Source organism: Eucalyptus grandis, chromosome 10 (genome assembly GCF_016545825.1).
Source record: "Eucalyptus grandis isolate ANBG69807.140 chromosome 10, ASM1654582v1, whole genome shotgun sequence".
In the NCBI taxonomy this organism is placed as follows: Eukaryota; Viridiplantae; Streptophyta; class Magnoliopsida; order Myrtales; family Myrtaceae; genus Eucalyptus; species Eucalyptus grandis.
Window position 1 is genome coordinate 13,670,576 of NC_052621.1, and position 69,924 is coordinate 13,740,499.

The following is a 69,924-nucleotide window of genomic DNA, read 5'->3' on the forward strand; positions in this document are numbered from 1 at the left end:
ATGGGGATTATCAATTTCGTTGCTCCCATTAATAAGATCTGTACAAGCCTCGTTGATTGTTTCGCAGCCAAGTGATTGGAGTTTGATAAGAATTTCCAAATTCGGCTATTTCAAAGGACATGCAACTCCAAAAGAGTTACAACTAGAGGTCATCACTCTCGAATTTTCAGTTGCCCTTCCCACAGTCAATCATTCATTTTGACTTGGCAAAAATACAATTCAAAGTGCCAAAACTTGGCATAATAGGACTCTTAAATGCCAAAAGTTAGAATAGTGACATTTAAATGCCATTTTTTTTTTGAAAAATAAGACACTTAAGTGCCATACCCGATAAATCTTGCTGGAAATCTTACGTGGTAATTTTTTTATATTAATTTTACTCGCCTACATGGCTTGTCGAAGAGTTGACTCAAAGAAATGCAAAAACAACGTCGTTTTGGCGCATATTTGAATTTTAATATAAAAATTAATTAAATTAAATTATAAAAAAATTAAAAAAAATGAAATTAAAAAAAAAACAGGGAGATTGCAAGTGGCGAGGGCCCTCACCAGCAAACTTCTTCTTTTTTTTTTAATTTTTTTCTTAAAAATTTTAAATAAATTTAATTTAAAATTTAATTTAATTAATTTTTATATTGATTATTTATCCACGTCAGCAGCAAAACGACGTCGTTTTTGCTCTTGTCAAGTAACGTTAGCGTACAAAATGACATAGTTTTGCACTTGCCTCATGGGAAAATCGCCACGTTAGTATTTAGCCAGATTTTCTCGCTATTAACACTTAAATAATCAATTTTGCTTGAACTTTGGCGTTTAAGTGTCTCTCCATGCCAAATTTTAACATTCCAGGTGTTTGGCACTCGTTTTGGCTTTATGTCTGCTTACTGGATTTACATATGACTCCATTTATTCAGAAATTGTTCTAGTCTCTTTTGATGCTTTGAAATAAGAAACTATGTAGATTTTCTAATGTCCTGCGTTGCAAGTAGAGTTTGATACACATGAACAGGTTACTCATTCAAGTTCCTTCTTCTCCTTTTGTTTTCTTTTGGGTTGCAGCGTCTTGTATTGTCCACTGAATAAGGCCACGTATGTACAAATTGGTGATCTCAGTGATCTTCCTCTTCTATGCCATTATCCTGTCAAGGTAATTTTCTCTATCATTGAATTGTGCCTTGTATTGTGCCTTATTGACGACTTATCTACCTTCTTCTTGATTAGTCATAGAAATGTAAAATTGGGAGGGGCTCTGGAGAAAATAGTAGAATCAACGAGGGCTGAATAGATAAGCAATTGAAAAAGAAATCACATGGCACATTGTCTAACTCCTTTTGCCAAGAGTTGGTTTAGTCCTCATGATCGACCCACAAAATTCATGGTATAGAGCCCCCAGCGTTCACGCAACAATGTCAAATTTTATTTAGTTAGAGATGATTATGTTGTTGTGATAGAAGAATCAAGAAAACTTCAAAAAATATGTAAAATTCTTTTTACTTTTTGAAATATTTTATAGATGTTACGTTTTATTTAAGTGCGAGTGACTTAATTTAATAAAATCAATCTAGCTATATATATAAACAGCTACAGTCATATGCCCAACGCAACCTCAAGCATTAATGACTGTAGTTGCTTTTAAGGTTTGAAATATTCCTTGTCGAGTCTTCGACTGCATTTGGTTCAGCTTTGGAAATGAGCCCGAGGGAAATGCAAATATCTTTGGCCTAAAGGGCTTTGAGGAAATGCAAACTGCATTTGGTAAAAAAATTCCTTACAAAGCTATTTTGAAGTAAGAGTGTTTGACAAATCTTTTTTTATAAAGGGCTTTTGGATTTCATTTTTCTTTTTTATTAAAAATATTAAACTCTTTGCCGACTCTAGTAAGGTAAGGGTAGATTTGAAATAATGAAAGGTAAAATTGAAAAACTAAAAAAATTATGATAGTAGTTTTGAAAAAAAAAATAGTTTGGAGCCAAATTCTTTTCTTCGGTGAACGTGGATGTATCATCAAGAAGAACCGATCCATTGTAGCCTTGTGGTTATAACTAAAAGACAAGAAATGAATTTCCAGAGTACGTGTGAAGATAATGGAAAGAAAGATTAGTCAATTTAAGGTAACTTGTTTGGTTACATTCATGAAGCCATCGTAGAAACATAGACAGAGGAGGGAGGCACCTATTCGGGGTTCCATGTTGACAGTGGATTCCACCTAGGATTTGATCGTGGTGAAAAGGTTGGAATACGTTTTTGAATAGAAATTAGGGAAAAGTTGGGTAATATAAGTGTTTTATACATGCCATATACATGCAAAATACGTGCAATATACATGTGCGTACATGAACCTTCTTAGTTCTCTCAATGGTCTTAAAACCAAAAATATTTGTTGCTAGAGGAGGTTATTGTAGCAACTGTTGTCAAATGCAATGGGAGACTACATTTGGAGAGGGCCAGATTGTCCTCATTTGGGCTAGTTGAGCTCGAGCAGTTATTCCATATTATCTAGCTCAAAGAATGGTCCAAGTCAATTTCATTGTAGATGCAAGCTCTGCAGTTTGCACATTTTGCTTGTCCTATTGAATGTGAACTTATTTTGACAGATTTGATGAGATAGTATCTTTCTTTCTTTTCTTTTCTTTTTTCCCTCTAAATACAATCAAAATAAAGGAAAATTATTTTTTCATGATTACTCTGGCAATGATTTGGGATTGTGTTTGAGTGTACGTAACAAGTAAAGCCACCATGTTTGTAGTGAAGAGGCCAGCATTCTCGAAGCTAGAGATGAGGTCGGTGAGGTTTGAGGCTGGAAAGAGAAGGCTATCGCTAGAAGTTGCTTGGTTCGCGGTTCTTGCACCTCCTCCTGAGTTTCACGTTCCAGCTTGGCCTTACAAGTTACAAATTTCGACACAATCTTAGATTCTAGAATATATATTAGCTATGACAAATTCGTGAGTAGTACTATGGGTATTGATTTTCTAGAGGGATCTAGAGAGCTTACCATGAGGACAAAATCGCAAGCGATGATGGCCAACAAGTGGGCACAGGAAACAACGCCGAGACACACTTTCCCCATAGCGGCCTTGATGTCATCTATGATCTGGAATCTTGGGCGGAGTTTTAGTTTGGAGCCGCATTCTTCTCTCCGGTGAACGTTAATGTATCATCTCAAAGAACCGATCCATCGCAGCCTTGTGGTTATAGCCAAAATACAAGAAATGAATTTCCAAGATACGTGTGAAGACAATGGAAAGAAAGATTAGTCAATCTAAGGTAACTTGTTTGGTTACATTTACGAAACAATCGATGAAACACAGGTAGAGGAGGGAGGCACCTATTCGGGGTTCCATGTTGACGGCGAATTTCACCTGGGATTTAACTGTGGTGAAGAGGTCGGGACACGTTTTTGTGTAGAAATTATGGAAAAGCTGTGTAATATAAATGTTTTATACGTGCCATATATGTGCCATATACGTGCAAATACGTGCGATATACGTGCGATATACGTGCAATATACGTGTGTGTATATGAATCTTAGTTCTCTCAAGGATTCTAAAACCAAAAAATATTTGTTGCTGGAGGAGGTTATTGTAGTAACTGTTGTTGAACGCAATGGGAGACTACAAGTCGAGAGGGGCTAGATTGTCCTCTTCCAGACCAACTGAGTTCGAGCAATTATTCTACCTTATCCAACTAAAGGAATGGTCCAGGTGAGTCTCATTGTAGATGTGAGCTCTGCAGTTTGCACATTTTGCTTGTCCTATTGAGTGTCGATTTGTTTTGACATATTTGATGAGACAATATTTTTCTTTATTTTCTTTTTTGCCCCCTCAAAGTATAATCAAAATAAAGGAATTTTTTTTTTCATGATTACAATGGCGGTGATCTGGGGTTCTATTTGAGCGTACGTAATAGGTAAAGCTACCATGTCTGTAGTGGAGAGGCTAGCATTTTCGAAGCTAGAGATGAGGTCAGTGAGGTTTGAGGTTGGAGAGGGAAGGTTACCGTTGGAAGCTGCTTGGCTCGTGGTTCTTGTATCTCTCCTCCCGAGTTTCACGTTCTAGCTTGGCCCTTGAAGGTGCAAATTTTGACACAATCTTAGTTAGATTCTAGAATATACATTAGCTATGGTAAATTCGTGAGTAGTACCATGGGTATTGATTTTCTAAAGGAATTCGAAGGGCTTATCATGATGACAGAATCGCAAGCAGTGATGGCCAACAAGTGGGAACAATAAATAATGCAAAGGCACACTTTCCCCCACAATGGCCTTGATGTCGTCTATGACCTAGAATCTTGGGCGGAGTTTTAGTTTGGAGCCGCATTCTTTTCTCCGGTGAACATTGACGTATCATTGAGAAGAATCGATCCATTATAGCCTTGTGGTTATAGCCGAAAGACAAGAAATGAATTTCTAGGATACATGTCAAGATAATAGAAAGAAATATTAGTCAATCTAAGGTAGCTTGTTTGGTTACTTTCACGAAACAATCGTAGAAATACAGGCAGAGGAGGGAGGCACTTATTTGTCCAAGTTGACGACGGATTCCACCTAGGATTTGACCACGGTGAAAAGGTTGAGACACGTTTTTGAATAGAAATTAGGAAAAAAAACTAGGCAATATAAGTGTTTTATACGTGTCATATACATGCAAAATATGTGCGATATACGTGTGCGTACATGAACCTTCTTAATTCTCTCAATGGTTCTAAAACCAAAAAATATTTGTTACTAGAAGAGGTTATTGTACTAATTGTTGTCGAACACAATGGGAGACTGCAAGTATATAGGAGCCAAATTGTCCTCCTTCGGGCCAGCTGAGCTCGGGTAGTTATTCTACCTTATCCAGAGTATGTGTGAAGATAATGGAAAGAAAGATTAGTCAATTTAAGGTAGCTTATTTGGTTACATTCACAAAGCAATCGTAGAAACATAGGCAGAGGAGGGAGGCATGTATTCGGGGTTCCATGTTGACGATGGATTCCACCTATGATTTGACCGCGATGAAAAGGTCGAGACACGATTTTGAATAGATTGGAGAAAAGCTGGGTAATATAAGTGTTTTATACGTGCCACATACGTGCAAAATACGTGCCATATACGTGCAATATACGTGTGCATACATGAACCTTCTTAGTTCTCTCAATGGTCATAAAACCAAAAAATATTTGTTGCTAGAGGAGGTTATTGTAGTAACTGTTGTCGAACGCAATGGGAGACTACATCTGAAGAGGGGCCAGATTGTCCTCCTTTAGGCTAGCTGAGCTCGAATAGTTATTCCACCTTATCCAGCTCAAGGAATGGTCCAGGTCAATCTCATTGTAGATGCAAGCTCTGCAGTTTGCACATTTTGCTTGTCCTATTAAATGTGAACTTGTTTTGACAGATTTGATGAGATAATATCTTTCTTTTCTTTTCTTTTTCCCTCTAAATACAATCAAAATAAAGGAAAATTCTTTTTTCATGATTGTTTTGGCAATAATTTGGGATTGTGTGTGAGTATACATAATAGGTAAAGCCACCATGTTTGTAGTGAAGATGCCAACATTCTCGAAGCTAGGGATGAGGTCGGTGAGGTTTGAGGCTGGAGAGGGAAGGCTACCGCTAGAAGTTGCTTGGTTCACGGTTCTTGCACCTCTCCTCCTAAGTTTCACGTTCCAGCTTGGGCTTACAAGCTGCAAATTTCGACACAATTTTAGATTCTAGAATATACATAACTATGACAAATTCGTGAATAATACCATGGATATTGATTTTCTGGAGGGATCTAGAGAGCTTATCATGAGGACAGAATCGCAAGCGATGATGGCCAACAAGTGGGCACAGGAAACAACGCCGAGGCACACTTTCCCCATAGCGGCCTTGATGTCATCTATGATCTGAAATCTTGGGCGGAGTTTTAGTTTGGAGCTGCATTCTTTTCTCCGGTGAACGTCAACGTATCATCGAGAAGAATCGATCCATCCAGCCTTGTGGTTATAGCCGAAATACAATAAATTAATTTCCAAGATACGTGTGAAGACAATGGAAAGAAAGATTAGTCAATCTAAGGTAGCTTGTTTGGTTACATTTACGAAACAATCGCAGAAACACAGATAGAGGGGGAGGCACCTATTCGGGGTTCCATATTGACAGCGAATTCCACCTAGGATTTAATTGCGGTGAAGAGGTCGGGACACGTTTTTTAGTAGAAATTATGGAAAAGCCATGCAATATAAGTGTTTTATACGTGCCATATATGTGCCATTACGTGCAATATACGTGTGTGTATATGAATCTTCTTAGTTCTCTTAATGGTTCTAAAACCAAAAGATATTTGTTGCTAGATGAGGTTATTGTAGTAACTATTGTCGAACGCAATGGGAGACTACAAGTTGAGAGGGACCAGATTGTGCTCCTCCGGGCCAATTGAGTTCAGGCAATTATTCTACCTTATCCAGCTAAAGGAATGGTCCAAGTGAGTCTCATTATAGATGTGAGCTCTACAATTTGCACATTTTGCTTGTCCTATTGAGTGTGAATCTGTTTTGACATATTTGATGAGACAATATTTTTCTTTCTTTTCTTTTTTGCCCCCTCAAAGTATAATCAAAATAAAGAAAAATTATTTTTTCATGATTACAATGGCGGTGATCTAGGGTTGTGTTTGATTGTACGTAACATGTAAAGCCACCATGTCTATAGTAGAGATGCTAGCATTTTTGAAGTTAGAAATGAGGTCAGTGAGGTTTGAGGTTGGAGAGGGAAGGCTACCGCTGGAAGTTGCTTGGCCCGTGGTTCTTGCATCTCTCCTCTTGAGTTTCACGTTCCAGCTTGGCTCTCGAAGGTGCAAATTTTGACACAATCTTAATTAGATTCTAGAATATACATTAGTTATGGCAAATTCGCGAGTAGTACAATGGGTATTGATTTTCTAAAGGAATTTGGAGGGCTTACCATGATGACAGAGTCGCAAGCGGTGATGGCCAACAAGTGGGCACAGGAAATAACGCCAAGGCACACTTTTCCCATAGCGGCTTTGATGTCGTCTATGACCTAGAATCTTGGGCAGAGTTTTAGTTTGTTGCCGCATTCTTTTCTCCGGTGAATGTCAACGTATCATCGAGAAGAATCAATCCATTGTTGCCTTGTGATTATAGCCGAAAGACAAGAAATGAATTTCTAGGATACGTGTAAAGATAATGGAAAGAAAGATTAGTCAATCTAAGGTAGCTTGTTTGGTTACTTTCACGAAGCAATTGTAGAAACACAGGCAGATGAGGGAGGCACTTATTCGTCCATGTTGACGACGGATTCCACCTAGGATTTGACCGCGGTGAAAAGGTCGGAGCACATTTTTGAATAGAAATTAGGGAAAAACTGGACAATATAAGTGTTTTATTCGTGCCATATCCGTGTAAAATACGTGCCATATACGTGCAATATACGTGTGCGTACATGAACCTTCTTAGTTCTCTCAATGGTCCTAAAACCAAAAAATATTTGTTGCTAGAGGAGGTTATTGTACTAACTATTGTCGAACACAATAGAATGTTGCAAGTGGATAGGAGCCAGATTGTCTTCCTTTGGGCCAGCTGAGCTTGGGTAGTTATTCTACCTTATCCAGCTAAAGGAATGGTCCAAGTCAGTCTCATTGTAGATGCAAGCTCTGTAGTTTGCACATTTTGCTTGTCCTTTTGAATGTGAACTTGTTTTGATAGATTTGATGAGATAATATATTTCTTTTCTTTTCTTTTCTTTTTATTTTTCCCTTCAAGTACAATCAAATAAAGGAAAATTCATTTTTCATGATTACTCTGGCGATGATCTAGAATTGTGTTTGAGTGTATGTAATAGGTTAAACCACCATGTTTGTAGTGGAGAGCCAGCATTTTCAAAGCGAGAGATGAGGTTGATGAGGTTTGAGGTTGGAGAGGAAAGGCTACCGTTGGAAGCTGCTTGGCCGTGGTTCTTGCATCTCTCCTCCTGAGTTTCACATTCCAGCTTGGCTCTCGAATGTGCAAATTTTGTCACAATCTTAGTTAGATTCTATAATATACATTAGTTATGACAAATTCGCGAGTAGTATCATGGGTATTGATTTTCTAGAGGAATTCGGAGGACTTACCATGATGACAGAGTCGCAAGCAGTGATGGCCAACAAGTGAGCACAGGAAATAACGCCAAGGCACACGTCCCCATAATGGCCTTGACGTCGTCTATGACCTAGAATTTTGGGCGGAGTTTTAGTTTTGAGCTGCATTCTTTTCTCCGGTGAACGTTGACGTATCATCGAGAAGAACCGATCCATTGTAGTCTTGTGATTATAGCCGAAAGACAAGAAATGAATTTTTAGGATATGTGTGAAGATAATGAAAAGAAACATTAGTCAATCTAAGGTAGCATGATTGGTTACATTCATGGAGTAATTGCAGAAAAACAGGCGGAGGAGAGAGGCAACTATTCGCGGTTCCATGTTGATAGTGAATTTCATCTAGGATTTGACCGCAGTGAAGAGGTCGGGACACATTTTTTAGTAGAAATTAGGGAAAATCTGGGCAATATAAGTGTTTTACATGTGCCATATTATACGTGCAATATACATGCGCGTACACGAACTTCTTAGTTCTCTCAATGGTCCTAAAACCAAAAAATATTTGTCGTTTTCTTGATGTTTCCTCACATTTTTTTATGAAACATTCTCTTAAAAATATTCTAACAATGTTTTCCGTGATGTTAGTGGACGCTATTTGAATCGTCCATTTTCTATTCATGTCAGCATTTCGTATAAAAGTTATTATGTCAGCAATAGTGTCCCAACCCATGATAAACTAAAATTTTAGTTGCCTCCCATTTTTGATATAATCAACATTCTATTTTTTTATGTATATTTTTTTATTAAATAAAGGGATATGTGTATGATACAACCTAATCCACTAATTACTCTATTTCATCCAAATACTATGTATAATATACTTATATTACGTATGATCTCATCTTATAATATCTCAGGTTCTAATGAAACTATTTTGATGAAATTTAACTGTCTCAATTCTTGGGCAATCATACCAAAAACTCGAGTTTAATATCTTTTTTCGCATAGAAAAAGCCTTATTACAAGTAGGATAAATGTCATCACGTATAAAGCACTTCACTTAACCATACCCAGGCGATATTGGATTCGGTCCATTCTTGCCCCCATGATATCCTAGCCCAGCCGATCACTTCTGTTCTCATCGGACCGAGTCGTTATATTTTGTAAGAATTTAAACTTCTGATTATGGTCTCCTAAAATGTGACTGCATATGATTATATAGCCAGGATCAATCTTGGTGGTAAAGTCAGTGTTGGATGATACCGACTTTGGCAATGTGGACGTCATCTTTGATGTCAGAGACATAGCTATACCGTCGGCTTCTTAGTGGAGTGAGATTTCTTCTTCCAACCTCATCAGCCCTTTCGCTTCCTGAGTTTCCTACATGATCGCAATCGGGAACCATGAAAGGTAACTATCTTGGGTCGATATGCATCCCTTCTTGCCCATAATAGAAGGCTCGGTAAATAACTGAACCAACATGATTAGCAGCTTGTGATAACTCTATAAAAATAGAGTTATTTTATCTATTTTAGGCAACAATTAATGCATTATCTATGAGAAATATTTGAATTTCCTTCTGATTATTTAAATTTTCCTTGTTTATGCAGAATAATGAGATATGGAGAAGATAAGGAAAAGAAGGGCAATTATCAGGAATTCAAATAAAAGTAGCGATGGAAGATTGATATCAAATCAGGAAATTCTTGATTTTGTTCCTAATGTTATCTACAAGTAGATATTTTAGATTTCCTATAAATAGGAAGAGACAGCAGCTAGGGTTTAGGGGGTTAGATCGTTTTCCATTGTTCTGAGAGTTTTTCAAGTATTTTGAAGTGAAGACAAAAGTAGTGATAGAATTCTTGTCCTTTGATTCAAGATGCTGGGTTTGATCTATATTTCTATTTTTATTTATTATTCTACTATGTTCTAATTTTCTTTTGTTAGGGCTACGATGTAGCCTAACCATGATGATATGAATTTCATGATTTTTATGTTTTACAATTGATTTCATTCATGTGAGTTATATATTATTGTGTTTACTGCTTTTGAGTGACCGCCACCACTTGAATGATCGATGTGCATGTTTGAGACGAGAGGTGATAATATGCAATTGCTCATTATAATATATAACCATGAATTAAACGTGGATAGAAATATACCGCGTTATTTGTGTAGCTTTCGGTGATAAGGTGATCCAAAAGACTCATTGTAAACCGAGAATATTCATAGTTTTTAATGCACTCATGTTTATTTAATTCATATAGAGATATAGTGGATTAATAAGCTGAGTAGTTTTGCTATACCTAGAGATAGGATAGTAAATAGATTAAGAAATTCTGCTATCACATGTTTGATATCGTTCTTGTATTCACAACAATCTGAAATTCATATATAGTGGTTATGGTGAAATCGGATGCTCTAACATATTTATCTGATCGATTTACTGCATTTAGTCTACAAATTTCGTTTTTAATTCATTCTTAATTATATTTTGATTTGTTAGATAAATTTTAGAATTAGTCTATTTTAGTATTTAATTGGTTTATTAATCATCGATCTCCATGGGACGATACTTTATCTCATCATTATATTACTTGTTCGATACGTGCACTTGCGTTTAGAATTTCACGAACAAGTTTTTGGTGCCGTTGCCGGGGATCGAACCCGGGTCACCCGCGTGACAGGCGGGAATACTCACCACTATACCATTAATTTTTGCGATTCTTAGGAAAATTTAAATTTTATTTAAACTTGCAGTTGAGGTGTGAGTTAATCTTAATTCTGATTATGTTGATCCACTTACTGAGCACTAAAAGTCCTTACTTTTTGAATTATGTGTAAATCTAGAAAACATTCATGTGAAATATGTGATTTTCTTAGATTTCACCAAAATCTTAGAATTTGTTTGATTTTCTCTTGAGGCGAAATCCTAAGCTAAATCTAATTGAGAAAATGATATAGGCAGTTTTTGGATCGATTGAGCCTTTCAAGCCAACCCTATTTATTTATCCCTAGTTACCCGTTGAGCCTTAATTATTACCCAATTTTTCATTGGCACCCATATATGTTTAGCCTAGCCGTGATCAAATTATATCTTTATCCCATGCCCTATGAACACGTTGATTTTCTTTTGGGATAAAAAAAAAAATTATTTGAGCTTGATAGAAATTTGGGAGGAATGATGGAGTAAAAAGAAGAAAAAAAAAGTGATTGCAGTGGTAGTTTGGGGTGTATTGTCAAAAAAAAAATTGCTTTTATGGTTCCCTATCCAACTTTCAATTGAGTGAGCCATTTGGATACTCAATGGGTTGGAAATTTTTACGTCATATTTGGAGGGACTTTGGGAGAAACTCCACCATAAAGCAATTCAAAAAAAAAAAAAGAGAAAAGGAAAGAAAAAAAAAAAAAGAAAAAAAGAAGAAGAAAAAAAGAATGATGATATATGGCAGCAGAAAAATTATCTTGAAGGAGTGAAATTGGACAGTGACATTGGCTCTAATTAGATCCTCGAAATCAACGTGTTGATGGGTGATTTGAGCTTAAAATTCCCGTTATCTCACCTTTAGCCCAGCCTTACATTACAACCCGAGAAAAGTCCTATTGATTTTTTATTGGATAATTAGCTTACATTAGTGGAGAGAGGAATGAAAAGCAAACCTATGAGATTTGGTCATAATTATTGAGAATTTTTGAGAGGTTGCATGTTAATGTGAATTTATGTGGATTGCATATAATTCGAAAAAGATGAGGACTCTCACACACACACTTGGATCATATAGTTAGAATTGGTCTTAACTTATAAATCGATTTCAATGTTTGGATGAAATTTGTGTTTTTCTTTGAATTGTGAATTTGAGCAATTATGGAAAGATGTCATGGAGGAGGTTGTTAGCTTGAGTATGTGTTATGTCTTGATTTTGCTCGAGGACTAGCAAAATGTTAAGTTTGGGGGTTTGATAACTCTATAAAAATAGAGTTATTTTATCTATTTTAGGCAACAATTAATGCATTATCTATGAGAAAATATTTGAATTTCCTTCTGATTATTTAAATTTTCCTTGTTTATGCAGAATAATGAGATATGGAGAAGATAAGGAAAAGAAGGGCAATTATCAGGAATTCAAATAAAAGCAGCGATGGAAGATGGATATCAAATCAGGAAATTCTTGATTTTGTTCCCTAATGTTATCTACAAGTAGATATTTTAGATTTCCTATAAATAGGAAGAGACAGCAGCTAGGGTTTAGGGGGTTAGATCGTTTCCATTGTTCTAAGAGTTTTTCAAGTATTTTGAAGTGAAGACAAAAGTAGTGATAGAATTCTTGTCCTTTGATTCAAGATGCTGGGTTTGATCTATATTTCTATTTTTATTTATTATTCTACTATGTTCTAATTTTCTTTTGTTAGGCTACGATGTAGCCTAACCATGATGATATGAATTTCATGATTTTTATGTTTTACAATTGATTTCATTCATGTGAGTTATATATTATTGTGTTTACTTGCTTTTGAGTGACTGGCCACCACTTGAATGATCGATGTGCATGTTTGAGACTGAGAGGTGATAATATGCAATTGCTCATTATAATATATAACCATGAATTAAACGTGGATAGAAATATACCGCGTTATTTGTGTAGCTTTCGGTGATAAGGTGATCCAAAAGACTCATTGTAAACCGAGAATATTCATAATTTTTAATGCACTCATGTTTATTTAATTCACATAGAGATATAGTGAATTAATAAGCTGAGTAGTTTTGCTATACCTAGAGATAGGATAGTAAATAGATTAAGAAATTCTGCTATCACATGTTTGATATCGTTCTTGTATTCACAACAATCTGAAATTCATATATAGTGATTATGGTGAAATCGGATGCTCTAACATATTTATCTGATCGATTTACTGCATTTAGTCTACAAATTTTGTTTTTAATTCATTCTTAATTATATTTTGATTTGTTAGATAAATTTTAGAATTAGTCTATTTTAGTATTTAATTGGTTTATTAATCATCGATCTCCATGGGACGATACTTTATCTCATCATTATATTACTTGTTCGATACGTGCACTTGCGTTTAGAATTTCACGAACAGCTTGTGTCAAAGATGATTTCTAATTTTCATTTACATGAAGAGATTATGGGGGCTTGGGATCGGTGTACTTAACTCAATACTTTGAGGGGAATGTAGCATGGCTTATGAGACATACTTTCTAATGCCAACTGCAGTGAAGGACAACCTGTGGTATTCCATAGAACAAGATAATGTTCATTTCACTGTGATTTCAACCGAACACGACTGGTCCGAGAATCTAGAGCAGTTAAGGGCAATCGAGGTGAACCCTTTTGGTTTTATATTTTCATGTTGATGTAATATTTGAGATTTTTTTACTAGGTCAAAGAAGAGGTGGTGGGACCCAATTTAAATAAAGAAAGAAAAATAAAACAAAAAGGGGAAGAGATAAAAAGGAAAAGAAAGCCCACGTTCGGGCAGAAGATTAGGCAGAAGAAAAGAGGAGAAAAGAAGAAAGGAAAGGGGTTTTGGCATGTGCACGCCATGGATGCCTTGTCAAGCCGACTCGACTCCATAACGCAGCGCCCGGTAAGAGATTAGGCCCCTCGTTTGTCCAATTGAAGTCATTTTTGGGTTTAGGGCTCAAATTCAGAATTTTTGGAAAATTGAGCGGCGAAGTCTGATTTTGGAGTTGTTGAGCTGTGTATTTTTGTAAGAATGATAGTTTAGGGTGTTGTGGAGCCGTGGGATTTTACGGATCGTGATTTGAGATTATGGTTTGTCTGAAACAAAATTTCAAAGTTTCCCGTGCGCAATGAATTTCCAGCAAATTTGGGCCCATATTTTGTCATTTTTTGGCTTTATTTTAGGACGGTCAAGTTGGAATTCTTGTAATATGTTTGAAAGGCTTTCTATTGATTATAAGTTCATTCAGATCGGGGTTCAAAGGAAAAAGTTAAGGTGTGATCAAGTTTTGCGCTTAAACTCCATGTTGCAAACGGCTTGAACAATCGCTTTGATTATGCAATTTGTTAGCACATATGAGTCCTTTTGTTAGAGTTAAGGCACAGTTTAGTTGTTTCGTAGTTGAGATGGAGTTTATTTTGATTTTAACTTTATTCATCGGTTATTTGATAGAGTCGTGAGTTCGACAATGCGAGTATTATTTATTGTTTGGTCAGGGGCATATCTAGGTGAGTGGTGCTATATTTTCTATGAATTTATAAATTCATGTCTTGAAAGAGATAAAAAAAAAAAAAATTGAGTATCATATGAGCAATTGAAGCATGTTTGTTGCATAAAAGTCTGGATCAGGCAATTACTACCCATTAATATTTGAGAATGATTTGAGAATGGTTTTACGAAAGGTATCATGAAATGGTACATCACTTTATGAATTGGTTTATGGAATGAGTTATATGATGATTTGAGAAACGTTTTATGAAGGATGTTACAAAAGATTATATATAAATATATATATATATATATATATATATCTATATTGATTTGTGAATTTAATTTATGAAATGATATGAGAAATGCTTTACGAAAAAGTATTTCTATTAGATGAATTAAGTTATGAAAGGTTATATGGTTGGTTTATGGAATGCATTGTGGATTATGATATTAATTATGGATTGAATTTCTATATATTGGAGGATGTGGATTTGGTGCTCAATATCGCTGTGAGCTCGTGGTGGGGCTAGTGGCTATGCATACTGGGTTTATGATATCCTTCCGGGCGAGCCACTAGCTTTGTAGGTAGAGACATTGCCAAGGGGGGAATCTTGGTCACCTTGTCACAAGGCGTTGTGTCGTGACCATGGTTAGGTATTAAGCAAAAGATTAGTCAATGGATAAACCACCGACGTGTGTTTTGATATGAGATGGATCAATGGATAGACCATTGATTTTTGGTAGATATTAATTTATGGACTTGACCATTGATATTTGAATTATGATGGTGGATTTAAATGCTTTTGACTTGTATAAAGTTTTGTTGAAATAAATGATTCGTACTTGATTTAATATGTATATATAATTAGTTGGATTATGATTTTTCGATAGTGCTCTATACTTATATATATAAATAGTGGCTGTTCGATATGCTTAAAAGAGATATGTACTACTCATTGAATGTCCTCTATTTCCAAATTCAGGTCCCTCAATTAGGGACTAATAGAATGAGAACGATATCAATGGGGACTTTTGGGAGTTAAATTCGAATGGTTAGAGCCCACGTCCTTCGGGTGAAAGGATGGTCGTGTTACCCCCATCCCTGTAGGAGTTGGGGTGTGAGTTGATAAGCTGACATTTTTACGTCATGGGCATGTCATGTTGTCAGTCAATGGATGAAAGGGGACATGGCTTCGGTCGACTGATTTGAAACTCCTCGGTTAGTTTTCACGGGGAAATTACATTTGCTTCTCGGTGATCGTGAGTTTCACCACTTGATTTTGCATGCTCTCAAACTAAAACATTTCTCAAGACAACAGGGATCAAGTGTAAGGGTTGCTGCTTGCAGGCACAGGCCCATGAGCACTTCTGGGTCCGGAGGAGGTGCTGGCCATCGGTTTCTTGATGCTGCAGAGCCGTTGCTATCGGACAAAATGGCAACCTCCTATTTCTTAATTTGGTTCGGGTGTCGAATGATTTGCTGATCTGTGAAATTACTCTTCGCGCATTTGATATCACGGGTTGATCTAGTTCTCTTTGGCCACGTTCATAGCTATGAAAGAACATGCTTAGTTTACCAAAATTGGTGCCAAGCCATGCCAAAGAAAGATCAAAGCGGGTCGATACTTATGATCACAGCAATTATAGTGCACCCATGCAACTGGTTATTGGTCTGGCCAGGTTCAGTCTGGATTGGATCAGGTTAGATTGTGTCCTCCCTCAAACCCGATGTAGATAGTAAACCAATATAGCTTGTTGTCTAAATCTACACAATTTGGAAAATCTGTCCTTGTATTCGTCAGTGCTTCCTGCTAAATTGCGATTCCAATTCCTACATTTACATTGGTTGAATTGAATCCTATTAGCTAAACAGTGGCATTTTAATAACAGCTTTCTGATTTATGGGCTTAGAAATATCTAGACTGCGAAGATTCTTTAGCATACTGCATAACACTGTCAAATTCTCCGTTGCCCTTCCCATGATCATCATTCCTTTCAGCTTTCCGAATGCTGATTCCATCCCTTTACGATAAATGACTCCATTCATTGAGAAACTATTCTGATCTCTTGTGATATTGTGAAATCATAAACTATGTACCGTTTTTTGATATCTTGCACTGCAAGTGGAGTTTGGGACACAGAGCAGCTAGATGCTACTGCATTCATAACGATTATGTGTATGTGCTTGTTAATTATAGTATGTGAATGTCGATGCGAGGAAGGTGGAAGACATCTTTGGCATCTGCGATAACCCGACTTTTTTGAATTGAGCGGCAAGGTGCTACAGCCGGCAATAAGCTGCCATATTTTCACAATCATGCACTTCTACATTGTACTTTACAGAGTCAAACATTACAGATAATTCTTGGTTGCCTGTGTGGCTTGAAGCTTGATCAAATGCTTTCATCCGTCATGAAAGATTACAGCTTCTTGACTTTAGTAGTCATGTGAGCAACCTAACAAGATGTGTCCAAAGAAAAAGTGATTTCTCCTTCTGAGCAAGTTTAGAACCCTGAATTCATAAAGGCTAACGTAATATTTTTCAAAGGTCATTAAATATTCATGTATAATCAATGATTTCAACTAACGAATTTTTTTTAATAATTTGGTCATGAATGCAATGCAAAGCGATAATATTCAGGAAATCGCATAGCATTCTTAAAGGTTTTTTGAATTATTTAAAGTCCCTATCAATAATGAGTAATGTCACTCGACCGACCATGGTCATGAATATAGATGATCAGCAAAAGCATAATCTTTTAAATTAATGTCGTTGACCCGATTGACCGAAATATCTCCCTGCTTTCATCCGAAAAGCAGCCGTCCGATCCATACCCGCCACGGTCAACCGTCGATTCAAAAACCGTCAAGCCGCGACACATCACTCCATACCTCCGGTTCAGCAGCCCCGAACCAAGCAGGCTCGGATACCTTTGCTGCTCTCTCTCTGTCTCTCTCTCTCCTTATCCATTCTCTCTCTTCATCAGTCGTCACTACCTTTGCTGCTCATTCGAATAGCCTCGCATGGGTTGATCCTGATCAGCGTTCGAAGATCCAGTTCGATCGAGGTGAGCAAAAAGCACCGATCTTTTCTTCCTGGGTCGTCACCGATCTCCACGACTTCGCGAGATTTCGCAGCTTCTGACCGTTTCTTGCTTGGTTTGTTCGCTTGTTCGTTTGCTTCGTTCGATGGGGGCGTAGAGCGAGGAGATGGCGTTGGTGTCCGGGATGAGGTCGAGCTTGAACCCGAAGGCGCAGCCGTTCATCCCGATGTTTTACCGGCAGGTGGAGGATTTCTCGCCTGCGTGGTGGGAGCTCGTCAATGCATCGTCTTGGTATCGCGATTACTGGCTGAGCCAACGTGAGGACGACGATTTCGGAGATATTGATGATGATGACGACGACGACGACGACGACGATACGATGCCGGGGATGATCGATGATGGGTTCGCGTTCGTGTATGAGCTGGATGGTATTGATGAGAGGGCTGGTGGGGGATCGGATCCAGTGGGTGTTGGTGAAGGAGTGAGGAAACTGCTCAATGGTAACGATTCTCTGTGGTGCATCGATTAATTGGTGAAGCGAAATCGTCGAATCAAAGTTGTGATTTTTGCGTTGTTTTGCGTAAGATATGAAATTGAAGAGGAAATAGAGACGAAAACACATCTTGTAGTCTCAAATAAATGGAGGGTCTTGCTTGTCTGCTGCTCCTTGTATAAATCAGTAGCTGTATCTCTGTTGCTTTTCAATGTTTGATGAAAGAAGAGATTTTTCCTTGGTTGTATGTTTTAGTGAAGCCTTTAGACATGGTTCTGGAAACTGTTGTTGGAGTAAAGGGTTTCTGAGTTCTGAAGCTGGTTTCTTGATCTTTCTATTTATGGGTAACAGGTGCGCAAATCGATGCTAAAGCTCTGCTGAAGGACCTGAGCATACCAAAGCCACCCAAGGACAGAGGGCCCAAATCACCAGTAATGGGGTGTCCAAAGTTCAGCAAGAAATCAGTTCAGAATGTGAGAGTCAAGTGCGCTCCTCGACGCATTCATCAGCCTCGCTGAACGAGTGATGATCGAGTAAACTAGTGGAATCTGTTTGGTCTTTAGTCTTCAGTACATGACGAGGTTTCGAATGCTTGTAGCTTCTGGTTCCTGTAATGCTTTTGGCTTTTGTAGTTTTATCAAGGCTTTCTCAGGGTGTAAAAATTGAATAATTAATAAAACATTATCTTTGCAGTATTATGAAGCGTTTGTGAATTTATGGGGTATTACAGATCGCACATAAATTTTCAAAAGATTCCCCAACATTAAATAGGATATAGAGATGCCGAGTTTCATGTTAAAGGGCCTATGGTATCCTGTCAAACTAAATGTAGAATAGTTGAAACTTTTAAGTTAAAGAAATAAAGCGGCTGTTGGATTAGGTGAGGCAAAGAGTATGCCAAATACCTTCACCATATTGAAATGATACTCGGTCAAATAAAGGGGTGGTTAATGTAAACGAAAAGAGACTGACCAATTTTTTTTTTTTTTTTTTACTGACCAAAAAAAAATTAAACAAAAAGAGAAGAAACAGATTGATTATCACAATATGGAACTGAGGAAGCTGAAGGTGGCATACTAAGTTCATATAACAACATCCTCAACCAAAAGCAACTCACTAGTCACATGAGCCATGGCTTGATATTATGCTTCTGCACTTGATTGAGACACCACCTATTATTTCTTGCTTTTCCAACTCACAAGGTTGCCTCCCAAGAACAAATAGTAGCCAAAAGTTGATCTTCTATCAATAGGGCATCCAACCCAATCAGCATTAGGGTAGCCAGTGACGTAAAGATGTCCATGATTCTAAATAGAATTCCTTTTCGCGATGCTCCCTTCAAGTATTTAACAACACATAGCACTATCTCCCAATGTGTAGTGCGAGGAGCACTCATAAGTTGGCTAACCACCCTAATAGCAAAACAAATATCTAGTTGGGTGACAATTAAATAGTTGAGCTTATCCATTAACCTCCAATACTTGCTTAGATCATGTAGTAAGTCTCCATGTTCTGCATCAAGTTTCACATTAGGATCCATTGGAGTATCAACAAGCTTAGCTCCAAGAAAATCAACCTCACTAAGGATATCCAGAACATATTTCTATTGTGATAATGAGATACCATCACATATGCCACCTTAATGCCCAAGAAATACCGTAGACAACCCACATCTTTTGTACTGAATTCTATCTATAAAAACTATTTTAACTTTTGTATGCCCACAAAATCACTACCGGTGATAATAGTTATTGTCCACATACACAACTAGGAGAATACATCTCGCAGAAGAAGTGGAACTGAACATAGAATGATCCACGGTACGATGTTGTAAACCAAACCAAGTAACTACATCACTGAAACGACCAAACCAGACATGAGGGCACTATTTCAACCTATATTATGCCTCACGCAAGTGACAAACACTAGTAGACTCCCCTTGAGCAACAAACCCCGGGGGTTGCTCCATATATACCTCATCTGCCGAGTTGTCGTGAAGGAAGGTATTCTTGACATCAAGTTGATGGAGAGTCCAATCATATGGAACATCAAGAGAAATGAAAATACAAACAAAAGGTATCTTTGCGAAGAGAGAAAACTTATCATCATAATCAACTCCATAAATTTGAGTGTAACCTTGTGCAACTAGATGCGTCTTTAGACACTCAACAGAACCATTCGGTTGAAACTTCATTGTGAATACCCAACGACACCCCACAACCTATTTGCTAGCAAGTAATAGTGTAAGGTGCCATGTCCTATTATCCTATAGTGCTTGCATTTCATCCTCCATAGCCCGCCGTCAACCTGGATGAGCAAGGGCCATTGCAACAGTACTTGGCACAAACACAGCAAATAAAGACGCAATAGACGAGGAATTGTAGAGAGACAATCATAAAATAAAAACTGAGAAAGAGGGTGACGGGTATATGTATAAGAAGACAAAAGAGTATAGGGGTAAATCGGGAATTAGGTTGATCGATGCAAGAATGTGTACCTTTGCGTAATGCAATGGGAATATCAATCAGCGGGAATTGGTGGATTAGAGGTTGAGGCATTAATTGATGGAGAATCATGTACATCCAATGTGGGTGACAACTGTACTACCTCACGTTGAACCAAATGACACCGTTGATAAGTCTTGTCGGTGAACTAAAAATCGGGTGACCCTCCAAATATACTTGGCAAGGGGATAGGTGGTAGAGAGGCTATGGCTAAGGACAATGTAATTTCGAAAGGAGTCACCAATTGGGTAGCAGAGGAGTAATATGATTGATTCTCGAAAAAGGATACATCCGCCAAGACATACAATTGCCAACCAACCAAACTATGACACTTGTACCTTTTTTGAGTTTGATAATACCCAAGAAGCACACATTTGTCAGCCCATGGATCGAGCTTCATGACTAGGGGCAAGTCGATGCACACAACAAACACAGCCAAACACACTGAGTGGTAAAGAAAAAAGTGGACCTATAGGATGGAGAGTAGAGAAAGGTATGCCCCCATGAAGCATAGAGAATGGGACGCGATTTATGAGATAGTATGCTATAAGAATAGTATGCCCCCAGAATGGTTTAGGGAGGTTTATATGGAAAAGGAGACAATGAGCAACATCCAAGAGATGATGATTTTCTTGTTTTGCCACCCCATTCTGCTAGGGAGTGTAGGGACAAGAGGTTTGATGTAAAATCCCATGAGATATATGAAATGATTGAAAACCAAAGGATATAGCCATATATTCTTTGGCATTATCGGAGTGCAAACATTTAATAGAAACATGATACTGATTAAGAATCTCAAAGTAAAACATATGAAAGCCACGTCACGCGGCAATAATATCCACAAATGTAACAAAGTGCATATAACCAAACATATCATTGACATGACATGGTCCCCAAACATCAGAATGAACTATGGTCCCCAAACATCAGAATGAACTAACTTAGAAGGACTTGACACACAACTTTGGACACGGGAAGGAAAAGATACCCAATGATGTTTGCCAAACTGGTAAGCATCCTACTAGATACGTCTCATGAACAATGAAACAGGAGAAAAATGACAAAGTATGTCAGGTGGTAGATCATACAACAATGCATCCTAAAGAAGTCAGAAGTGGTGCTCTTTTGAACGGCAATATCAATAAGGTCTTTATTTGGATAGTACAGCCCATTGGAGTCATGCCCTCCACCAATCATCCATTCCGTCCTCAGATTCTGAAAGACACAATGAGTGGAGGTAAATGTCCTAGAACAATTCAAATCTCTGGTAATGGAACTAATAGAAAGCAAGTTATATGGGAAAACTAATAAATGGTAAATAGACGAAAGAGAAAGAGAGAGGGACCTAAGGTTACATCCCCTTAACCGGTGATATGGGACTGTAAACCATCGACAAGTATAACAAAATTAGGTGATATAGAGGTAATACCAGATAATAAATTAGAATTTCCGGTCCTATGATTGGTGGCACTCGAGTCTACGAACTAAGAAGTGGGCACAGAAGAGAGTAAACAAGATGAGTTACCTAAATAAGTATGTGCCAAATTAGCAGTGGAAGCTGAGGAATCCATCACTGGGTGGAGACGTACTAAGGACTCATACTCCGCACAAGACAACATAATGGTGCTAGGCAATTCTTGTGATTGATCAACAACCTTCTACATTGGGGGTTCACCCACATTGGCATAAGCAGCCTGTGGACAAAGCTCGGGGTGTAGAGCATAGTAATAGGCTTCAAAATGGCCACCTCGCTAACAGTGGTTGCAATAACATGAACTTTCAGCGCCCCCATTTCTATCATGGCCATAGCCCAAAGAGAAATTAGGTATGCTATGGCCACAAGAATTATGCCCTCAGCCTCCACGACCACCGAAAGACTGAGAAACCATAGCACTTGCTATAGATACAAAATAAAGTGCAGATGATGAAGCAGACATGTCTCCAAAGACTCGAGAGAAGACCTCATCAACCGATGGAAGAGTACTCTGAAAAGTAATTTGATGTTGAAGAGAAGAATGAGCATGACCAAGCCCCTAGAGATATAACATAACTCTCATATCTACTTGACACTTGGCCAACTCTTTAACGTCATCAGTGACAACCAAATAAGTGTACAGTCTTCGCAAAGAGTGGTAGATCTAGAATAGTAATCGATATAGACATGTATCCTACATGTAGATCAAATAACTCCTCCCAAACATCACAAACATGGGTCATATTATCTCTTCCTGAAAACATAAGAGTACACTTGTCCCAAATGACTTTGGCTAATGTACACCACATAAATTGAGGACTAATATTGGAATCCATGGTATTCCACAACAACATTTGAACGGCAGCATCACTAGAGTGCCGATCATCCACCTTTGTTTTATCTATTTTATCTAAAGGTGGAGGTGAAGTTAGATAACTCAATTGTTTGGTGGCCGACAGATATGTCTCAATCGCCATAGACCAAGAAGGGTAATTGGTCCCACCTAGCTTGACAAAACTCAACTTCAGATTAGTAAGATTGGTATTTATGCTCACACCAAGTTTAGAGTTTTTAGCCATACCTCAATAATAAACAGAGAACTTAAATGGTACCTAAATATAAAGTCATCCCTTAATGCATTAAACTGTTCAGATATCCAAGGCGACACTAAACCATCCAACACAAAATTCTAGGTCAACAACAAAACCTTTCAAAATTCTGTAATTGCAAACAAACCCATGTCACTTTTCATTGAAAACCAACCAATAAAACTCTCAAACAATTGCATTCGCTACACTTGCGGTTCTCGGCCACATCACCTAGAAAAGAATATTTTGATAGATGGGTAATTACGTGCATATCACCTAAAAGAACTTCATGTCCTATCACTTCAAAGTGCTCTAAAAGTCTAACACACTAGATGCTCCTTGAGCGAGGAAAGAGGAGTAGACCTCATCTGCAATGCCAGATCTAGTTGCGAGGATAGGTTGAACCACGGTGGTTTCTCGCCATCCGATGACGGTGGTTTCTCCAGTGATGTAATGATGATTGTTGGCGGCTAGGGTAAAAAGTATATTTTTGTGGCTCTGATACCATGTAAATGAAAGAGAAGAAAATTGTTATTCTCATAATTAGAGATTACATCAATATATAGTGAGTATTAGGGTTCACTAACAATGAAGAAGACTAAACTACCCTTCAATAGAAGAAGACTAAACTATCCTTCAATAGTTAAGATGCAAGTAACATTTCTATCAACATGAATTTTAAACACTTGACCATCTATTACAATTACATAATGACTGGTAAGCTTAAAGAGTAGAAATTTAAGGTCGACTCGCTCACTGCGTGTATTACATAGCTCTCTTTGTTCTAATATATGTCGACAAGACTCCTTTTCTATGTTATTTAATGCATTCCACTAGTCTAAGAACTAAAAGAGCCTGAAAATATAAAGGTTGTCCTGGATTTGGAGCCGCATGTAGCTTCAAGAAGAGCAGCTCAGCATGCAAATTGAACCAATAGTATATGCAATTTGCATATGACCCCATGAACTGGGTCCAAGACGTAGGCCTTTTTCGATCGTTACGAAGCCAGCACTGATTCTTTTAGTCCAAAGACGAGAAAAAAAAAGTACCAATATTCTCAGTGGTAATGAGGAACACGAATTGTCACTGCAAAAAGTGGAACTACCGAGGAAGGTGCAGGCATCCAAAGATACTCGACGCAAGAGCCTTCGTTTGATCATATTAAAGTTGCAACAGTCGCAGTGTGAAGGATCTCCAACTGTCACTGTATGGTTGCAACCCCGAAAGGGACTCGGCTAAGGGCTTCTGAAAAAAGCAAAGGGATGGAATTCTCTTTGTTTCTTTGGCAAAGATGAGAACGGATCGTGGCTTGTCCTGCTCTGGAGGGGCCATCCACCAGCTGTATTCCTCTCCTGCATAACCCATGTTTGCTTTGTCGTCTTCTTTTCATTCTCCTGTCCCTTGCACATTCAACCTGCCCCACATCTCTCCCAATAATAGCTCTCTCTCTCTCACGCGTGTATTAGGTCTATGCAAGTGTTTCATGGTCAAATTTTTGGGGGCAACATTGTCCAGAAGGAAAAGGAAAGAAACTTTGGAGGAGTGCGAAATGGGGTCTCCAATGTAGCGTTTACTGTTTACCATTTTCTGCAAATATGGTAGCCCTCTTTTGCAATTGCAGAAAGGTACTTCTCAGGGAGCAGTTGCATCTGAGATGTGACGCAGCCTGCTCAAGACACATGCGATGACACCCAGATATTTAGCCGGGTATGCAAAAGAATCAGGGCTAAAACAAAGCCTCATCATGCGTGATGGGACACTTCTGCGTGCATTGATGATGCTCTTGGTCAGAACAAAAGAAAAAATAAAGCTGAATGAGCGCAGTGTCAGCCTTGTTAAATTCTTCCCAAAACGAAACACTTGAACATGCGTTTGACAGTGTAATAGACTGCATACGGGACCCTCATCAAACTCCGAAGACTTTTCTCTCACGAAAATAATAATTCAGCGCACTCACGGAGCTCCCTCCCTCTCTCTCTCCCCTCCCTCTCTCCCCCTCCCTGAGTGCAAACATGGCTTCTCTCCTTCCCCACAGAGTGCTTTGTTCAAGGCCCACTTGCCCAACAGATGCAACTCATCGGGGAAAAGGCGAATTATACTATTAAAGAATATCAGTATTTTATATGACATACATACCCATCTGGTGAGTTTAAAGCATTTGTTAAATTCACTCTTTCGGGATTTGTGATTCCATTGTCTCGAGAAGAAATCTGGTGTGCGATTCATCCACACTCCAGAGTCATCCCCTTTTTGGGTATGTGATAAAAATAAGAAAGGGTTGATCTTGATCTGAATTTAAGGCCATTCTTTCTCCAACTTGTCAAATTTTGGTCATCCCAAAGGGAAAGGCGTTTCCATGTGGCGAACTTTGTGATTGATTTTGCTAGTTGTGCAAGAAAAGGTGAGCCTAGTGATCTACATAGGTTTCGGCACAGTCAAGCATTGTGCCTCCTGAATTTGGGTCCTCGTGTAGAATTGTCCCGCAAGAAATATTATTCTATGAGCTTTTTTATGTTGACAGGTTTTCCTCATTGTGCCACTAGCTACCAGCTTTTATATGAATCACTCTCTCTCCAGCGTCCATGCTTGCTTGCTTCTGAGTTTGCTTGTTGTGCAGCCACATCTCTGATGCTATCACCAAGTAGCCCACTCTCATACCAATAGGACCTTTTCAGGTCACATTCACATGTGAAGCCCTTCAATGGCCAAAAAGAGGAGCTGGTTCACCTTAGTGAAGAGATTCTTTAGGCTAGAGAAGCAAACAAAGCCAGAGAAGGTTCTGAACGTGTTGATTTTGTAATATTGTTTTAGCGAAACCTCCAAATTTTCATTGTTAAGTTTGTGGCTCTGACATCAATGTGTTTGATCAGAAGGAAAGAAGAAGGAAATGGGTGTTTGAGAGGCTTCAAGTTAAAAGTTTACCGCCAATTGCAGCACCACCGCCCCCAAAGACAGTTGATGATGCAGAGGAACAAGTGCAGAGCAAGCACGCCCTTAGTGTGGCTCTTGCTGCGGCAGCCGCTGCTGAAGCAGCTGCTGCAGCTGCTCAGGTGGCTGCTGAGGTTGCTAAGCTCACAAGCAACCCTCAACCTTCGTCTCATCAATGCAAAAAGGAAGTGGATGAACCTTCCGTTGCTATAATACACCAGGACACTACCCACATCACACATCAAAATGAAAGTAAAAGCCAAGAATTGCCTGCTATTAGAATTCAAGCCGCCTTTCGAGGATTTCTTGTGAGTTTACTCTCCCCAGCCAATCTCATGTACTTACCCTGTGCCATTTCTAAGAAACTGTTGCAAGTTAGGCTATAGATGTTATAACTGCGGGTGAAGACTCATTTTAATGCCTATGTAGAAGGATCTGGTGCTTATAGCTAGGGGAAAATCCATTCCCCCTCTTATGTAATTGATTGGGCTGTTGACACTTGCTGGTGGCATTAGTCAAGTTAAACCATGATTTTGAAGAGAACTATGTGGAAGGATTATGGGAATGATGAAGTACCAAATTTTCAGATTTGATCGTTTTCTTTCCCTTATTATCAGAATGAATAACCTCTGATTAACGTTATCTTGGGGGGAGATCTGTAGGCAAGGAAAGCTCTGAGGGCACTAAAGGGAATCGTGAGGCTTCAAGCCATAATTCGAGGCTGCGCTGTCAGGCGCCAAGCAATGACCACTCTTAAGCGCTTGCAATCCATTGTGGATATACATTCACAGGTCTGTGCGACCAGATCACACAATGTTCAGAGGACTTTGCATTGCGACGAGAATTGTCAGATCAAATACATAAGTTACATGGTAAGGGTTGTTTTAAAAATGTCAGGTCTCTCTCTCTCTCCCTCCCCCTTTTGTTCCTTATCCCTACTACTTCAGATGACCGAGTTGTCCTCAAGAATATAAATGTTCTTTCATTATATTTGAAAAGGATGTGACATCAATCAGTTTAGGTTTTTAGTTTTTTCAATCTGATCATTTCAAGGTGGTTCAGCATATTTCTATTCTACTCTCCTCTTGATCTGAAGGTAACAAAGACATTGGTGAATTTGTTTCGAAATATTTAGGTCGATAAAAACAGCCAAAGAAGGTGGGATGACAGCTTACTGTCTAAAAAAGATGCAGAGGCATTGTTCTTAAGCAAGAAAGAGGCTGCATTGAAGAGAGAGCGCATCAAGGGATACTCATTCAACCATCGGGTAAGAATGGCCTGTCCTTAGTGCCTCATTTTGAGCCTATCACTTCAATTGATTTCTCATAGAGGGAAAAATTATGCAGAAGTCGGCAGAATCAGAGCACAGAAAACCAAGCGGAAGGTGGAGGTATTGGTTGGAGCAATGGGTGGACACGCAACTTGCTAAAAGCAAAGAATTTGAAGATCTAGACCCGGTTCTGACTTCTCATCCGAAGCCAAATGATGAGGATAAAAGACAATTTAAGCCGAAAAGTAGTCCGAAAAAACAACAGATCGAGCCACTGGACTCCCCTCAATGTGCTCCAAGAAGGTACCCTCGCCATAAAAAGCAGTCCTCGATGGGGGATGACAACTTCCAAAGTCCGCGTGCCATACCAACTTATATGGCCACGACCGAATCGGCCAAGGCAAAAGCGAGATCACTGAGCTCGCCCAAACTGAGGCCCGGGGCTTTTGATGCTTACTCCGATAGCTATTCCCCGTACAAGAATAAGCTCTCTCTCGTATCTTCAATCGCAAGCGAAGTGCCTGGCTTCTACAAAAGTGGCAGGCCAAATGGTTACCAGCAGAAATCTCCAAGCTTGAAGGGCATTCCGGCTACCATGAAACCGAGCAGAAACATTGCAAGGGAACTTGGCATTGATTAAGAGTACTGAAAAACAGTGCTTTAATCGAACGAGTGCTATGTTCGAATCAATTCAGTGCTCAAGATCAAGACAAAGGAACTAGGAAACAGGAGAAGGAGCTTCGATGTAACGAGCAGATGATATGAGAGTGAAAAGTATCATTGTATCTACCAGTTTTAGGCCATACCAGAATGTGTTTCAATTAAATGTCATGACACGGGGTTATTAGAAATCGTGAACTGGTTACTTTAAGATTCTTGTCCCAGGTCAAGAAAGGGCTTTCGACAATGCATATAAATCCTCTGGTCATAAGTGGAATTCACATGAACTTTCACCAATTTCAAGGGCTGAAGATGTTGGAGAAGTCATATGGAGTTGCGAGTGGGCCCAACATTGTCTCCTTCACTCACTTATTCGAGACCTCTTCTGTACTATTTTCAAAACCCATTTTCTCATTCCAAAGATTAGCATAACATTATAAAAGTTCAATCTTTTTCCTTTATGAAGTGAAAATTCCAAATCGAATGTCTATTTAGGGACAAGAAGCATAAGCCCCGCACTACGCCTCTCGGTCCACTCACATGGTGCTTATCATAATTGGGCAAAGCATAAACGAAGGCAATAGACATAGAGCATTGATTCGATTTAAATGGACTGCTTCGTTTAATATTTATATTCCCCCGCATCCTCCCAAAGAAAAAAAAATCCCAAATTTTGTCCAGACACGAATACTCCCAAAATTTTTGTATCACCAAAAACACTAACTACCCACTGTGATACAAATATTCCCACATTTTTTGTGTTACTAAAAAATCAAAATTTATAAACATGTGATTAAGTATTATCTGCTTCAATTTGATGATGATATATTTATCACACCAATATAATTTTAGACTTAAAAAATTTGGAGTATTTCTATCATAATGAATGAATTTAGGGTTTTTATTAACAAAAAAAAAAAACAAATGTTTGGGATTTTTATGTGCATAGTTTGGGGTTTTTAGGATATTGACCCAACAAAAAAAAAATAATAAAAAAAAAATTGCAGGGCTAAGAAAGGATATCATGGGCCAAGCTAGCCCAAGCCCATATAGATATCTTCATTTTCTCTCTTTCATTTTTCTTTTCTTTCTTTCTTCTCCGAAAGAGCGACAAGCAAACCCTACCCTCCACCCCCGAATCCCCCCCTCGAAGGAGCACGAAGCTTGGGAACCGGCGGAACCAGATCAACGATGGTGTGCATTCGCAAGGCCACAGTGGACGACCTGCTGGCCATGCAAGCTTGCAATCTGATGTGTCTACCCGAGAACTACCAGATGAAGTACTACCTGTACCACATCCTGTCTTGGCCTCAGCTCCTCTACGTGGCGGAGGACTACAACGGCCGGATCGTCGGGTACGTCCTGGCGAAGATGGAGGAAGAGACCAACGAGTGCCACGGCCACATCACCTCTCTCGCCGTCCTCCGCACTCATCGCAAGCTGGGACTCGCCACGAAGCTCATGAATGCTGCTCAGAATGCCATGGAACAGGTTTTTGTTCCTCTTTCCCTAACACCCTTTCTTTCTTTTTGGTATGCCGATAGCTTAATTTTGCTTGGGATGCTGTTTCTTGATGTAAAGTTTTGGGCTTTTGGTGGATTTGTCATTTGGGTTGGTCTTACCTGGCATGCCGATGTCTTAAATTTTGCTTGGGATTCTGTTTTTTGATGTAAATTTTTGGGCTTTTGATGGATTTGTTATTTGGGTTGGTCTTACCTGGTTCTGTTATTGAAGCATACTCGTCTTCCGTAGATTTCAGTTAGAATTGAGTAAAGTTTGGCAGATAGTGGAATGATGTTGATGGTAGATCATTGGAGGCCATCGGAAATCGAATGCAGAGGTTAATTTGGCGAGATTATTTGGTCTATCTGTGTGGATAAATTGAATTTCTCCGATTTTATTTAGCAGAGAATTACTGGGAATTCTTAAGAGTTCACTATGGATAACTTTGGGGCGCTAGTCTTTCTTCTGTGTCCCCTTTTGATGGTTAGGTGCAAATCCAGGTGAGAAAATGTGTTCTTGTTTGATTAAGCTTTTAAAACAGGTCGTTTAGTTCGTTCGGATTAGGTATGGTGATTTGATGTATTGATATGAATACACACACACACACGGTCGTGTTTATCAAGTAGAGGGATTTGTTCCTGGATTTATTTTTCTGCGGAGACATGACAATCTATGAAGTCCTTGCATACTTGTATATGCGAATCTATTCTGATATATTTTTTTGAAGCATATCTTAATATGTACTTGTGATGTGGTTGTTATTTCACACCCAATGAACATACCAATGCTAGCAGAGCAAATATAGTAATGTAGACATCATAAGCAACTTTATTTGAGGTGATATTTCACATCATGTATGGTCATATGCATGTATGTCTCTCTTTTAGATGCTGCAGAGAATTGTCTCCATTTTGATAGTTATCTTTTCTTTCGGTGAAATGTCAGTAGTTATCTGCTTGTTTGTGAGTGTATGTAGCTAGAGGACAACATATTGGGCTGGTGAGAACCTCTTATCTCGAGCTTAACTGGTGGAAATATTTGTGGTCTGAAACATAGTCATTTAGCTTTTAGTTTAAAGCCGCCTTTAAAAACAGGTGGCTCTAATTTTCGTTCTTAAACGTAGGAGTAAGTGAGTAGTTTTTATATGATTCACTCCTGATCGTTACCCATAAAAATGCTTGAACATGTCAAAGCATGAAGTGTCATGCTTATTCTTTTAAGAGATCTTGCAGGTTTATGGGGCTGAGTATGTTTCGCTGCATGTGCGTAAAAGCAATCGTGCTGCATTCAATTTGTACACTGAAACACTGGGGTACAAGATACATGATGTGGAGGCGAAGTACTATGCAGATGGAGAGGATGCATATGACATGAGGAAGCAGCTCAAGGGAAAGCAGAACCATCATCACCATCATCATCATCGTCATGGGCACGGGCATGGGCATGGTCATGGTCACCATCATCATCATCATCATCATCATGGGGATGGGTGTTGTTCGGGTGACATCAAATCCGGGGGAATTGAAGCTGGACAAAAGCTGGATTCGAAGGCCAACAAAGCAGGCTAATGAAGAGAGTTGAAGTGGGAGCTCAGACATACTGTTGGCTATTTTTATGTCATTTTGCTGTTAGTTCAGGTACTTTCTCCGTGAAAAGAAGAAGGAAATTGCAGCTCTTGAAAGTTTAATGGAAACTCTTCATAAGTTAGCTTTGTGAGCCATTCATTCTGAAGCGTGTTCCATAAATTACCTTACATCATTTAGCGAGTATTTGTGTCGCTTTATCGACATTCCTTTTCTCACTTACGTTTTAGCCATAACCCCTGTTTTCCTCTGGTCTATAAATGGTGGTGACATGTTTTATGTGCTACCATGGGATTTGATGACTTTAATCACAAGCGAAGGTGCACCCTCGGAAGGGGTCACGGCCTCTCTTTTTGTTCGGAGTTGTTATAAATGATAGTGGAGTGTGATCCCAGTAAATGTGTGACTGAGGAGGCCATCGGAGCGAATTTAACTTCAGCTTCTGTTTTTGCTTTTAATGTTTGAGGCTTGATTGTTATTTTAAATGGAACTTTCTCTGTGGCATATGTTATGTGGACATTTGTATACGAATCTATTATTTTTATTGGGATGGATCCTTTTCTGCTTCTTTTTTTGTTGATGATGCTCTTGGTTCTTCAGAAGCAAGCACGCGTTCTGCGTCATCTTCCTCCCATGTTCATCCAGAGTTAGATAGAGATTTTCGAAAGAGGATCCCATCCATTTCTCTCCAAAATGGAGTCGTTTTTCGAGAAAAATAAAATAGAAGGTATAATGAGATGAAAAGGAGCAGTTATGTCAGATACAATCTCCTTATTTAATCTGATTATTCTGAAATCATTGTTTTTTTTTTTTTTTTTTTTGAGCAAACATTCTGAAATCATTGTTAACAACTAAACAATACTACGAATAAGCGACGCATACTGTTATGATAAATCATCACTAAATGGTAAAGAAATGAGTGATGATATTAGCTTGACATGCTAATTTTTTGCTCAAAGATCATGATCAATAAACTGGCCTTACGGTATTTGTTAATGATCAATTCATAACTATAAGTTAATTTAATCTAAATTTCCGTCATTTAGTTGTAATTTTGACTGAAGATTGCTCCTAAATTTAAGAAAGGAAGTAGCAGCAAGGGAGGTGTTGATCTCAGTCTCTCGGTGTTCACTCCTCACGGACTCGGATTCCTTGGTTCTGCTCACTTGTCACACGGAGAGCCAGAAGCAAATGTCATGTATCTTGATCTCTGCGGTAGTAGCCGTAAATAATGCATTGGATCCCCTGGCAATAGCAAAGGCGGCACCCGTAATCCAGAATGAACTCGCTGAGCTTGAATTCAGGGTCTCCGCTGCCCGATACGCCGCTGTGGAGCTGCCAGTGTTCCCATCCATCTTACCTGCCGATATGGTAGATGTAGGGGAGCTTGAAAGGGGAACCTACGAGACAGAAGACATGGCAGGAAAGCAACGTATGAAAGTAGCAGCTAGTTTTCAAGGAGCAAGGCTGGTGCCATGGCCTGGCGTAGGGAGAATGAAGGACCTCAGGAAGAAGCTTTCCCGCCTACTTGACTGCTTGAAAAACATCCCCGATGGAGAAAGCACGCGATCGGGAGACAGGTAAATGTTCCTATCACTGTTGAATTTTTCCATCATGTCGAGGGAAATGTTCTTTTTTGAGACATAACATGAAAGAATTACATTGTTCATAATCCAACAGAGGAAGATGAGTACTAACTTACAGCAAGACACACGAAACAAACATCGAGTTCATTTAGGAAATCTAAAAAATTCATCGGCTGCGCTGCCAAGCCAGTGTAACAACAATCGGCGAACGCATAATGAGCTTTTACCAGGAACCCAATTTCCTAATTCACAATTCAACTTGTTCCGTAAACTGCATGCACAACATATCAATATATAATTCTTCATTCAAGAAATCCTAAACTAATCATTTGATTGTAAGCCCGTGCTAACAAAAAGAGGACGATGGAAGCTAGAACATGTCCTAGTCCTACTTGCATAGACTAAGGGAACTGGTCAATTACATGTGAGGAGATGTTGCACTCCCCGTACAGATTCTGGTTTGCCTCCAAACCAACAAACCTAGGGAGCATGTGTCTTTGCCATTAGCTGGTAAAATTACCTGAAGAATTGACACTTCTAAGAGACATGCTGTCAAACATCATGTTACAGGGCAAGGTTTCTTTGAGTTGCTTCCATTCTCAATAATAAATCCTTAATATCGGCTTCCATTCTGATCTTCATGTTGAAATATTCTAGATGGGCTCTTTCTAAAGCCTGCAGCTCTTCCAATTTTTTCTGCGCAATTCCTCAGCCTCTGCCAAGCGCAATTTTGCAATTCGGGCAGTGTACTCCTCTTCGATCTTTTCATTCTTGGTCACTGCTATACGTTTCAGTCCCTCAGCTTCTCTTCTTGCATCATCAGCACGCTTTTGAAACATCTTCGCTTCCGCTTTTTTAATTCTGACAATACTTTCCAACTCATCAAACAATGGTTCTTTCTTATCACTCCTCTGCAATTCCAACTCCAAAGCATGCTGATCACTCCGGCCAATATTGGGGCTTGGAATTGTACTGCTTAGACGTTCCCCTTGGAAAGGAACCCTTTCCACTACTGCACCTGTGACCCATGACATATCCTGGCTAGCTCCAGCCACATTGTTGACTCCTTTCCCTCGTTCAATGCCAGAGTCCAGAGTTTTATCATATTTAGCTGAATTGGATTCTGCCATCACAGTGAAGAACAAAATAGCAGATTCCGGTTAATAACACAGTCAAGCAAAGTGCAGATATGTTAGCTTTATACTAACTTAATCAACATCCCACAAACAAAAACCAATCTAGTTCCCAGTACATATACGTAATATTGATTTTTTTTTTTTAATATCCACTGTATCTTCTATATTCTGCATGCAGTTCTTCTGAAACCATTCCTACGCTAAAAACAAGTACTTCTTATTCAAGTAGAAGTCTTATGAATCTTGAAACAAAAGCAAGAACCAGCCTAGCAACATGGGGAGCAAAATAAGCTGAAAGTTTCTGGGATGGATTTAATAATGTATGAGTCCACCTATCTGATTCACCCTACAATCTATGCATTCAAAACAGAGAAGAAAAGATAGTGAGACAGCATATCATCCATCAGAAAGTATCCCAAGTAGAAACAGTATATCAAAGCTGTCCATATTTTTTTTTAATGAAGATTAAAGAAAAAAATTATGTTTTTCTTCATAGTTTACTCACAGATGTCCTTATCCCTTAAATTTGCATCCCTCTTTCAAAATTAAGCATCACTTCCAAAAAGAAAAAAAAAGGGGTCGATGCTGAAAATCTATCTAACATGCATGTGTGGCATATCAAAATAACTCTTTTAAAGTAACAAATAGTCAGACCAGGAACGACCAGGCTTGAGGATACAGAACATTACCATTCAGGAAAGTCATGATGTAACTGTATACTTCAGGAAGGTTAGCGTTATTTGCCAATCTCACCATCATCTGATCGGCAACTTCATATAATCGTTTCCCTCTCAAGTCCTTGCTCACATGGAAAATCCTCTTGACATATTCGAGTTCTCTGTAAAAATTCTCAATGTTCCATCCCCTTGCAAAGTTTTGAAAAACCTCTTTCACAAATCCAAACATCTCAGAAGGATGATTGCAAGCGACACAATGAAACTGCATCTCTGTCATTCCTTGGGTGCCAGTTGCACTATGTCCATTCCTAATATAAGATTCCCTTATGGCACACTCCACATGACACCAATGAAGACAAACATCACAACCAACCCACTTACACGTGTCAGATGCCATGTCAAACTTGGAGCACACTAGGCACATACAATCACTGCAAAAGCCACTCTTTACACAAACCTTGCAGTCACACCCACTAGCAGGTAAAGCACTCCGACAGGAAACATTTTTGCATCTTAAATTCAGAAAAATCTCAGCCAAATCGGAGGATGGAAGACTGGATGGAAGTTGAAGATAGTCTGGTAGACCAGTTTTTAGAGCAACCAAGATATCCAGTTGAGTTTGATGGCATTTCAATAGCATCTCAACAGTAATATCTGATCTGTTCTGCAGCGCTTCTCGAAAAGCCAATAGTTGCCGATGCTTATCTTTATTAAGCATTAACTCCCGGATACTCTCTTTGAAATATGCCAAAGATTCTTCTCTCATCTCGCGGAATTTCCTTGCAATTTCATACAATGGTTCTGAAACTATCTTCTCAATGAGCGACTCAACAAATTCAGTTCCACTTCCATCCATCAACTGTTGATCACGCTCCTTTTGGCTACCACTCCTGTATAAGCTACCACCATGTTTCTCCCTTGCCGCTTGTTTCTTATCAAAGCCGTAACTCGTCCCCATTTCATGAGATCCAATACTCTGTGAAGGGGACTTGACATCATCATGACGCTTTGTCTGCCCTCCCATCACCTGTTTGTTAAAACTCAGTTGCTTGTCCAGTCCACTGTGCATTTTACCACTTCCCTCAGCCCTAAGATTCAGGGCTTGGATGAGATCACTATTTGAATTGCCCAGCACGGCTTGAGACTGGTAAAGAGAGCCGTTTCCATTACTGAGAGATCCTTGATACACCGGAGCTTCGTTAGGCTTCGCCTCATTCTGAGCTAGTGCCTGCCAATCAACTCCCTGAAACAGAGGGCGACTCTTCACTGATTGTTCATAGTCTACTGAATTCTGAGTAAGAGAACAACTTGGATTGTGGAAAAAGGATTGAGATCCCGAAAAGGACTGGGTAAAGCCTTCTGAGTTAGTACGAAAAGTAGACCAGGACTGCACACTTCTGCATTGGCTAGGGGAAGCAGGAGCAGCGGCGGTTGTGTTGTCACCCGTGGCGCCAATAGGTAACAACACATTTGGCAAGCTCAGAGAGAGATCGAGTTGCTCCATCCCCAGTTTGTCATCTTTCTGCCCAGTAATGCCCGCATTATCTGATTTTTCTGCTTTCCTAACTGGAGAGCTCGAGAACAACTCAAAACCTCTAGTGCTTGGCCCTTCCATGTCCATATCCCTGCTACTCACAACATCTCTAAATTCTCTTTCAATCCATACGCGTTCTTTGGCAACTTCAGCGACTTCGATTGGCATAAAAGCAACGCTCTTGCCTTTGTCCTTGAAGCTATGCACAAGCCTTTCTCCAGCCAAGCCGGTACTATCATCAGGCAGCGAAGACCCTGCCGGTTCTCCTAGTTTTAACTCCTGTGAGTCTGCATCTTCTTCCTTGAGTTGGAGATCAATAGCCTTGTCTTGTTTAGGAGGTTCTTCATCATGCAAGTGCTTCCTATATTGAATGGCTTCCTCTGCAGACTCCAAGTGACCTCCCCAGCTCTCTTCCTCCCCTTTCAGAATCTCCCGATCCTTGACTATTGCACTATCAGATTCAGTTTCACTTTCCTCATCATTACTACCACTCATCTCGTCATTTGAAGTCTTTCGATGATCTTGAGAGGCCTCATCTGTATGTTCCCTCTTCTCCTCAACTGGACTTTCTTCAGGGCAATCCTTCCCTTCCTCACAAGGGGACTTGTTGACTTCTTCGGCAGCCTCAGCTCTACCCTCAATCTCTACAACTTCCCTATGACCAGATTCCAACTGAACAGCCTTTTGGGGGCTTCCTCCACTCCCAACCTCAGGAGCCGATCCAAGTTCACCGGCAGCTTCTGGTTCCAGCTCTCCTTCCTCCATTTCACTACTACTCCCACTCTCAGCTAGCGACGACTCCTCTTGTTTCTTGGTCTCCACACTCTGCGATCTCCCGCTTGACCAGCTCGGGGACTTCTCCTTCTCCTTCTCCTCCTCCTTCTCCTTTTCCTTCTCCTTCTCCTTCTCCTTCTCCTTATCCTTCTCCTTAACCTCTCCGGCCTCTTGATGTTTCGGCGGTGACCTCGACCTCGACCTCATCCTAGACTGCTGTTCACTACCCGAATCACCTCGCGACACGCTAGGTGACTTCTCCTTCTCTTTCTCCCTCACTTTTCCATCTCTAAAACCTCTTCGAGATTGCTCACTCCCGGAATCTCTCGACCACGTAGGAGATTTCACATCCCTCAGCGCCTTCCTCTCCCTGTCTTCCATGAATCCAGCTCTGAAACTCCTGCCCTCGTCAACTTCTTTGCTACCATTCCCGAATCTCTGCCAAGAGGACGACGAAGTGCTCCCTTCGCGCCTCGATCTGTCCCTCTCCGATCGGAATCCCTTAGGGAACTCCTTCTTCGGGCCGGAGAAGCCATCCGATCGGTGAGCAACTCCGCGACCATTGCCGCCGTACCCGTCCGCTCTCTCGGCGAAATCAGCCCCATGCCCCTTCCTCTCGCCGTGCCTATCGGGGCCAAACCCCGAGCCCAACAGCTTCCTGCGATCGTAGCGCTCCAAATCGTGGTCGGAGCGCTTGCGGGGGATCCTCAAGGCGTCGCGGGCGTCATCGTCGAGGGGCCGATCCCGGTCGTACCGAGAGGAGTAGGAGGTGAGCAGAACCTTGCGAGGAGGAGCGTCGCCGGGCTTGGGGGAGTAGAAGCCGCTTCGGTGGGAAGAGGAGGAGGAGCGATTGGAAGCCGAGTCTTTGCACAGGCTCTTGTCGCCATAGTAGTCGAGATCATCGCTCGACCGCAATCTCTTCATGATCCGACACCGCTTCAAACCCGCCAAACCAAACCAAAACCCCAAAAAAATAAAAACTACAAAGAAGAAGAAAATGGAAGGGAACGGCTCAAAGGACGGGCTCCCAAATCGCAACCCGCAGCACCGGGATCATGTCCGATTTCACTTTGGGCGGCGGCAGCAGCAGCAGCAGAGGCGGCGGATGATTTCGGGGAAACCCTAAAAGGGCCCAGTCGGATGCTAGACCTCGGAGGAAGCAAGGAACATGGGGGCGGGCGGGGGTGGAGGGAATCCACCGCAAAGCAAAAGGGGGCGGAGAGAATCGAAGGTGGGGAAACCCCGGTCAAAAGAGGGAGAAACGGAGAACCAACCAGACCGGGGAGGAGGAGGCGAAGGGACGGCGATGGATCCAGAGAAGGACGAAGGGAGGAAGGAAGGGAGGAAGGAGATGGTGGTGGAGGTAGGGGAGTGCAGAGCGATTAGGGCAAAGTGGGGCGGCGTGGGGTGGGGGGGTGTGCGCTGCACACGTGGAGGTGATGGGATCGAGATTTGAGGAGGTATTGGGGACTGGGGAGGGTCGGACGGTTGAGGGTCAAATTTGCGGAAGGAGAGAGAGAGAGAGACAGAGACAGAGAAATGGAACATTAGAAAAGTCATTGATAGTGTGAAAATCAGTCAACGCAGCTTAACCCACTGTTCTCGTTCGTCGTGCCCCCTGTCCTGTCCAGTAGAAGAAAGAGAAGGGAAAGGAGGAAGCCGACTTGGATACGCAAGGTGCGCACTGCGCATCCCTCCCCCACCCCCCCTGGGCTGCATTGAATCCCATTCGGACCTTTTTGACTTTGGTGGTCTCTTCCCCCCTCCCAAATAAAATAAATAAAAATAAATAAATAAATAATAAGAAGAAGAAGAAGGGCAGAGAAAAAGAGATCGGGAGTGGGGAGGACTGCGGGATGCGTGCGTGTGGAATGCACTTCGATCCTACCGTCGCCGAGCGGTGTCGTGGCGATGTGAATGCGATCGGCCCCCGTCCGATCTTGGCGAGAATGTGTGCTGGGAGGGATGGGACGGGGTTAGTGCGTCCGAATCATCATCGCAATATATTTGTCAACCCCCACCCGCCCCCCAACTTTGTTATATACACACGCGTAGGCTATATCCAGAATCGCATGCGGTTGGTGTTGACAACTCCAAGAGTCCGATACATTTGTATTTCCTTCCGTGATGTTCAATCATTAGGTAAGGGGGCTCCTTCAAATTAAACAAGAGAAAAAAATAGATACTTAAAAAAAGACCCAACTACTCAAATCTTTTTGAGTACTTGGGCAGTTCTGAAGAGGATGCATGGAGATATATAAGAATTGTTTAGTGAGGATGGATCTGAAAATGGAGTGCCAACGTGAGATCGTTGACATATTTGGAGTAGGTAGATTTAGAGAGGAATTCAGCCCGTACTAGCGTACCACACAATCGGCAATTTTTCCTGAAATTTGGATGATCGATAAGGGGTGAGGCTGAGCTTGCTTGAGGAACCAATCCACTTTTTGCTCTTTGAGCTTGGAACCCGGGCCTGGCCCGACCCGGCCCGGCCCGGCCCGGCCCATCACGTTAGGCTTATCCGTTCTCATCGTCGTGGCTGCTACGCCTTCGAAATATCCGTCGGCGACTCTCTGCTCTTTTGTTCGCATTCGCAAGGCACGGATATTCCCAGTTGGCTCCCCGTTCCACTCCCGACTTCTCTCAAAATGGTGTGAGTGCAGGTTATCTTCTTCTTCAACGACAACGGGGAGGTCAAGTCCTGCATCCTGATCGACACTGCAGAGACCCAGCCCACACCTTGTCCCAGGACCTCCTCTGACCACCCTTGTTCCAATTAGCAAACCACAAGAAGTCACAGAGACTTCAAGTTCCCACCTTGTGAGCTTCTGTCCATGGCTTCCTTCTCTTTCCATCACCACTACTTCCGCGGCAGATCCACTGCAATTCAAGAACTCAAGCGCGGCGACTGTTCCAAGCACGTTATCACTGTTTCTTGCACGGCCCATGACCGACAGCATGACGATCCTGCGATGCAGGAGCCGAAGAAAGAAAAGCAGAGCAAGAGGCCAACTTTTGCTGGAATTGTAGAAGGTTTTGAGAAGATAGGGAAGGGATTGAAGCACAATTTGGGCCCACAGAGGAAGGGTGACTGGAAAGATTTGGCTTTGATGAGTTTATCGTTTGCTGTTTATGTGTACATATCTCAGAAGATTGTTTGTGCTTACTGTGCTTGGGTGTCCATGCCAAAGCAGCCCTGGTAATTCGTAAATAAGCGAAGTCAAGCCATCTTCTTTTGTTGTAAGAGAGCTAGAGATTGGGTATGTTCTTCCCATAGTTCAATCATGTTAGTAATTATGAAGGGAAGCATCTTCATTGTATATGTTGCAACTCATTAAGATCTCTGTCGTATAAAAGTGCTCACTTTTTTGACATTCCTTCTTACCGGAAAGTGTCGGTGTGTAACTCTTTAACTGTTCTCTTGCAATATATGCTGGAGAGTTACAGTCACCAACCATTGCGTTCGAAAATGAATCTTCTCCTCCCCATGACAGGAGCAGGCTTGACAAAAAGTGACAGGAATCACAAGTTTGATTGTGATTACTATAATTTACCATGGAATTGAACATAGAATTTCGCCAGTCAAGGACTAACAGGGTGCAGGTGCCAGTTGATCGCTGATCGCCTTGTAAGAGCATTGGGTAGGCATTTTTCACCACACAAATGGGATGGTGTTCCTCAATGACCGTGCAGTTTAAACTGTATAGCAGAATTATAAAATTTCTCAAGTGATTCTCTGCTGCCAAATCAGTTCCAATTGCCTTTCACAGTATCGCCTTTTTTTTTTCCCGTTAATAGCACAATCCATTTAATCAGTGCAACGAATGTAAGAATAGACTCCTCAATGATTTCATCTTATGTCCTTTCTATGTGTATTGCTATTTCTCTGCATGAATATGGATCTGATATATAATTTGATAGATACTACTCAGCATAGCTACCCTGGTTGCCAATTTGACTGCTGGTGAATTTAAGCAAAAAAGGTGGACTAATAATTTCTTCTATATCTGGAGATCAACACAGACGTCTTCAATGGAAAAAAGTAGACCCAATGTATTGTCTATAGATATTGTTGATGCTGAAGGTTATACAGGAGGTGGTGGCAAGTCTAGCAACAGCCAGAATCCAACACAATCATCTGAATCCAGGTCCTCTTGGATGGCAAGGAAATGTAATCCCCCACAGGACTTTTTTGCTGATTCCCAAGCTTCGGCTTCAGTTGTCGTCACAGGATTTTTCTTGTAGGTTGCGTAAACATAACGTGTTGAAATTCCAACTGAAAGAATCAAGCTGGCTCGACTGGTATCAGCTTCAATCGAACTGACTTCCAGTCCATTCATCCAAGCTGTGGCAGTGGAACAAAGATTATAATTTAATTGAATTTTGAGAGCTGTAGCGAATATAGCAATATAAAATTTTACGAGGCAAAGTGTCCTTACAGTTAGATGACCAGTGTTAAGATTAGAGTAGAGATTGCTCTTAATATACAACTAAGTGTTAAGAAGAGATGATCTCAACTGCTAGTCTGCAACTATGCAAGCAAGCATAGCTAGAAAATAGTTATGTACTCATGATCCCATGAATCATTAAACAAAATATGGTATTAATAGATAGGGTACTGAGAATGCCAAACTGTGACTTTTAATTCTGTCAATCTCACAAGGACTGTCACGTACTAATATTGTACTCCTGTTTTCCAATTAATGCATCATCTGGATTCATTCCTAGTGCAGCTAATTAGTGGACATGAAAGCCACTGGGAATAGATGTCAATATACTAGGTGCAGTCACTCTTTCAGGCTGGCTATAAGTCCCAGGATAGCAGCCTCATTTTATGATGCGTGGTCTTGAGGAGTTGCTGTTTATCAAGCTTCATAAACCTTTCCCTAATGCCAAATTGGACAGCAGATGGCCCAACTTTAATCATAACTACACCCTGCCTTACTGTGTCACGAGTGAGTATGGAAGCTCAAGATACTTGATAATCACTTGAAGATTCTGGCGTGACACAACAGAATCAGTAGCATGCTAATGTCATGCAAGAGATATACAGAAAAAGAATGCACCTGCTAGTGGTTTTGCACGTGAAGATGCAACAGCCAACCCCGGTATCAATGTATTGTCATCTATCTCAATGCCCAATAAATCCAAATCCAGACCCGAACCAAACACGTATCTTGTGTCCAAGCCTGAAATTTCCTCACGAACAGCTACAAAGAAAGAGAACAGTACATCAACTGAAGGAGTTCAAAAATGTTTATGCTTGTATGTGGAAAAAGTGGATGTCACGATATAAAGACTAAGCAGACACCCGAGTTTCTAATCTCCACAAGCGTCTATAGGGATAATTGTAATGCCTTTACATGAAAAAATTAATTCACAAGGACTCTTGCGACTGAAGGGTCCATACCTGAGTATGGTAATTGGACAAATGCCCACTTCTCCCCGAACAGATTTTCAGGAAGTTCCATTGGGAAAGGGTTATCAAGAGCCATAAGGGGCTTGGATCCTTTTTGGAAACCCGGGTGACGTGTATACACTGTCTCATACCGCTCTTCTAGCCAGAGAAGTAGTGATACACACTGAAATACAAACGTTACTGGATGAAAGTGAGTACATATAAAGCATGCAAAGTTAGCATGTAGAAAATATTTCTTCCTAATGTGATACCAAGGAAACCACAGAATCAATACCCAAAGGAAGAAAAAAGGAAGAAAGTGAAACTATATTATCCATTACAAATTAAGCAAAATGGGAGGAGCAGCAACGTGTTAACACATCCATGTCCATCACATCCTGAAGTACTTTTCACTTATCCAATAACGGGGAATACGAAGATAGATGAAACACAGCAGGACGGGCTGAAGAGAACGTTAGCGTGGCTAATGAGGAAGCTCCTATCAAACAGATGTGCTATTCTTTCTATCCAATACAAAGCACAAGTCGAGAAGATGTCAGAACCTTAGTATCTGTCCGACAATTTAGGAGCTTTCCATATGCTCATCCAACTTCATTTCGCATTTTCAACGGAGACAAGATTGAATCCTTTTTTATTATCTTACCAGTGAATGTTCCCACCTAAAAGTGATTCCTAAGTGAACAACATAACATGAAGATACAAATGGAATTACAACAACTAGCGAACTGTACATACCCGCTTACTCGGAATAGGCTTTATGCTGAGCTCCTTACATGACTTTGTGATAATTGTCTGCATCTGAGACCTATTAGATCACGCACCAAAGCATTTAGTCAAAGTTCTTACTCAGAACAAAAGAATCAACACAGCCATGTAGTTGTACAGGCACGTGAGTGGTTACACCCACTGATGTCCATGTGACTTTTGTTCATGATGCAGTAAAAATTACCTGAAGTAGCGAATCTTCTCCGGGAGAGAAACGCCCAGTTCATCGCTAATGGACACGATAGCATCCTTCAAAGTGATGCTATTGATCACATTGTTGGGGAAATACTTGGTGTATTGGAGTGAAAGCGAATCGTCACACACCACAAGCTCCCACACCTTCTTGCCTCTGATATCAAGAATGGGCCTGGAGCAAAAATCAAGTTCCCACGCCGAAATGCTCTCCGGATCGGTTTCTGGGTCGAGGTAGCTCAGCTCCGCTGTCGGGTCATCATCTTCTTGACCTGGTTCTTCCTGGTCGAGTTCGGGCTCCTTCTCTGTCGAAACGGAGCTTTCGGACACCGAGTTCAGCTGAAACCGGTGCGCGAGCCGCTGGTTTCTGGCGAGGCCTCGAGGAGTACGATGAGGGAGGTCGGTGAATTTCGGGAAAGAGGCAAATTTGGAGATGGGTTGGTGAGGTTGCAGAGGAGGGGTCCTGACTCTGGCGGGATTGAAGCAGAGACCAGCCATGGAAAGTTCGCCGTAGCGCAGAGTGATGACGATAAGAAGAAAGGAAGTGGCAGTTTGCCTGGGCAGTTTACTTCTCCACCACACGTACGACCAGGAGCAAGCTCGATCGAGTGCTAGTGGATGGATAGGCTTCGTTGGGACGATGGGGAAAAGGGCCCATCGCGGCCCGGCCCAAACGCATCGCGTCTCGCCTGATGGCCGCAGATAAGCTACAGGAGAGAGGAGATGCTGCGTTTTTCGTGTTTGTGGAAGAGAGCGTAAAGGCGGAAGCTTTCTTGGAGTCACAGGGAAACGCCGTCTTTGCGGAGATAAAGCTGCGAAGCTCTTCCTCCAGAGTTACGGGAGAGGGTATCACTGACCATGTAATTCTCTGTCTCGTTCATCTCTACTCTTGCAACGAATGTTTGCGTTGCACGAGGGAGCGCAGGTGTTGGGGAAGAAAGTGTTCTCTAGCTGTTTGATTGAATGCCACTGTGTTTTGGTGCTCCAAGGGCCCAATTTTTAGTTCGTTAAACTTCTGGGCGGATTTCTGGGTTATCGCTGGTGTTGTCCTTGATATTGTCTCTTTGCTTTCAATAGAAAGCTGCTATTTTGATTTGTTATATTCGCTGAGAGTTCTCTGTCTAGCTCTCTCTCTTGGGTTGTAGCCAATATTAAACAGTGACTGGATTCTTGCAAATGCTTCTTATGTAAAATGGAAACATTTGAGAGTCGAAAGCTGCTTTGCCTCAAATGGGTCTGCTCTACTGAAGGTTGGCCTTTCTAGTTGTCAAAAAAAAAAAAAAAAAAAAAGTGAGGATGCATCTTGTTGCATGATGGGACTCAATATTGGAGCTGCGGAAGGTCAAAACTGAAATAATCCATGTAGGGTTCAGGAAAATGCTTGTATAGGACAGAAAGTGGGGGTATGTGAATTTAAGTGAGCTTACTCCTTCCACACATCCCCGTGTGTAAGTACTTCTCTTTTCTTGAATAGGTACCTTAAGGAGCGGGCCTTGATCTGATCACAGAGATGATGAAGTTTGCGGGATATACTTTGATAACATCATTTACTCCTACTCATTCTATTATCCTTAAAACCCCTCGCAGATTTCGATTTGGTTTGAATCTGGCCAATTCAAGAAACATATCAGCTGCTGCTGTGAAACATCGACTGAATGCAAAAACGCTAATGGTTGCTGAGCGCTATCTTCCTCCTTTGTTTAGGTAGCTTCACTATTTGTCCCTTTATATATTATTTTGAACCTTATTTTGGTGTAGTGATCCATGAGGCTCCCTATTTGCAGTGTTGCTCCAATGATGGAATGGACAGACCATCACTATAGGACCTTAGCCCGTCTCATCTCAAAACATGCATGGCTTTACACTGAGATGCTTGCAGCTGAAACAATTGTTTATCAAGAGCATAACCTGGTAAGTTGACAAGATCCTTCATATTCATGGACTGCAGCAACAAGCAGTCTACCCAGTGGCCTTTTATGTTAATCATGTAGGTGAATTTCCTATGACGTGACAAACTAAGTTCCACTACTATTGATAATGGCCAGGATAGGTTCTTGGCTTTTTCTCCAGAACAGCATCCAATAGTGTTACAAATCGGAGGCAGCAATCTGGAAAACCTGGCCAGAGCAACTGAACTTGCTAATCCCTATTCCTATGATGAGATCAATTTTAAGTCAGTGAATTTCTTTTTCTTAGTTGATATCCCATTATTTATCTTTGCTATTAGTCTTTTGATGCTTACTTTCTTTATTCACTAGTTGTGGGTGTCCTAGTCCAAGGGTAGCTGGACATGGGTGCTTTGGTGTTCGTCTCATGCTTGATCCGAAGGTTTGAGTTTATTGTGTTAATTAGTGTTCTGGACTGGTATTATCTATTTTGGGATCTGTGTCGGTGTGTTCTGATATAATTATTGATCTCTATGAGGAAGTTCGTTGGTGAGGCCATGTCAGTCATTGCTGCCAAAACAAATTCTCCGGTCAGTGTGAAATGCCGAATTGGTGTTGATGACCATGATTCATACAATGAGCTCTGTAAGGTTCAATTTTCTTCTAGCTTAGCAAGTCAAATGCAGGATATACTTTCTATAATATTGTCTCTTCTTTATCTTGATGTTCAAGAACTAAAGAGAGAACATATTAACCATTTGGTTTATAATGGGATCATCATCCTGCTATTGATAGTTCTTAGAGGAAATTCGATGTCTAATTTGGATTATGACTTCTTTGCATCGAGCCTTCCTTATAAAATTAGACTTAAGTTAGAGGGGGTGCCACTATGAAGCACTTGCTTTGCTAGGCTGGGGCTATGGCTCTATCCAATAAAAATGTGAACGATTGCAATGCCCTGGTTGGGGAATATATGATGTCAAGCCAAAAGGGATGCTTTTATGGACCAAAAGAAATATTAATTCCACAGATATTTAATTATTTAAATTTTCTTGACTACAATTGTTCGCCTCCTTTTGCCCTCGGTTCACTGGTTTTCAAGGCATTTCAGCAAAGATGATTAACTACTGTATGAGTTTGGTAAAGTCTGATTTTGCTCATTTGGCCACATTACATCCCCAAAGTTCTTTGCACTATAGTTTTAGGTAAAATCATAACCTTTAAGTGAGCTGTTGTGATGCCTCTACATCTAACTTTATGGTGCTCGATTACTCTACAGGTGATTTTATTTATAAGGTTTCTTCTCTCTCACCAACGAGACATTTCATTATACATTCTCGTAAGGCACTACTCAATGGCATCAGCCCTGCTGACAATCGTCGGGTTCCTCCTCTCAAGTACGTACCTGGAAATATGTCAGGAAAACCTATCTCTGGTTTTTCGTTTCTTTCCTTTTCTAATGCTTTTTGTTATTTTTTGTTCTGAGTATTTTGTTAAATGGTTTAATTATTGTGCTGGGGAAACAGTACAGTATGTTCAGCTTATCATTTCAATTTCTCATATGCAGATATGAATACTTTTTTGGTCTGTTGCGTGACTTTCCAGACTTAAAGTTTACAATAAATGGAGGCATAAACTCTATTGATGAGGTAAAATCATACTTTAGTCAAGTTAATATTATATTGATATATCAAGCCTGGAAGCAGACATGAATGATTGGCCCAGTATATAATGGTGATCCATGTCCTTGATCAATAAGAGGAGGCAAAGTGATTTACTTGCCCTGTTTACTTGGTATACATTCTGCTTGACTGCAAGCATGTCAAAGTGAGAAGTGGAGCTTAAGTATATAATGCAACTTTTTTAAGCAATCTGTTATAAATGTGGAAATTGGTTTGTGTACTTCACATTGTCAATGGATAATCCGATTTGTAATGGTGTTTTTATTCATGTCTGTATTTAAGGCTTGGTGAAGCTGAGCTGAGTTGACACAGACTATTAATGTAATTCAACCCATATTGAATAATAGAGACTCGATCAATTATCTTATGAAATATGAGTCTTGGTTCAGTTAAGCCCAAATACGAGCTTGAGCTCAAACTGAAGTTTTATAACTACAATATAATTGATAATTTGTTATGTTTAAATGTTTGCAATGAAAACAAAATAAATATTTAATTACAAGATTAGGCACAGGAGCTACTTGAGTTCAAAAATTGAACTCAAGCTGACTCAACTTAATTATCTAGCAATTCAAACTTAATCGAGATCGAAGTAATAAAGCTGACCTTGAGTAGCTCATGGACAGAGTGAGATCTTGATTTGGTGATACTTAGGCTGGGGAGACTGCCATTTTGTTTTGAGTTTGTGTAATCATCTGATTGGTAAAACTTTTTAAGCACCATCATTTGAAATGATATTCATGATTCACCAATTGTTCATGGATATTTGTGTATACAGGTGAATGCAGCATTGCTGGAAGGAGCTCATGGTGTAATGGTTGGACGTGCTGCCTTTAATAAGTATGTATGACACAACAAATATAAATTTCATAGGTCCATCTATGTCTTCACATTCATTTATATTTGAAATTTGAGAGCCATACTGCAACAGCACGAATAATCCAAGGGAATCTTTTATGGTATTGAAGAAAGTTATTATTTGGATTTATGATTTAAAATGCAACGATATAGATCATACTCGATTGGATGTTTGGCTAAGCCGAGCAGTGCTCACTTGTGGTTGCAAATTTGTTCAGTGATTTGAAAATTATAAATTTTTAACAGCTCATGGCAGACTTTGGCGAATGTAGATAGCGCTGTCTATGGTGCTCCAAGCAGTGGTCTCACGCGCCGTCAGGTATAGTTGTACATGCAGCTGGATATTATTATCTGCTTAGTCACTGCTTCCTGTTTGCTACGAGTATTCCCCTCCTCACAATTATCCAATTCTCAGGTCCTTAAACAGTATGAAGTTTATGGAGAGGCTGTTCTTGGAATGTATGGAAAGAAACCAACTGTTCGCGATGTGGCGAAGGTATGGATGCAGGAAATGGTTTAGCTAGATAATCTCTTCTTTTGTAGTGTTCTAGGAGTGGATTTTTGTGGCCTTTGCTTTACAATGTGACTGTTGAAAAGAATTTAAGATCCATTAGTCTAGGCCATTTATAGCTGATATATCAGCTAGGGCATTGTAAAGGTCACTTATCTGAGTGTGACCTTGGTGGAGAGTAGTCCAGCACCAACAGGATCTGCAATGGATATCTTTAAAATCTCCCATATACCATTAATTGCTGCAAGGCCATCATTAGCATTTGGAAGCAGACTTCTGCTTCTTTGCTGTTGGAATGTTGCCGGGTGTGATAGATCATCTGTTTCTTTTTTGGCCAATATGAAGTTTTTTCAATAATTTTATTTTTTAACATGTTGCAGCCTTTGCTTGGTCTTTTCCATTCGGAGCCTGGAAATGGATTGTGGAAGCGGAAAGCTGATGCAGCTTTCCTGCATTGCACTGTATGTTTGTACATTAAGCTATTCATTTCGATTATATTAAACTTTTGTGTCTTCCAGCCTGAGCATTTGATTAACTTTAATGCGGTCTTTGGACCTTGTAGACGATGAAGTCTTTCTTTGAGGAGACACTCGACGCACTTCCTGACTCTGTGTTGGATGCACCTATTGGGGAGGTTCCGTCCGGTTCAGAAAACCCTTTCGCTAATATACGAGATTTGCTGCCTCCTCCATATAAGGAAAAAGAGCAAGAAGTGTCATATGCATAATCATTCTTTGTTCGTGCAACAGCCTCTCAGATATCCTTCAATTTCAAAGTCAGATTGGAAAAAGAGATGAGTTAGTTAGGTCTTCTGTTGCAATTATTTTGGGGTTTGGTCTGTCTGCACTGTCATCCCATGTACCAATTGTGATTAAGTACTGTATAATCAAACAAGTGGTCATGGTTATCTTGTCTGTATCACCTGATATATGCAATTTTCACGTTGTTTTTGTTGTTTTTGAAGTAATCATGAGGTTTTTAAGACAAATAGTCTCATCTTCTCCCCACACTTGCCAAAAAGAGGTGAACGTAATTGCTGCAATCATGTTTAGCTGTTCAGGTATTCAGTATAGGCTGTCAGGGCAACTGAATTTCCAAGAACCATAATCTCTTTAGGTTAATTAGAAAGACAAAAAAGGATCATCCTAAAGAAGTTAATAGCGATTGAAATTTTTTTATGACGCTAATGTTTATTTGTGAACGAATAAAGCAACAGAGCTTAATCAAATGCAATTAGACAACAAGGCCAGTCGAGAAGATCTTGGGCGTTTGCGTAGAGGTACCCTTTTGATACTGTTGTCAAGGTCAAATAGTTAAGAGTTTTAATTAAAAAAAGAAAGAAAGAAAAGGGGGAAAAAAAAAGAAGAGAGACCAGTAACGCTTGTGCAAATTTACAGTAGTGTGGAGTTTTGCTTGGAGCTATTTAAATGAACTCTATATTGAGCAGGGAACGGTGAGATGTTGTGTTGGTGCCAATGAACTACAACTGGTTGTAGAGTTGACGAACATGTTACTAAATACGCCCCACAAAATCCGCTCTAATGCCGGTATTGTAGGAAATTCCTGGCTGATGCAATTAGTGCAACAAGTTAGAGTCTCATCAACTGCAATTGAATGTCAAATTTCTAAAGAAGTGCGGTAAGGTAGGGGTGTCAAAAAAAAAAAACCGACCCGACCCGAACCGACCCGACCCAAACACAAAACAAGTTGAGTATATGTGTTTCGGGTCTTAAAATTGTTCGGGTCACAGATACAGAACAAGCAAAGAAATATGTTTCTGTTCGGGTCAGGGCCGAACAATGTTTCGACCCGAAACACGTTAATTCCAAATTCCAAACAAGCTGAGAAACACAAACACGTTCCGATCTTTTACCGCTAAGAAACACAAACACGTAAAGAAATCCCTCATAGTCTTCGGCTCTGTCTTCTTCTCCGACGACTGCGCCTTCTCGTGGATTCCGCTGCCGCCCTCCGATCGACGAGCCGCCGCCTCGCCGTCGCCACCCCTCGTCTCAACGCCGGAACCCTAGCCGCCGCCGAATCAATCGATCGTCGCCGTCCGTCGCCGAAAACCCTTCCCCTTCCCCTTCCCATGTTAAGGGTCGAGCTGAAATTTTGACGTTTAGGGTTCGAGTTCTGTGGGAGCTGTTGTTCCTGGAGATTGGACAAGTCTTTGGCCGTGGAGGTACGCCATTCATGCTTCGTCTCTGCGCATAGCTTTTGCTTCTTGAATTCGCCACCGTTTCTTGCTTTTTTTCCACCAATGGCTCTGCCTCTTGGGTCGAGTCCACTCAGTCCAGGACAGCAGCACCGGGCTCTGTACCCATCTGCGCGCGCCGGGTTCCCCTCTCGTTCCGTCCTCGGTTCGGGTTCTTGGGTGCGTCGTAGATCGGTTCCTCTGTTCGAAACGCGATTCTCTCGCGATTGCGATCGAGCGGATGATAGTCATGCAAATGTTCAATTAGATTGCATTGTTGAGTTTAGAGATGTTATTTGAGATCAAGATCGTCTATTATCTGTATTTCAGTATAAATAAGTCCAAGTCTCTAACTCATTAGCTTTCTTCATTCAATAAACATGATTGGTTCTTCATAAACCATAAATATCTTTTTTCTGTTCCAGCTTCAACTCAACTCTATTTTAGCCCTGTTTTGTTCTTTATGCGATCTGTCGCTTCTCCAACTAAGTCAACTGGTATAGGAGTTCTTGTTAGAGTTATTCCTACATCATGTCAGGAGCTTAATATTTGTACTAGGGCTCAATCCATGTGTATCAAGAGTGAGTACTAAGAGATTCCACCGTGTGAAATAGCTTGCAAAAATCAGCAACATTTACTGACTTTGATCTTGCTGATAATAGGACAGGCAAGCTAATCGAAACATCCTGCTAGATCATGCATCAAAATAGCACAGAAATGCACAGAAGAGAGCCGCCTATAGGAAATAATGGAACTTTAAGAATACTGCCACGCACGCTAGTCAAGAATACCACTTCCCCTCTGCTTAATGTACGATTAATGTGCTTCCACAATGAAAGAAACAGATAAAAGACATTCTACATACACAGTAGTAGTGGGAGAATATAGTCGAATGCTTTTTAGATATAAAATGCAAGAGAAATCAATAGAACCATTGGGGAGACAGGGTGAGTAGGTTAAGTTCTATTATGCATTCATCTGTAAAGTTTAAGAGAAATTTACAGATGTAAGTGTGGGTTATAGTGTCTACAGATTTTAAGTTTTGGGTTGAGACAGGGTGAGTACTGAATCTTTCCCCAATCTGGTTGACCTTGCTGTGTTTGAACTGGTGCATGAAGCTTGTAATGGAGGGCATGCTTTGCACCATAATGTGCGCTTCCCTTATATGCTATAATGATGCAATACAATGTGTTTTATACATTGGAATTTTGTTCTATCACTAGATCTTTTATTGGCTTTGGTCATGACATAATATTGTCTTTCTGAGCAGAGACCAGCGACACACTTAAACTCCATCTCAAGGACATTGGGTTAGAATTTTCTTGGCAAAAATTGCACTTGCATCTGGAGTTTTAGCTTTCCTCTAGCTCTACACCTGTATCCAAGGGTATGTCTCTTTTAATCAGGTTCAGTAATGGCATTTCCAAGTCTTGGTTGAAAGCAATTCTTTGCTGTCCATCCTTCCCTGATTTATAGAAGATTGGTGTACAGCCATTTATCAAACTTTCGATGTCTTGTCTCTTCTATTTGTCTTAGCAAATATCTCTTCCTTTAGGAAAGAGTGAGAAAGATTATAGTTACATAATTATTTTCTTGTAATTTTTGAAGGCTAATGATAATTTGCACCCAGAATTGTAGGAAGATGTTTGAGAGGAATGTGTGAAACTTGGCCTGTGGATTCCGTAAAGGGAAAATTTAGAGCTCTATCGCCGTTTTGCCAAGAGTCAAGCACCTCCAGTAGAGGTAACCAGAACCAATGCTGCCGTTCCTGATGCAACATCTGAAGTTTTGAGTGATGAACAGCTCGCTTTGTTAGTCCACACGTTATGGGTATTGGGTGGGCTGATGGAACTCCTATGAGATATCAATATGAAGATTTGTGTGAAAAAGATTGAGGGCTTGTGGTTTTGTTGCTGCAGTGTATGGTAGTAATTCAATTCGCAATTAGGGGGTAGTTGATGACTATGGAAACATGACTGTTGCATTTACTGTGAGGCCAAACTCAAAGCTTGCATGTTCTTCTCGATTGTGGGTCGGGGGTCCTGGGATACTGATCTTGATTGCTGGTTCATGGAATAAATTCTCAGTTAAATCAGAGTTTAGAACATTTAAAATTAGTCCAGTTGGAGCTGTGTGCTTATCTGGTGTGGGTCTCTTTTTTCGTGGATTGGACCGCGGGACATATTGCATAGCAGTCGGCTAGTTCAGGTCATTAAAAGGGAGAAAAATCTGCAAGATAGCATTTTTGGTTGTCCAAGCATATATAAGCAAGAAATCCCAATTACCAAGAGCTTCGTACATATTCAATGGTATCGATTCTGCCATTAGATTGGCATTCAGGAGCTCGCATCTAGCTTGATACGTGTTGAGCGATTTTCTAAATGGTAATACCTAGTTGAAAAACAAGCAAAACAAAATGAGCGATATTCTTAATTAAGGTAATCAGACTTTACAAAGACGCAGAAAAACAATAAATAAAAAAATGACTTAAGTGTAACTCGTATTGGGTTAAAAATACTTACATTTTAAATGGAACAAATAGAAAAAAGAAAATCCAAGACTGGATGGGTTAGGTACCCATTATGCAAGTTTAATGTGTTTCGGTCGGGTCGGGTAACATCAAAACCCGACCCGACCCGACCTGTTTACACCCTACGGTAAGGTAAAGTTGTTGATTATTATACTCTTGGAATATTTGGTACCCTTTGCGTTCATGTGAGTTATGATAAGCTCAATGGGAGGGTAAAAAAGTGCATATTTTTAAACTTCATACAAGTTGATTAGAGTTATCGGTTGTGATGCTCGAAATTAAATTCACCTATCATGAGTAGAATAGTTACAATTGATGAGCCTTTAATACTTTCAAATAGGAGTGATTGTGGCGGTATTTAATCAAATCTAGATGATTTTTCAGTTCAAGATAGAGTTGCAATTAGAAATCCTAAGGTAGAAGGTATTTGTATGGTAATCTATATAAATGATAATTTGGAGCAAGGCTCCACTTGTAGAGTCAATGGAGACTGTAGTTGTTGAATTTGATAAGGTCTAAGTTTGATCTTTTGATAGTTATTGATGCAAGGGTGGTTGTTTGCGAATTCTTATGTAGTGGTTAATGTTGCAAGTAGAGTCGGCATCTTGATAAGGTCCACGATCATGGAAAAATTTAAGTGCAGCTTAGACTTGGAAGATCTCTATGATAGTGGAGCCTATGAGGGGCCGTGGGAGAGTAATAATTTCTAGGTTTCAACAAAGCGAATGTGACTTGACTTAAATATTGAGTTAAGGTAGAGATTATTAAAATATGTATTAAATTTGAGCTTATGAATAAAACCTAATCTAATGTTGCGCGAAAATACAACCCGATGTGCAACTCTCGAACGTGACATGCTAAAAGAATCCAGGACTAATTTTCCTAATAAAACAAGAAAATCATCTTCCTCGTCCGATTTAAGAGCCAGCCACAAGGTTTCCTAATTTAGATGGAAATATATATTTATATTCAATCGTGGGTTTGGGTCTTCCTACCGCTGGTGCATAATGGTGTGCCTTGCGTTTGCAATAGTTGGGCACTAAAGCTACAGCTTCTTCGTGAATTTTATCATGAGGGAATCCGAGGGCGTTGAAGGGCTAAGATATTATGTTCTACTTTATGAGTTTGAGAGAGATTATTTCACAATGTGTAAGGTTTTAGGTAAAATTGGATGCTGAGATATATTGAAAGTATTCAAGCTAACTCGAGTATGGTTATAATCTCTATCACATCGCTTAAGGAATCTTGTACTGCTCTCTCCATGGACTAAGTCACATTGACCGAACTAGATAAATGCAATGGTGGATTTATTTCTTTTTTCTGCTTATTTTAATATTGGATCGTTTATTTTGTGCAACATCTTCCTTGCTTTTATAGTAAATCCAGCCTAGCTGTACAAGAAGAACTTTACTTGAGGCGTTCATGGAAAACATAATCCGGACGAAATCAAACCAAGGTTCATCAGTTTGGTTTTGGTTGGGGAGTAAAAAGAATAAACAAGTTGGCTTGGTTTAGTTGTGGTTTACAACTTTACGTTTTGCCCATTTCATTTCAGCGTTTGGATGGGGTTCATCAATATGAAGAATACGTATTAGAGGAGGTGACTGATATTCTCTAATTTTTCACTTAAAAATGTTACTTTCTATTAACAGTACAACGTTAAACTTGTGACGCGAATTGTGAATCAGGGCACTCGGATGTAATTGGTGTGAGCTTCTCTCATTTGGTTCAAAGAAGTGCACACAGAATCGCAGGATATTATAGAAAATGAACAGCTAGAGCTCATAGGGAAGGACACTATTAACAATGCACAGTCCGAGCAAAGAAGCAACACTCGGTTACAAGAAGAAACGCCACACAAAGGTGCAAACATAAACAAAGTGAGATTTGCAATGGAATTCGCACGTAGGAGTCTCATCTGTTGCCGACTCGGAGACTTACTCCCATCACGTTATGTAATGATCGGTTTTCTTCTAGGGTCGGACTATTTGGAAATGTTCGCTTAAGCCAAAATGTACCATCAATAGCCAAACCAGGGTGACGAGTTCTCCTCCTGTGCTAAGTTGTTGAGCATGCATATCCGGTCGGCAATGGATCGCGGCATACGCCAGCAATTCCACCCACACTTCGCTCACGATCACCCATTTAGTCTCCCCATATTTCCTCAACTCTTTAGCGAGAATACCCGCATCAAAAAGCACAGACTTGATTCCATCTCCTTTCACATCAGCTGACCTCGCTTCTGGTTTAACAGAAAGAAGAATTTTGCAGGCATTTTCCGTCATTTTGTTCGCTTCACTCTTATCAAAGATATCTTCACGATTATCACTGAAGTACTTGTCCGTCTCTGCGCAAGTGTATCGAAACCTTATTTTGCCAAACCCAGCCACTGCAGACATCATAACAGGTTGTTTGATCATAAGATGAAGCATATAATCCGATAAGACCTTACTATTGACACGATGATTCCTAGTTTCATCATTGTCCAGGTCGGTACTTTCATCAGTGTCGGTATTGTAACAGAGCTCTGTGGCAACATGCCATAGCAAAAGGCTCTCATCATAATCAACATCACGGATGAATGGAAGCAACTCTTCACAAATTTGCTGTGTTTTAGAATGCTCCAGAGCCCATTGACCTCGAGCAGCACGTATCTCCCTTATGCTTTCCAAATCATTTGCATAGGATAACTTACGTTTCATCTCATTAAAAATCAGTTCACCTAATTTGTCGCTGTATGGTTCCACCCATCCAGGCTTCGAGTCCTTCAGAAATTTCCCCAGAGGGATGAGATCAAGGGGTTTCTCAATCCATTCTGGCCACTTTCTTAGCCGAGAATCTATCAAATTGTACTGGAAGATAGATTTAGACCATCTAGCATGGAGAATATGCAATGCAAATGATGAACCTTCAGATCTGAATTTGAGGAGGAACTCAATGAAGCTGCTTCCTATAGACAAACATCTGCGATGTTCCTCACATATCCCTAAATGAGCAATAGTCCAGTCAGAGCAAATGAGCATAATAAGAGCTACAAATTCCAGGCCAACAGCTCCGAGGAGCAAGGTGTATGTAATCAGTATATCATATTCGTCAAAGTCATGCTTGTTCAGGACATAGAAAAGTGCAAAAGCAGTAATGATGGAACCAATTGAGATAGTACGGGAAAGAAATCCTATTGGATAGTAAACCACAAGAGCCTTGGTATAAAGGACGTCATAAAAGTAGTTGAGCTCAGCCTCAATGATCCGAAAAGCATCCTTCGCGGTTCTCCACCTGAAAAATTCCCTGCTTCGGTTACGTTCATGGAAGTTGAAGGGGAGATCTACAAGGACGCCTATGAAGTATAAGGAGTAAAAACATGCAGCTTTTATCACTTCTCTGTCGTCCAATTTGGTTTTATCTTCCGCTCCAACATCTTGGGATTCGATATCGGGCTCCGGCATCATCTCCATTGAAGAACGGATATTCAGCCTAGCATCAATCGACGTAAGCAAGAAGTCACGGAGTTTACTGAAGCTTGCAATATACAGAGCGCGTATTCTCTCTATGTACTTTGTGGTTCCACCAATAAACATGAGGATGGTTGGGACAATCAACTTGTTACTGGGCAGCGATTGATAAAATACATAGCCTGCAGCAACTAATTGGAACAAGAGATTAAGCAAGTGCCTACGCCACAGCTCATTGTCCTCGAGCGCGAAAGCGGTTATGGTGTCAGGTCCTCCGAGGTGTAGCAGAAGAAATGGAGCCCAAAATGCCATAAGGTCACCATATGCATCAGCCTTGGATTCTGAAGGGCCACCAGTGAATTGGGCTTCGGAAATGAGTCCAAGGGCATAGTCAGCGACCAAGTTAGCAACCAAGTAAGCTGACCAGGTGAGCCTCACGATCCACCTTTTTGAACACCTCTTGCGAAAGGGTGCGAAAAATATGAGAAAGACTTGCAGAGATAAGCTCGTAAGGATCGGCCCCCGCAGATTGAGTTTCATCCATAAATTCTTGGCTTCTGCAAGAATTTTCATATTGCCAATTTTATTCTCACTCTCTCACCAGATCCTGGAAGGAAATCTTTTAGACAGCATGAGTATCACGGTAAGGCAACAATAATAGATATGCAAACTGGAAAACACGATAACAGAATAGGTGACCATGGAATGCATAGAGTCGATCATACCTTGAAATTTATTTAAGATCAGATAGGAATGGACATCCTGCTTCAGGCAACCGAGTGTCAAGCAATGCGTAGCTATAAAGGAGTTAGAAGTGACAGGACTTGGGCTGAGGTCAGTAGTAAGAGCAGAACTGGATTCAGAGAGAAGCTGGCGGAGTGCAAATAAAACTAAGAGAATGAAAAGCAGAGCGCTTTTGACTGTTGTTCATGATGGACATTCTATCCTTTATCTCACTTCAGCCTTTTTTTATTTCTCTTTAACCACTCTTCTCATTAAAGCATGGTCATCCCACCTGTCACTGTTCCGCGTCCCTCAGGAGAAGACGTACCAGTTTGAAGCCGAGAGAGAGAGAGAGAGAGAGAGAGAGAGAGAGAGAGAGAGAGTCTTCTTTTGTCATCTGGTGCTTCTTGTGTACGAGCTTAACACTGTTTGTTTCCAATTTTAGCTTTAGCCTCATTCACATTTCTCTCTTTTTCATTGTCTTGCAGGTTCTCATCGTCCTGACAAAGAAGAAGAAAAACGAAACCCAAGACTAACAACAAACAAGAGACTTCACAAGCACAACTACAATTCAGGCATTGACAACTAATTATCCTAAGGCATCACACAGTTAACAGAGTTCAGAACATCATCCAAGCTCGATGTAGTAGCTTCATTCCTTTGCGAGAATGTGCAACTCAATCGCATCAAAGCAAATTGGACACTAGTTCAGAACTTCAGATGGCAAACAACCAGAATACCAAACCAAAGCAAAAACTCAATGCAATGCAAATCCAGTCCCTAACCTTTAAAACTAATTCTGATCAACAACAAAAATAAATTTGAAAAATCACGATGAACACTGTTTCCGCGTGATGCCGACCCTAGAATTTGAGGCTTCCAAGAACACTGTTGGAAAAATCTAACATTTATTAGTCTAGGTCATTTATAGCTGATGTTGCAGCTATAGGCATCGTATAGGCCACTTAGAGGAAATTTAATGTTTAATTTGGATTACAACTGCTTTGCATCGAGCCTTCGTTGTAAGATTAGAGTTAAGGTAGAGGGAGCGCCACGGCGAAGCACTTGCTTTGTTAGGCTCACAAATATTTAATTATTTACGGTTCCTGGCCTACAAATTGCCTCTTTTTGGACTCAGTTCACTGGTTATGAAGGCCACTTTAGCAAAGATGGTTTGACTACTGTATAAATTTTCCTCTTTTGGCCACATTACATCCCAAAAGTTCTTTGCAGTATAGTCTTCAGTAAAACCATAACCTTTAAGTGAGCTGTCGCGATGCCTCTATATCTAACTTTGTGGTGCTTGATTACTCTACAGGTGATTCTCATTTGTATGGTTTCTTCTCTCTCACCAATGAGACATTTCATTATACATTCTCGTAAGGCACTACTCAATGACATCAGCCCTGCAGACAATCGTCGGGTTCCTCCTCTAAAGTACGTACCTGGAAACCTATTTTTGTTAAACGGTTTAATTATCACGCTTGGGGAAAGAATACAGTATGTTCAGCTTATCATTTCAGTTTCTCGTATGCAGATATGAATACTTTTCGGTCTGTTGAGTGACGTTCCAGACTTAAAGTTTACAATAGATGGAGGCATAAACTCTACTGATGAAGTAAAATTATAAGTTAGTCCAGTTACTTTTAGATTGAAGTATTGAACTTGGAAGCGGACATGAATGATTGGCCTCTATATCATGGTGATCGATCTCCTTGATCAATAAGAGGAGGCAAAGCGATCTACTTGTCTTGTTTATTCAGTATATATTCTGCTTGACTGCAAGCATGTCAAAGTGAGAAGTGGAGCTTAAGTATATAATGCAACGTTTTTTAAGCAATCTTTTATGAATGTGGAAATTGGTTTATGTACTTCACATTCTCAATGGAAAGTTTGATTGGGAACAGTGTTTTAATTCATGTCTGTATCTAAGGCGTAGTGGAGCTGAGTTGAGTTGACACAGACTATTAATTTAATTCAACTCGTATTGAATAATAGAGACTCGATCATTATCTTATGAAATATGAGCCTCGGTCAGTTAAGCCCAAATACGAGCTTCAGCTTAAACTCAAGTTTTATAACAGTATAATTGATAATTTGTTCTGTTTAAATGTCTTGCAATGAAAACAAAAGATGAATTTAATTACGAGATTAGGCTCAGGAGCTACTTGAGTTCAAAAATTGAACTCAAGCTGACTCAACTTAATTATCTAGCAGCTCAAACTTAATCGAGATCGAACCAATTAAGCTGACCTTGACTAGCTCATGGATAGATTGAGATCTTGATTTGGTATTACGTAGTCTAGGGAAACTGCCGTTTTGTTTTGAGTTTGTGTAATAATCTGATTGGTAAAATTTTTAGCACCATCATTTGAAATGACATTCGTGACTCACCAATTTTTCATGGATATTTGTGAATACTGGCGAATGCGGCATTGCTGGAAGGAGCTCATGGTGCAATGGTTGGACGAGCTGCCTATAATAAGTACGTATGACACAACGAAGATAACTTTCATTGGTCCATCCATGTCTTCACATGGTTAGCAGATAGGGCTTTATCAAATTCTTACGTAAAGGTGCTTCCAGTTCTGCATTAATTGCTTCAGTAAGTTTCGCCATTTATCTTTGAAATTTGTAGGCCATACTGCAATAGGATGAATAATCCAAGGGAATGTTTTATGATATTGAAGAAGGTATTATTTTTTTATGATATAAAATGCAACAATAACGATCATACTTGATTAGATGTTTAGCTCAGTTAAGCGGTGCTCGCTTTATGGTTGCAAAATTTGTTCAGTGATTTGATATTGATTATAAATTTTAACAGCCCATGGCAGACTTTGGCATATGTAGATAGTGCTGTTTATGGTGTTCCAAGCAGTAGGGTCACGCACCGTCAGGTATAATTGTACTTGTGGCTGGATATTATTATCTGCTTAGTCACTGCCTCTGGTTTGCTTCAGTATTTGCCTCCTCACAGTTTTCCAATTCTCAGGTCCTCAAAGAGTATGAAGTTTATGGAGATGCTGTTCTCGAAATTTATGGAAAGAAAACAACTCTGCGTGATTTGGCGAAGGTATGGATGGAGGAAATGGTTTAACTAGATAATCTCTTCTTTTTTGTAGTGTTATAGGGGTGGATTTTAGTGGCCTTTGCTTTACTATGCGACTGTTGGAAAAATTTAAGATCCATTAGTCTAGGCCATTTGTAGCTGATGTTTCAGCTATGGGCATTGTAAGGGCACTTATCTAGGCATGACGTTGGCGGAGAGTTGTCCAGCACCGAGTGTGACATACTAATTTTCAATCATGTTTTTGATTAAACGAAATGGGCTTTTTTCGACGCATCTATAGCATTTTTTTCTGAGCTGATCACTCACGAGATAACTAGTCTATCAGGTGAAGCCGTTAAGGAATCTAAATGCAACAGACTTGAGAATTCGACCAGAAATCAACTACTCGACTGTGCTAATTTGCAAGGGTCAATACGGCACCGTCAAAATCAATCAGAGACCAGAGATAGGTCGGTTCGACAAGGCATGTAATTAAAGTGTGGGTGATTTCACCTAATTGCAAAATTCTCGTTGAACATCACCAAACCGATTTTTTTTATCGTTTCTGTACCATGTGCTTGTATTTGAAACCTCGAAATTTTCACGACAATCGAGAGTTTCCTATGAGTCGAAGATGCACAATGTGAATAAAAAATAATTGACCACGGGTTAAATGGGCTAAAAAAAATTCTTAAAAACTACTCGATAAGTTAGGTCATGCTAAAATGGCGTCCGATTGAAATTAACCACGAAATTGAACTCAATTTCAGAAATTGAAAGTTCTGTCATATCATGATTTATTTTAGGAACGTCGACTCATTCTCCGAAGAATTTTCGGCGAGTTCGGATTTTCGGCGAAAAATCAAAATAGGACGATATTGGACCGGTAAATTCGGATGGCCATTTTTGGGTGCATTTTTGGCCTCCAAGTTGTAGCATTTGGTGAGGAAAAGTGTAGAATTGAATGTGAGCATCTACCATGGCATTTTGGCTATTGAATCGGGGTCATTTGGAGGGGAATTGAATGGATTTGGAGGTGAAATGTCTCAAATTCGTAGGCCCCGGGGGGTGGGGGGCTGTGTCACGCCCGACCCTCAGGCACGCATACATCCCTTACTTTTGGTCGATTTAAAAATGCGATATCCTAGGACTATGTATCGCCGACCCTTTCATTTATATATATGCACATGCAGAAGCGGTTATAAAATCCCCAGACAATAAAGCAATGGGATATACAAGTAGGACTAGGAAATTGAACCTGAAAACCAACACCCTTATGCTCATATACAAGCCATACTAAAACGATTGGTTTCTACTCAAATTGATTCTATAACAATCGTCATCAGGATCCTACTCTGGATCATCTTCGGGGTTCTCCTTCACGTACTCCTTTTCAGGTTCCTCAACATGGATCTCCTCATCAGATTCATGCTCCTTAGGCTCCTCATCCAGTCCCGAAATGGTTATTCAATAACCACTGAGACAACGTCTCAGCAAGTTCTACCTCCTAAGACCCGATTAATAAACTAATACACCTTAGGGCTGCCTACTCACAACATGAGTTAGAAGACTTACCTTGGCCTCCGATTCCACCTGCATATTAGCACAAATCAAATAGGCACCCAAGCAATCACATCACAGATCGAATAGGCACACATCGATCTAATCGACTTAGTCGATTTCATATCAGGAAGACCACTCACGGTCATCTCCATTCAATCATTCAATTCACAACATCAACCCAAGGCAATGAATCACATCAAGTCACACTCAAATCGAATCATCAATCAATCGACCTAGTCGATTACATGTCAACAAGACCATTCACGGTCCTTTCCACTCAATCAATCAATTCACGACAATCGGATCAAGGCAAAGTTCAATCGACTTAGTCGATTACATAATCACAAGACCACTTCCGGTCATTTCAACTATTCCAACTCAATTTACAAATATGAATCACGGTCCTTAGGACATAACTTGCTATAGGTGGTAATCTTGGCTCCACCAAGCAACTTTCAAATATTCAATGGCTTTACGGTCCCACTCGACCACTTTCAAGAATCAATGGCTTTACGGTCCCACTCGACCACTTTCAAGAATCAATGGCTTTATGGTCCCACTCGACCACTTTCAAGATTCAATACTCAACGATTTCTCAATGAAATAATTAACCACAACCATTTAGGAATATATCCTAAATTCGACATTCAATCAAATTTTGCACAATTCAAAGCTCAAATAAATAAACGGACTGCGCCACGAGAATTGGCACGAGATTTTGGTCGTCGGCCATCTCCATCTTAATTTCCGAAAAATAAATAATTAATAAATATTAAAAATTCAATTTAACTCAAAATAAAGCCCAATTAAATAAACGGACTTCATCACGATCGTCAGCATAAACTCCCGGTCACTGGCCATCCCGTTGAATTTCCGGGAAATAAATAATTAAATAATTAATTTCGAAAATTAATAAATAAATACAATAAATTCAATTTAGCATAATATAAAGCTTAATTAAATAAACGGTCTGCACCACGATCATCGGCATAAAATCCCGGTCACCGGCCATCCCAGTTGAATTTCCGGAAATAAATAATTAAATAATTAATTTCGAAAATTAATATTTAATTCCTAAAAATACCACCTAGGCCCGAATCGCTTAATTAACACCCGATAAGGGACGGGAAAAATCCTAAGAAGCATCCAATAAATACTACATGTAATTCTCTATCTAATTACACTAATCACACCACTAATATGCAAAGCAATTAACTAATAATCACTAATCAATTCTAATCTAACAACCTAATTACACTTAATTAACACTAATCAACCTTTAAGTATAATTAGCGCACTAAGAAGGCATTAGTGAGTAAAACTCACACAAAACGACGGGCTCGACGCGAGGATCGACTTTCCTCAAAGCGGGCCGAGCATCCGGGCTCGGGAAGGCGGCCAAAAGGGGCCAAAACCCTCTGCGATACCCATTTCTGCACTCTCTGTGCGCTGTTGGTTGGGGGCGAAGGAGGGCGGATCCGGGGCTGGTTCGAGCTGGACAAGGCTGGCGGAGGGCGAGAGGACTCTGGTGAGGCCGGATGGTGGCCGGAGGAGGTCGGGCGGCGGCCTGAGGTGGCCGAACGAGACCGACCAGAGGCGAAACAGAGGCTGGACAGAGGTGACAGCTCGACAGGACGAGGCGAACGGCGGAGCGGCGGCGTGCGGTCGAGCAGGCGGCGGTCCGACAGCTCCGGCGTGACTGCAGCTCCTTCACCGACGATGGTTGTTGCTTCTGTTTCTGCTTCCGTTTCTGTTTGAACCAGAGGGAGGAGAGGGGCGGACGCGCGTGGACGGCAGTTCGGCGGTGAGCTTGGGTGCGCGCGAGCAGCTCCGGTGGCTTGCGGGCGTGTGACGACGGCGGCGAGAGGCGGCGACGGCAGCTCGGTCTTCGGCTTCCATGGTGTCGAGCAGCCGAAGAGGAAGATGGGGGTTCGGTCGACGAAGGAGAGAGAGAAGGAAGAAGAAATCAATTTCCCCTCTTCCTCTCACACTCTCTCTCTCTCTTAGGTCAGCCACACGTGGGCCACCACCAGCTGTCTTCCACCCTTCAATTTTTGACAAATATACCCCCTTCTAGAAGCATTTAGGTAGGCCAAAATATGGGGTAAGTGTGGCATACGAATTTTGCTAGGTTTTCTTTCCAATTGGGCCTTAATTCCTCTTGAATTAAATCAAATTGACTCCCATAATTTCATTCAACACCTCATCATTCCAATTGGTATTTTCCTTACCAATGTAGCCCACTTGTATCCCAATTTCACAATCCATGGCTTCAATTGAACGTAAACGGCCCTATTTATCCAGTCGAAATTAGAACCCGAAAATCTGGATGTCACAGGCTGCTCAACATTTGGCATCAAAGTTAACTTGTTGGAGAAGATGGGGAAGGAAAAGGGCTGTGGATAATGGCCGGTAACTTTGGGAGCCAAAGCATGATGAAACTAGATATTTAGAGTGGACTTTTGTGGCTTTTGTCCCCTCTCTAGTAGCAACCTCTCCTTCTTCTTCTTCTTTGCTGCCTTGATCTCCATTGTTGTTGTCTTTGAAGAAGAAATCCAACAAGAACTAGAGGAAGCCAAGCCAGCCTCCAGCCGTCAACCGCCGAAGCCGCATGCTCGCCCGAGCTCACCAGTCGCCCGCATGCCGTCTTGCTCTCCCGTGCGACTCTAGCTTGCGCCGTCCCTGCTCGAGCTGCCATCCCGAAGCCCCTGGCTGCTGTCATAGCTCTGCCTAAGTTCCTTCGTCGCTCGTCCAAGCTGCCGTCGCACCCCTGAGCCGCCAGCCTACCTCCGCCTGTTTGCTTGGCCTGTGTCCCGCCGTTCTGCCCTTCGGTCCATCCCTTGAATAGAGCTGAAATCTCAACTGTGGGCTGAGCCTTTGTGGCCCATTTCCAACCTTTTTCGGACCTCGTTGGGTGTCACCGTAGGCTCGAGTCTCGCTCACCTCTGCGTTGCCATCACTGTGAACTCATTGGCTCGTAAATCCAATGAGTTTACTCTCTAAACTCTATTTAAGGAGTTAATTATGCTTAGGGTAGGATAAGATTAGGCTAAGCTTGATTTATGTGGTTAGATTAGTGTAATTAGTGATTTAGTTGGTTAATTAGGCTTATTAGGTGGTTAGATTAGATTAGTTAAGGGTTAGTTAGATTGTATGATTTAATTAGCTTAGTGCATTATTAGGTGGTTAGATTAGTGTTTAAAGCTTAATTAGTGATTTATTTAATTATTTAATATTTTCCAGAAATCATACCGGGATAGCCGATCGTCAGAATTTTGTGTCGATTGCTGTGGTGTAATCAATTTATGCAATTGAGTGCTAATTTGTGCAATTGAGTGATGATTGTTGATTTTCAGTTATTATTTCAAAATTATGAAATTTTGATATTTAATTAGAAAATATCGAGTGTTGGGTTTTGACACCAAAATTATTTTTAAGTACTATATCAAATAGTGAGATTTTTAAAAGGAAATATATCAATTTTTAAGGTTCAATCTGACCGTGTACCCACACAGGATTATTTTACCGGGTGTTTTTAATACAAAGAAAATAGGCCAAACACATTATTTTAATTGAGGCATTTGAGTGCAATGCACGGTGTCCTCGGCCGGAATTGGATGGTCGTGTGACTAATATGTGAACCCATTGCGAGCATTTACGCCGGACGATGCTCTTATATGGAATGCTCCTGTCAATGGATGCCGGTCGTAGTAGAGGCTGGACCAAAGCTCCTTCGGGAATGCCGTTTAGAGGTAGACGTTGCCGTGTTCAAGGGATGAGACGATGCTCGGCTATGCTGAAAAACCGCCGAATGTCGAGTAGGTCGTGCCCGTGGGGCCGTAATCAATTGGAACGCATGAATGGTTGAGATAAACGTGCCTGATTATGGGACAAAATTCTATGGTATAGAATGTGACGTGACATAACAATTTGGTCTTATAATCGGGACCCCTGTGATTGATTGAGATATGAGTGAGACGTTCCAATTGATGTGTGCATTTACTATATGCATCTGTTATATGAACTGTACTGACATGGAGGAAGGCGCTGAGGCAAGGTGAGTCTTCTGTGATGCATGGTTAGACTGCCTCTAGGCGTATTACCTTCCTAATCGGGGTTTAGGGCGTGAACTCGCTGAGACATTATTTCACCCCGTCGTGGTTTAACTTTTTACAGGTCCTTAGATGGAGGCTCGTCCGGTTTGTTTTGGACAGCCGCGGGGGTTTACCGAGCAAAGTACCGACGTTCCTGTCCCCGGGAGTCCCTGGCTCCATGAGTTCATCGTGACCACTATTTTGGTCGATGAGGGCTTACCACAGTTGGTACCTCATTGATTTAGGGCGTGGTTTTGTCATGGGCCTAATGGGTACGGGAAGGTCCCCTTCGGGGTTTCGAGGTACCCGTCATTGTAGGCGAGGGGGTAGCTGACCCATCTGATGGTGTCGCGATAGATTCGGATCTCAAGGAGATAGGGTCCGGGATAGGGTTAGCTCGGTAGCCTCTTTTGTTTATAGACTCTTGTATACAAACCTAGCGTGTTTATAAAAGTATGTTTTGTGAATATGGTTGTCATGCTTTTCTATCCCATGTTGGTTGTTGTTTGGGGATTGTTTATTTTGCTTCCGCTTGTGCATGATTCGTTTGGGCAGGCGACGCATCCTGGGAACGTCGCAATTTTATTGACCACCTAGGGGTGTGCGTGCGCTCGAGGTTCGGGGCGTGACATCGAGAGGATTCATTAGCCCTTTGGACTGGTGCCGAGTGTGATGGATCATCTGTTTCTTATTTGGCCAATATAAAGCTTCTTTTAAATAATTTTATTTTTTAACATATTGCAGCCTTTGTTTGGTCTTTTCCATTCAGAGCCCGGAAATGGTTTGTGGAAGCGACAAGTTGATGCAGCTTTCTAGCATTGCACTGTATGTTTGTACATTAGGCTATTCATTTTGACTATATTAAACTTTTGTGTCTTTCAGCCTTGACCATTTGATTAACTTTAATGTGGTCTTACACCTCGTAGACGATGAAGTCTTTCTTTAAGGAGACACTCGATGCAATTCCCGACTGTGTTGGACTCACCTATTGCTAATATACGAGATGTGCCGCCACCTCCATACAAGGAAAGATAGCAAGACGTATTATATGCATAAACATGTTTTTGTTTGTGCAACAGCTCTCTTAGATATCTTTTAATTCCAAAGTCGTTAGGAAAAGGAGAGAGACTTGCAACTATTTTGGGAGGTGGCCTGTCACGCCCCGAACCTCAAGCGCGCAAACATCCCATGATGATCAATTAAAATGCGACGTCCCAAGACACGTCGTCGATCCAATTTTTTTTTTTTTATCTTTTAATTAAACGCAAGTGGACACATTTGATATAAACATCACCCAATCAATCATAACACATAGAGATAGTATAAAGCAAACATTCCTAAAAGTAGCACTTTCATTTATACACTGTTAGTCCTAGGAAGTTTAATAATTATAAGCCTTTATACGGCACTTCTTATCAACCGTCTCAAAAACCTACAGAGTCAGAGTTGACCTAACTTCTCTCACGCAAGGACCAACCAAATGTGATGCCAATCACACTCATGTCTTGGTCCAATGAGGCCCCAAACTGCACGCAATGGTTCTCCATACTATGGGCCTGAAAATATTTAAACAACGACAGAGTGAGATATAAATTTTAGTGAGCTAACGGCTAAGCCTTGATTAGGACACAAATTCATCTCAAAGGTAGCCTAAACATATAATAGCATACAATCTTACCTCGCTTTGGCACATTCATGTATATTAGTACATCACATATGCTATTATCAAGGCAACAAGCATAATCAATAACCAAAACACTTAATTCTCATGCATCAAGCATCCACACGGATTTCGATTATAAGGAACAACCTACTTTGACCCGTTCCATATTATGCCTCACAATTTTACTTCATAATCAAGAGCAATGCAACACAATCATTCACGTGTATTTTGATTATTATGACCCATTGGGCCATGGTCAACACAACAGTCGGTGGTCTTCCGACATAACTGGGTATTGTCCCGTTCCATTGAGCATGGCATTATTTGGAACCTCCACCTAGACGGCATTCCATAAGGAGTATTGGTCCGGCCTCAATCACGAGTCCACATTTGAACCCTCACCGAACATCCGATAGACATCAGGCATCGTCCCCAAACTCCCATTGGGTACGGGTTCAATTAAGTGATCATATAAGCATGTCAACACTTAAGTCAATTCTTATTTGCTGTCAATTAGCCCAGTGTAAAAGAGTTTGACCTTGGAAAATCTTTACATTTAAAAATTCCTGTAAAATAATCACACATGGTCACGTACTTAAAATCAACCTACCAAATTTTGCATGTTTTTATTTTAAAACCACATCGCCCCATTTAGCACATAAAACACAGTGTCCAAACACGATACCTCAAAGTTTGCCGTTTTCTTTTCAAATAAACATTTTTTGAAATTAACATTTAAACTTATGATTTGAGCAATCAATAACATGGCATTACAAAATCAAACAATTATAATTATACATAATTTCACCCAATAAATCAAGTATAAAATTCTACTTAACGGCTAATACGTCATTAATTCCAACTAATCGTGATTAATTAGTGTTAACATGATTATTTAAGTTAACATCGATTAATTACAATAACTGTGATTAATTAAGACTAATCATAATTAATTAGTCTATCTATGATTAACTAAGACTAACCATAATTAATTATGCTAACTCTGGTTAATTAAGCTAATTGCGATTAATTAAACTAACGATGCTTAATTAATCTAACCAAAATTACTTAAAGTAAATATGGTTAATTGACCTAATCAAGGTTACTTAAAGTAACTATGGTTAATTAACCTAATCACGGTTACTTTAAACTAACTACGGTTACTTAACCTCATCATGGTTACTTAAACTAATTGTCCTTATTTAAGAAAAATCTCTCTTAGTCTTAATCTAATTTTACCCATAAACGCAATTAACTTCCTAATTAAGGATTAGGAGTTAACTCACGGATTTTCGATGTTGGCAAGCTTGTGGCGATGATGGTGCAATAGAGTCGAGGATATGTTGTTCCCAACTCTAACGGGGACATGAACGGCGGCGGTTTGGTGAAGTTGAGGCCCATGGCCTCCTTGGCTTGGGGTGGCTTGGTGGTGGTGGCTTGCCACGGTGGAGACAGTGCGAGGAATGGCGAACACGGCGCAGGTGGATGGCGGTGAGGAACAGTCAAAGGTGGGCGAAAATGGAGGAGATGGAGATGAAGAACAAGAACAAGAATAAGAAGAAAAAAAGAGGGGAGGGGGGTACGGTCATTTGATGGAAAGAATGAGGAGAGGAGATATATATATATATATATATATATATATATATATATATTTCAAGATTTTCATTATTAGAAAATCTACAAAATCCCCTAAGACCCTCTCCTCCTTTTCTCTATTCCATTCATCCTTTAGTCCATAAATGCAAGGGCATTTTGGACATTTCACACACTTTTTTATCCAAGTTTTTCAATTTTGCCCTTGGGCCTACTTGCTTGAATTGGGCTTGGTGGGCTAGGCTTGGCCCACTTGGGCCTCCTTGGCCGATCCACATGGCCATGAGCCCAACGGCCCTCGCTTGGCCTAGCTTCTCTTCCCGACGTCCAATTTTCATCCGATAATTCTTTTTTCGAAAATTTTATGCTTGTCGATAAATTAACGGGCGAATGAGGCGTAGTCCAAAAGATTAGTCTTGAAACCCTCGAAAATTCGATACTTAAAATCGAATTAAATTTTATGGTTAAAATCGATCACATGCGACTTTAGTACTACCTAAGCTATTAGGCGGCTTTTAGAGGTTTTTGCGCGGTTGACCTGTGATTGATAATTTTCTATTTACGTTTATGCCTCTTCGAATCATGAACGACCATCAGTTGTCATGTAACTACGAAGGTTCAATTACGTACCATGAGCATAAGATCAATAGGAAATCGATTTATTGTCATTCAATGCAAATATCGTAATCAAGTGGAACCACCCGCGAACTGATTATGTACTTCCATCGAATCAATTTATAATCATTCACTAATTGACTTATAATAGTGTAGTATTGACCATTGTCGATTCTTATGGTCGAGCGATCGATTCCTAATCGAATTCTCTGGTTTTATGCGTTTTTAACCATTTACGGCCTCACCCAATAGATTAGTTAACTTGTAAGTGATCGGTTTAGAATAAAATAGCCATAAGTGCATTGATGAAATGACCATTTTATATATTTCGAAATGGGTCAAATTTCGGGATATCACATGGTTTGTCCACACTGTCATCCCATGTCCCATTTGTGATTAAGTACTGTATAATCAAACAAGTGATCATGGTCATTTTGTCTCAATCACCTGGTATATGCAAATTTCACATTGTTTTTGTTGTTTTCTAAAGTTATTTTGGGGTTCTTTAAGACCAGTAGTCCCATTTTTCCCCCACACTTGCCAAAAAGAGGTGAATGTAATAGCAGCAATCATGTTTAGCTGTTCAGATATTCAGTAGAGAAGCTTTGTGA

The 69,924-nt window shown here is 40.4% G+C and overlaps 7 protein-coding genes, 1 long non-coding RNA gene and 3 pseudogenes across 21 annotated transcripts; 6 read left to right on the forward strand and 5 right to left on the reverse strand.

Moving 5' to 3' along the window:
* Positions 1-2,496: 2,496 nt before the first annotated feature.
* Positions 2,497-5,847, reverse strand: LOC104423579 (annotated as a pseudogene).
* A 467-nt stretch (positions 5,848-6,314) lies between these two features.
* Positions 6,315-9,161, reverse strand: LOC120288716 (annotated as a pseudogene).
* Positions 9,162-17,155: 7,994 nt separating this feature from the next.
* Positions 17,156-18,499, forward strand: LOC104421885 (protein EARLY RESPONSIVE TO DEHYDRATION 15-like). Its single transcript, XM_010034026.3, has 3 exons — positions 17,156-17,332; positions 17,466-17,808; positions 18,153-18,499. Exons 2-3 carry the CDS (start codon positions 17,475-17,477, stop codon positions 18,317-18,319), a joined length of 501 nt encoding a protein of 166 aa, XP_010032328.2. The 5' UTR covers positions 17,156-17,332; positions 17,466-17,474; the 3' UTR covers positions 18,320-18,499.
* A 6,258-nt stretch (positions 18,500-24,757) lies between these two features.
* On the forward strand, positions 24,758-28,058 carry LOC104421886 (protein IQ-DOMAIN 14). 11 transcript variants are annotated; one of them, XM_010034035.3, is made up of 6 exons: positions 24,758-25,010; positions 25,543-25,643; positions 25,741-26,103; positions 26,458-26,667; positions 26,931-27,062; positions 27,142-28,058. In XM_010034035.3, the coding sequence occupies exons 2-6, from the start codon at positions 25,569-25,571 to the stop codon at positions 27,703-27,705; spliced, it is 1,344 nt and encodes a 447-aa protein (XP_010032337.1). In that variant the 5' UTR covers positions 24,758-25,010; positions 25,543-25,568; the 3' UTR covers positions 27,706-28,058. The 11 variants fall into 11 exon arrangements, with proteins under 11 accessions (XP_010032337.1, XP_010032333.1, XP_010032332.1 ...); XM_010034031.3 differs by having other exon boundaries at positions 24,763-25,010; positions 25,738-26,103; XM_010034030.3 differs by having other exon boundaries at positions 24,764-25,010; positions 25,485-25,643; positions 25,738-26,103.
* Positions 28,059-28,808: 750 nt separating this feature from the next.
* Positions 28,809-31,361, forward strand: LOC104421888 (N-terminal acetyltransferase A complex catalytic subunit NAA10). Its single transcript, XM_010034036.3, has 2 exons — positions 28,809-29,216; positions 30,461-31,361. Exons 1-2 carry the CDS (start codon positions 28,917-28,919, stop codon positions 30,794-30,796), a joined length of 636 nt encoding a protein of 211 aa, XP_010032338.1. The 5' UTR covers positions 28,809-28,916; the 3' UTR covers positions 30,797-31,361.
* Positions 31,362-32,526: 1,165 nt separating this feature from the next.
* Positions 32,527-37,989, reverse strand: LOC104421889 (protein OBERON 4). The gene is given in 3 exon segments (XM_010034037.3): positions 32,527-33,086; positions 33,089-33,520; positions 34,223-37,989. Coding segments are annotated over 3 exon segments (3,777 nt in total). The 5' UTR covers positions 37,443-37,989; the 3' UTR covers positions 32,527-32,961.
* A 2,494-nt stretch (positions 37,990-40,483) lies between these two features.
* Positions 40,484-43,464, reverse strand: LOC104421891 (protein TAB2 homolog, chloroplastic). Its single transcript, XM_010034039.3, has 5 exons — positions 42,887-43,464; positions 42,673-42,742; positions 41,929-42,100; positions 41,585-41,728; positions 40,484-40,863 (listed from the first exon to the last, which is right to left on the reverse strand). Exons 1-5 carry the CDS (start codon positions 43,390-43,392, stop codon positions 40,604-40,606), a joined length of 1,152 nt encoding a protein of 383 aa, XP_010032341.2. The 5' UTR covers positions 43,393-43,464; the 3' UTR covers positions 40,484-40,603.
* Positions 43,465-43,613: 149 nt separating this feature from the next.
* LOC104421892 (tRNA-dihydrouridine(20/20a) synthase) lies at positions 43,614-48,819 on the forward strand. Of its 3 annotated transcripts, none has more exons than XM_010034040.3 (13): positions 43,614-43,754; positions 44,369-44,598; positions 44,679-44,805; positions 44,940-45,067; positions 45,153-45,222; positions 45,323-45,425; positions 46,060-46,177; positions 46,348-46,429; positions 47,241-47,302; positions 47,567-47,639; positions 47,736-47,816; positions 48,212-48,292; positions 48,394-48,819. In XM_010034040.3, exons 2-13 carry the CDS (start codon positions 44,405-44,407, stop codon positions 48,556-48,558), a joined length of 1,284 nt encoding a protein of 427 aa, XP_010032342.2. In that variant the 5' UTR covers positions 43,614-43,754; positions 44,369-44,404; the 3' UTR covers positions 48,559-48,819. The 3 variants fall into 3 exon arrangements, with proteins under 3 accessions (XP_010032342.2, XP_010032345.2, XP_010032343.2); XM_010034043.3 differs by having other exon boundaries at positions 44,945-45,067; XM_010034041.3 differs by having other exon boundaries at positions 44,482-44,598.
* Positions 48,820-49,703: 884 nt separating this feature from the next.
* On the forward strand, positions 49,704-52,135 carry LOC104430435. Of its 2 annotated transcripts, none has more exons than XR_005546855.1 (3): positions 49,704-50,016; positions 51,299-51,415; positions 51,659-52,135. It is a non-coding gene; the product is annotated as an uncharacterized LOC104430435 (long non-coding RNA). The 2 variants fall into 2 exon arrangements; XR_722612.3 differs by having other exon boundaries at positions 49,705-50,016; positions 51,637-52,135.
* A 2,205-nt stretch (positions 52,136-54,340) lies between these two features.
* LOC104423602 lies at positions 54,341-56,874 on the reverse strand. Its single transcript, XM_039303417.1, has 2 exons — positions 56,736-56,874; positions 54,341-56,617 (listed from the first exon to the last, which is right to left on the reverse strand). Exon 2 carries the CDS (start codon positions 56,581-56,583, stop codon positions 54,532-54,534), a length of 2,052 nt encoding a protein of 683 aa, XP_039159351.1. The 5' UTR covers positions 56,584-56,617; positions 56,736-56,874; the 3' UTR covers positions 54,341-54,531.
* On the forward strand, positions 56,764-66,498 carry LOC104423581 (annotated as a pseudogene).
* Positions 66,499-69,924: the final 3,426 nt, after the last annotated feature.

Coding starts and splice junctions, on each gene's coding strand:
- LOC104423602 (XM_039303417.1), bottom strand. CDS start 56,583: ATGAAAATTCTTGCAGAAGCCAAGAATTTATGGATGAAACTCAATCTG.
- LOC104421888 (XM_010034036.3), top strand. CDS start 28,917: ATGGTGTGCATTCGCAAGGCCACAGTGGACGACCTGCTGGCCATGCAA. Junction 29,217..30,460: donor CTCAGAATGCCATGGAACAG/GTTTTTGTTCCT, acceptor GAGATCTTGCAG/GTTTATGGGGCTGAGTATGT.
- LOC104421886 (XM_010034031.3), top strand. CDS start 25,569: ATGGCCAAAAAGAGGAGCTGGTTCACCTTAGTGAAGAGATTCTTTAGG. Junction 25,644..25,737: donor AGCAAACAAAGCCAGAGAAG/GTTCTGAACGTG, acceptor GTGTTTGATCAG/AAGGAAAGAAGAAGGAAATG. Junction 27,063..27,141: donor GATACTCATTCAACCATCGG/GTAAGAATGGCC, acceptor AAAATTATGCAG/AAGTCGGCAGAATCAGAGCA.
- LOC104421891 (XM_010034039.3), bottom strand. CDS start 43,392: ATGGCTGGTCTCTGCTTCAATCCCGCCAGAGTCAGGACCCCTCCTCTG. Junction 42,101..42,672: donor AGCCTATTCCGAGTAAGCGG/GTATGTACAGTT, acceptor TTTGTATTTCAG/TGTGTATCACTACTTCTCTG. Junction 41,729..41,928: donor TGTCCAATTACCATACTCAG/GTATGGACCCTT, acceptor CTTTCTTTGTAG/CTGTTCGTGAGGAAATTTCA.
- LOC104421885 (XM_010034026.3), top strand. CDS start 17,475: ATGGCGTTGGTGTCCGGGATGAGGTCGAGCTTGAACCCGAAGGCGCAG. Junction 17,809..18,152: donor AGTGAGGAAACTGCTCAATG/GTAACGATTCTC, acceptor TATGGGTAACAG/GTGCGCAAATCGATGCTAAA.
- LOC104421892 (XM_010034040.3), top strand. CDS start 44,405: ATGATGAAGTTTGCGGGATATACTTTGATAACATCATTTACTCCTACT. Junction 44,806..44,939: donor TTTATCAAGAGCATAACCTG/GTAAGTTGACAA, acceptor GATAATGGCCAG/GATAGGTTCTTGGCTTTTTC. Junction 47,640..47,735: donor GTGGTCTCACGCGCCGTCAG/GTATAGTTGTAC, acceptor TCCAATTCTCAG/GTCCTTAAACAGTATGAAGT.